This window comes from Castor canadensis, chromosome 10 (genome assembly GCF_047511655.1).
Source record: "Castor canadensis chromosome 10, mCasCan1.hap1v2, whole genome shotgun sequence".
Lineage (NCBI taxonomy): Eukaryota > Metazoa > Chordata > Mammalia > Rodentia > Castoridae > Castor > Castor canadensis.
In genome coordinates this window covers 129,487,536-129,559,071 of record NC_133395.1, presented here as the reverse complement: position 1 = coordinate 129,559,071, position 71,536 = coordinate 129,487,536, and positions in this window count along the sequence as shown.

Genomic DNA, 71,536 nt, shown 5'->3' with positions numbered 1-71,536 from the left:
GGGCCTTGACAGACACCACATCTACAGATGTCTTGATCCTGGGTTTTTCAACCTCCACAACTTGGGGGAACTAGCTTCTGCTGTGTGCGAACCACCCAGCCTGTGACATTTTGTTACTGCTGCTCAAGCAGACCAAGGCACCCCCTTTCTTTCAAGAGACAATGAAGGGGAGACAGATGGAAGTGACTTTGCTTTGGCACAGGGCTGCCCTAGGAAGGGATGGGCCCAGGACTGCTCAGGCCGGTCCCTCCAGTTGCAGAGAGCTGGAACTGTTGACAGCTTCCAGAGGGCTCCTGGGATGTTATGAATCCCAGAGGTTTTGAAGTTAAATGTGAATGATGTTCAGTGCAGAAGAGTCAGACCCTCCACTCCCATCCCCAACTCCAATGCCAAGTGTAAGGCCTGGGGAGTGGGATGGGGGGTGGATGTCTGCATTGCTTCCCTGAGAGGTGCTGTGAGAGCTGGAGCAGCACTGCCCAGTGGAACTTCCTGTGTGGCAACAGTGGTTCTGCCTCAGTATGGGACCACCATTTATGCAGGGCTGTGCACGTGCAGTGTGGTGGATGTGACTGAGGAGTGGGGCCTGTAATTCTGTGTAAGGGGCCTCTTGGGGCTAGCGGCTGCCATCCTGGAGAGAGTGGGAAGAGACTGGTGATTATAGAGGTGGGGCTGCCCTTCCCTGCCCCTTTCTCACCTCTCCCCACGAGGAGGGAATGCCAGCAGGGAGCTGGTGGCCTGGGTCACTCTGTATGGACAAGGCCCACACTGGGGTGAGCTCCCTGTCTCTCTGCATCTCTAAGGCTGGAGAGGTAAGCAGAAGCTGGGCCTGACTCTTTAGGGACCTCATGACCATCTGCCTTCTTCTGCCATGCTTCTCATGGGCTCCTCTGATCCTCTGATCCTGTTAGTCTCAGCTCACAGCAGGACAGAGGCCTCTATGGGTCCTGGACTGGTGTCTGCCCTTCAGCTCTGGTCCCCACCCAAGGACTCTGCCTGCACAAAAGGGCTGCTCTCCCATGAGTTTGTTTCCCTAACTGACCTGGTGGTCCAGGACTCAGGGAGGAAGGGCTTCCTCAGGCAGGATTTAAGCATTTCTGAATGCCTGAAGCATTTGCCCCTAATAACATCTCCAGCCCATAATAATGGTATTTAAATTTTTCTTCTGGTATTTTACAGTGCTGGAGATCAAACTCAAGGTTTTGCACATGCTAGGCAAGTGCTCTTCTCCTGGTATTTTAATAATTTCTTTTAATTTTCTTCTAGTATATTACAATAATTAAGTTCTTCTCCAAAGATCAAATTGTCTAGGGCTGACTGCTTGGCTCCTTGCTTTCTTCTGTACAGACACACACACACACACACACACACACACACACACACACACACACACACACACACTGGTGGGGGAGGGGTGCTCTCCCCCACAAACGCTGTACTGTGTATATTTGGTGATCCTTCCTACCAGGTTTAGAGGAATCTTTCTATATCAGCTAAGAGAGGTAGACTCCGTTCCCCCTCTCTCTTTTTTTTTTTTTTTTGAAGTCCTAGGAATTAAACCAGTGCCTCATGCATGCTTAGGCTACACTACCACTCAAGCCAACCTGACCCACACCTTTTTAATGGCTGCATACTATATCATTTTATACATGTAGTGTGGGTTATTCCATCACTCTAGGGAATGGATTTTGGTTTTTTCTCCCCAATTTTTGGTATCACAAGCTGTGCTTTGAATATCTTGTGCATACCTCTTTGTACACATGTGACCATAGGCAGACACACACATGTATATTACCGAGTTGTGTAGACTAGGTTATTGTTTATCAAGCCTTCACTCCTTCCCTACCCCAAACTCCACAGAAGTACGCCTCTTATCCCCTTGACGTTGGCCTTTTGTCATATGACCTGCTTTGTTCAATAGAATGAGGGCAGGAGTACTGGTGTCCAACTCTGAGCTTAGGCTACAAGAGACCTTGGAAATTTCCACTTGTCTCTCTGTCCTTCTGCTGTCGCTATGAGAATAAAATTCCCCAAGGAGCTACTGGCCCAAGAAGCAAGAGAGACACAGCCTGGAGCCCAGTCCAGCTATGTCCACCCTAGCTCTGCTGAACACTAGCCAAACTATAGACAAGAAAGTGAGGAACTAAAGGCTCGTCCTACACAGCTGAGCTGAGCTTTCAAGGTTGTTGAGTCATTCCATCATTTAGCAGCTCCTATTGGCTGTGCTTCTGGACATGGTTTCCGGAGCTCATGTACTGGGAGCGTGGGTGTCAGTGTCAGTGTCGGGAGGTGATGTGGTCACACCAGGTCATTGAGGGTGCTGCCCTTGCAAGGACTGGTGTTCATCTCGCCACTTGGTTCCTGTGGGAGGATTGTTCTAAAAGAGCGATCCTGGGGGTGGGGGCAGGGGGGAGAAATGACCCAAGCCTTGTATGCACATATGAATAAAAAAAAAAAAAAAGTGATCCTGGCATGATGCAGATTACCCTATGATGCAGCCAGAGGGGTCCTTGCCAGAGCTGGTGCTCTACTGGTTAAACCTGCAGCCTCCAGAACTTTGAGCTAAAAAACTTCTTTTCTTTACATATCACCCAGCCCCAGCTGCTTTATTATAGTAGCAAAAATGGACCAACACAGGGTGTACATAGGGGTCTGGAGAAGCCTTTATTGCTGGGGTGCCACTTCCAGTCCCTTGCTCAGCCCCCAAGTTCATGCGTGACACATTTCCCCTAGCCACACGCATGCAGGAACCTCCTGGCCTTTCTGCAGTAACAGCCAGTGTGCCTTGAGAGCCTTCCGGTCTCACCATCTTAGCAGTTTTTCCCAGCTCCTACCTGTGGCCCCTCCTCCCCCAGAAGCCATTCTCATCTCCAGAAGGCTGCTGGGGGCTTGAGTCTGGCTGTAAAACTGGTCAGATAGAATGCCTGGGGCAGGAATAATTTCCCATTGTGTTGAAGGTGAAGGTTTCCCACTCACCCCCACACACAGCCAATCCCTCTTCACCAAAGAGCTGCATTTCTCAGATCCTTCCTTTCCTCCCATTGGCTCTCTAATGGTCCTGGTCCCTTGCATTGAGTCACATGGATGCCTCCATGGTGGGAGAGATGCTCAGGGTTCCAGCTCAGAGCCTGTTGCCCAGGTCTCCTCTCATTCCTCCGCCATGCACAGCACAGAATGCTGCGGGGAATAAAACTGACTCTGCAGCAAGGCTCTGTGGACACCTCTGCAGAGAGCTCCGTCTTTTGTTGGGGGGACACCCAGCTAGAATCTTGGTGCTTGGTGCTTGGGAAATGGATCTGTTTGCCTTCAGCCCCCCTGTGCCTCTCGGTTCATCTGTCACTGTTAGCTCAACGCTGATAATTCTGTCGGGTTGGAGCACGTGCCGCGCCGGGGCTGGCAGTGAATTGAGCTGAGAAGGACTTTCCCCCAGCACAAATTACTGCGCCCACAGACATCTGTGGCAGATGCTGCTGTTAGCAATGGGGCATGGGGTGGCCTCACATAGGAGTTGTGCCATGGCCAAGATTAAGGGCATCTGTGCATCACCCACAGGAAAGAGATGAGGTGGGAAACTATACACTGACTGCCTCTGAATGTGCACTAGGCAATCGTGAGGCACTGCTCTATCCCTGCTAGGAACCTTTCCATGTCAGTACCTGTTCCCTTTTAGGTGCTGCATAGTGTTCCTGGCGCACATGTGGTGTGGCTGCCATGATGGTGAAAGAAATGGCCACTGATTGAGCCAACATGGGCACAGGGACTGATCCATCCACAGGCCATAGAATCTACAAGGTCCCAGCTGCAAAGCCCAGCCAATGGATATGATAATTTCCATAGGGGCCAGAACACCCTCGTTGCTCTCATTCATCCTGTAAGCAACCCAGGAGGTGACGTGATTGCATTAGCCCCATTTTGCAGATGAGGAACTAAGCCCAAAGGGGTTAAGAACTTGCCCGAGGCACATAGCTGGTAAGTGGCAGACCTGGATTCAAACTCAGGTCCCACCGACCCCAAAGTCCACCCTGGTGTCCTCTGCCTCCCTTGGGGGTGTGGAGGACAAAACCTGCTCAAGCCATGCTGGTGACAGAGAAGATAAGGGACCCAGCTGCTCTAGTGTCCCTTGAGCCTTTTACAGTCCCAAGTAGGACAGTGACCGTTCCTGCCCACACCCATCTGTGTTGAGGAGTCAGAGAGTGTCTGGTTACTGTGCCTGACAGAGAGCTGAGCCTCTGCAAACTCCATGCAACGCCTTTGGCTTTTGGGGTTTTGCTTTTGCCTGAAATAACCAGATAATTACAGCTGTAGCCAGTCAGTCCTCTTGGGCTACAAAAACCCAGTGCCTCTCTCCTGGACTTGGTCTCCCTGAGGGAAGCCTTGGCCTGCTCACCTCCTGGGATGCTCATTGTCAAGCCCATAGTCATCTCTGGCTCTGCTGCAGGTGAGGCCCCGCAGCCTCAGGCAGATACTCAGATGGAGCCTCCCTGGTCTCAGGGTGGCCTGGTCCCCCCCTCCCACCCTGCTCACCCTCCTCTGAGCAGCCTGGAGCATGGGAGGGCCAGGGCCAGGCAGACAGGCTGCTTGAGGCTCCAGCATGCTGGCTCTCCTGATTCCAGCGCTCCAGTCTGGGCCAACACTAATATTTACATTCAAAGCCAAAGCAAGGCTCAGCTCGGCTGCTTCCCGTCCCTATGCCTCTCCTGGGCCTAGGGAGGCATTTGCAGAGTGTGGTATTGGGGCACAGCCTGTGTGGACTGAGCAGGAGCCCCAGGAGATGGTGGGCCCAAAGCCTCAAATTGCAAAAAAAAAAAAAACCTGTAACGATAAGTGCAATAATTTATAAAGCCCCTATTGTAGGCTGTTTGCTGGGGTAGGTCTATTCTCCTTTCTGTGCATTTTTATTAGCGTTCTCTCTGCAGAGCTCTGAGGAACAGCAAAGGAAGTGGCTTGCATCTTCCAGGAAGCAAGTGACCTGTTTGGCTAGCTGAGCAAATGTGCCTTGGGAATTCTAAAACAGATGCCTACAGCAGCTGGGCAGTTCCAGGCAATGAGCACAGCTTGGGGAGGTTAAGCAACAGGGGCTGGTGGGGACTAGGGCACATTGGCAAGGGACTGCCCAGTCCAGTGCCCAGCTCTGCCTACTGCTCCCACAAGAAATTGCAAGCCAACAGGGACCTGCTTGTCTGATTTTCAAGAGAAACTCTGAGCATATTTGTTTCTGTAATTGGGGGTGGGATGATGGGGGTGGGGGGGTGTACATATTTATACACCTACAGGTTTTTATTTGAAGTCTTCCAAATTTTAAATTTGGCAACACATTCCTTTTCTCAAAACAAAACAACAACAAAAGAACCCCAAAAAAACCTCACAGTGAGAGCCAAGTCAAACACGTGCTCTTGACAGCACTGCCTCGAGTGCTAAACCCAGTGTGTGCAGGCCGCTGGGCTTCCTGCTTGCCAAAGGCAAGAATGAGGCTTCTGCTCACGGGTCTGCAGTCTGGAGTGTTGCCCTGAACCACCTCCCAGTGGAGGCTGGGTGCAGAATCACTAGATAGGCAGGCCCTGCTGCCCACCCAACCTGGCTTTCTCCAGCTGGGGCCCCTTCCCAGGGGTGGGAAGTTTGTGGGTCTGGGGGCCCTGGAATGTCCTGCCCCAGTCCTGAGCCTACTTTCAGCTCCTGTATGTCAGTTGTCTGTTGCTGTGTAATAAACCACCAGTAAGCTAGTCCTCTTACTATGCAGCCCAATTCAAGATCCTCTTGCCTTGGACTTCTGAGTGCTGGGATTTCAGGTAGGCACCACCCTGCTGGCTCCATATGGCCTCTCAATATGGCCCATCTTTTGTCAAAGCCTGGCAATGGAGTTCTGAGAACCAGCACCCCAAGTGGGGGAAGCAGGAGGAAGTTGAATGCCCCTCTACACTTCGCCATCCATTATGGGCTAAGGCAGTCACAATGGTTGCCCAGGTTCAGGGGCCTGGGACACTGAGTTCCACTTGATGGCAGATGGTTAGGTCACATCCTAAGGAGAGCCGGAGGATGGGAGGTGGGTCTGTGGATATGCCATGTGCAGAACTGCATGATTCTCTTCTCTAGGGTTTTCCTGAGGACAGACCTACCAGTGGTTGAGGCCAAGGGCCTCTGCCAGGCCTGGATGCAGGCTGGGTATGCCCAGGCTGCATCCCAGGGCCTTGACCTTGTCAGGGCAGGTTGCCTGGAGGGTTTGCCTTGAGGAGTTACCTCTGAGAGCTCCTGGGGTTGCTGCTGAGAAAGGAGGGGTGAGAGGCAGAGAAGGAGGGGATACAAGAATCTGCTGTGTGCCCACCAACCTGCTGGTGAGCACATCTTGGCCGAGGGTGGAAGGAAGACTCTGCACTTGTCAGGCATGGTGGAGGTTTGTACATGGTGCCTCTCTGCAGGAGAGTTTGCCACAACACCAGCCAGTTATCAAACAAGAGAAAGCCGTGGTAAGTAGGGTCAAGGCCAGGCTAGTGCAGCCAGTTATGCAAATCTGGATTACCTCTGGGACTGCAGAGCAGCTGCCTGGTTCCCCAGCCCAGATCCGATGCACTCGGTTGCTTTGTACCCATGTGTGGGGAGTTTTACAAGCACCCCCCTCCCCCCATGATTCTAATGTGCAGCCAAGCTTCATTCGCACAGAGCCAGAGGAGAGCTGGAGGAAGTGGCTCTCTGGCCTTGGTGAGGGGTGTCTGCAAGAGAAAGCATTCCAGGAGGGCAGATTGGCTGGAGTAAGAAAGAGCGGTGGGAAGACCCTTCACTCACTTTGGGGGTCATACTGGGGTACATATAGCATAAAGAAGCTTTTTTTTTTTTTTTTTTTTGAGATTTGATCTCACTATGTAGCCAGGCTAGCCTTGAACTCACTTTGTAGCCCGAGCTGGCCTTAAACTTGCAATCCCAACTGCCTCAGCCTCCTGAGTGTTGGGATTACAGGTGGGCATCACCATGTCCAGCAAGGATGCATATTCTAAGGTACTGGTTTTAGCAATAAAGTAAAAATGATGTACGTACACCAAGCACTATGTACTTTACTGGTACAATCTCATTTGGCTTTTACTACTACCATCAAGGCAATATTCTAATCCCTATTTTACAGATGGGAAAACTGAGGCTCAAACAGACTCTATATCTTGCCCATGACTAACACCGAGTTAGGATATGAACTCATGATTCGAGTTCTGAGTGTGATATTTGGAGGGTCATTGGAAGTTAAGGACTTGATCTAGAGGTAACAGAACCAGTGTGAACTGACTTGAAGATAGAGGAGTGGGAGGGAGAGGGCGAGAGGGGCAACAAGTGAGTAAGTGAGAATGGCAGGCAGAGCATTTGAACAAAAGTGGAAGCTCCCTTTCTGCTGGGGTGGGTGGATGGAGGAGGCCTGGGCAGAGCCTCCAGCCTCCCAGCCTTCACACCTGCTGCATTCTTTGCAGCCCAGTGCTGCTGTCCTTCCGTGCATAGCTGAGACATGGTCTCCCCTCGGAATCAGACAGCGATTTGAGCTTGCACCCGCATAGGTTGTAGCCTTGAATTCTTGCACATGTTACTTAACCTGTCCAATCCTCAACTTCTGCAGCTGTGGAATGAAAATAGTAAGAATAGCCCAAGCCTCAGAGGATGCTGGGAGGGCTCAGCCAGCCTCTGCTCCTCCCCTGTGGCCCCATGTTTGTGTTAGGGTCGTCTGTCTGCCTCCCCTCCAGGCTGTGGAGGGCAGAGGCCGTGCCTGGTCCCAACTGCAGCTGTGTGCCCAGCATAATTAGGTGTGGAGAGATGGCTGGCCCAGCTGTCTCCTGCCCTTGCCCGCAGAGCCCCTTGTTGATGGCGGCAGCAATGGATCAATCTCAGAGTTTCCTCTTTCCATACTCCTTGCAGACAGGGCTGGCCATGAAAGGCAGTGTGAGCAGTGTTTCTAGGATGAGTTCCTAGAAACAGACTCTGAGGTGAAGATTCAAGAGCAAGTATGAGCAGTGCCCTCTGGGAACTGACTCCAGGACCCTCTGCAGCCCACACGTGGTCAGTACTTACACCATGGTTTGGTTTTCCTTGAATATTTTGTAGCTGTGTGGTTCATGTGGATACAGAGTCCATGAAACGGAGGACTGGCTGTGGTGTATTTAGAAGGTTGTTCCAAGCTGGGCACTAGTGGCTCACGCCTGTAATCCTAGCTACTCAGGGTACGGATCAGGAGGATCTCGGTTCAAAGCCAGCCCAGGCAAATAGTTCAGGAGACCCTATCTAAAAAAAACCCCTTCACAAAAAGGCTGATGGAATGGCTCAAGTTGTAGGCCCTGAGTTCAAGCCCCAGTAAGGAAAAAAAAAAGAATGTCATTCCAGGGAGGAGAAAAGAGACAAGAGAAGCCCAACACAGAGCGTGGGGTGAGCTCCACCCTGCTGGGACCCTGTGAGAGAAGGTATGGGGCAGGTCCCAAGGTCCCCCCACACACAGAGAGCCAAAAAGCTAGGGTGTGTGTCTACCACCTGCTGTCTGTCATCTGTCATGGCTGCTCCTAGACAGGATTTCCTCTGGTGCCTCTGGCCTACTGTGTGCAACCTGAGCAGCTGCTGGGGCCAAAGAAAGGTGTTTGTAGAAGGAAGAGTCTGGGGCACCTGATTACTGAGTGCAAAGGGCAGGTGGGGGGCAGGCACCAGCCACATCTGCTATGGGAACATTAGTGTAAGTCACTGGAAAGGACTTCCAGAAAAGCCCACAGAACAGAGGCTGCTCAGCCTTTTTACTGGTGACCTTCCCACCTTCCTCTGCTTAGAATATAGAGTTAATGGCAGGAGCTGTGGCAGTCTTCTTATGTTCATGAGACAAAAGGCAAGAGAACCACCAAGGCCCTCTGTTCTGACCTTTGAATGTTTGAACAATTTACTACTGAAAATTGTGTCACATAAGAAGAATCCCCATCTGTATAGTGCAAGGCAGCCACTGATACTTGAGTTTCCTGTGATTTTCAGTGACCCAATCAGTTCACTACATCAAAAATTTGAAGAACAACAGAGTAAACTTTCAGTGGGGTGGGATTGGGTGGGGTGGAGGGCTCCATTTTCTCCAAGAGGTACTCAAAGGGTCGACTGTCTTCCTGGGTGTTAAGCTCCTGGTGGCTAGATGTCTGTCTCCGCATTTAGACCAACACTGTGCAGAGGAGACCTGAACTGGCTGTTCAATGAATAAATGATCCTGGGGGGGGGGTGAGGACAGGGAACAATAGATGCTCTTGATGCAACTTGCATTTATGTACAAGATGATGGCAGTGGTGGTACTGGTGGTCCTTTTCTTCTTCTTTGCTAGAGAGAGAAGCGTTGGGGAAGAAGACAAGGGAGAGCAAATGAACAGAATCTAGTATTAAAGATTGAGTAGGTCCATAGTTCTCTCTCTCTCGGAGCCTCAGTTTCCTCATCTGATTAGTAGCATTCCTGGTACATAGTGGATCCTCAATAAAAGATACCATATTGTTGTTGTCATCAGTAATAGGTACTTCTACTGGCCCCTGTAGAAAATCAGTAAGACCCAGTCCTTGTCCTCAGACAGCCTGTGAATTTCATAGGAGGGACTCATTGTATTATGAAGAGACAATAAACACTGATAACCCCATATTGTGAACTCTCAGGCCTATGACATGCTCCTGAGGTCAGCTGACTGGTTTGTGGTGGGATCTCCTGGCAGCACCAGACAGGAACTCTGGGTGTGTGTGGAAGATGTTAACATGTGACTCACTTTAGGACAGATTGAGCAGAAAAAAACCTAAGACTTGTTCTTGTACCCAGGACCAAGCTTTGACAGGGTCTGGCTTTGAGATGGTGGCTTCAAGCTCACCTTCTCATGCAGGCCATTGTTGAAAGGAGCTGCCTATAGGATGGGTAAGTATCTCAAGTGGTAGAACCCCTGCCTAGCAAGCATGAGGCCCTGAGTTCAAACCCCAGTACCCCCCCAAAAATAGATAAAAGAAAGAAGCCCCATGGCCTGACATGACTAATGGAGATACTGTTCAGGAAAGCTATGACCTGGAAATGTCTTCAGCCTCAGGCAGAGGTGCTGTACTTCCAGGCTACTCGCTGAGCAAGCTTCTTCCTCCTCAGAGCTTCTGGGGCTGCTGGCTGCAGAGCTGTTTCACGTCCTGGGGGAGAGAGAGGACCTCTCCTCGGAACCTGGCTGGGAGCCTTCCCACGTGGGTGGGGGAGGATCTTTCCAGAACATTTTTATGTTAATTGGAAGAACTATTAAGATGCACTGACTAAGTAATGCTCCCATTAAACCAGCTCACACTTGAAGCACATCTAACTTCCCTGTGAGTAGGGTTCCTTGGTGCGTCTCACAATTGACAGTCTTTCCCCTGTGACTCCTCCAGGAAAGAGTGGCTCTGTTTCATTGTTAAAGTAGGCTTTCCAAAGGCTGAAGGCCTCAGACAGTCCCCCTCAGAGTGGAGAAGGACAGAGCTCAGGGCTGGGGAGACTTGCTTGGTCTTAACTTAAAGAAGCTGGTACCAGTCTAGACTACGCTGGGCTTTGGGCCTTTCCCAACACTTCCTTGGACAGTTTGGTGTCTTGGGCTTGTGTTAGCTTTGCATTACTGTAACAAAATACCTGAGGTAATAACCCACTTCAAAAGAGGAAAGATTATTTGGGTTCACTGTTTTGGAGGTTTCAGTTCGTGATCAGTTGACTCTGTTGCTTTGGGAGCAGTACATCATGGCCGAAGCATGAGGTGGACGAGGCTGCTCCATCATGGGGAGTGAAAGAGAGACGATGACAAAGGGCTGTGGTCCCACAGTCCCTCTCCTTCAAGGACATGCCCTAATGACATAGCTTCCCCCTGCTAGGCCCCACTTCTTAAAGGTTTCACCACTTCCCAGTAGCGCCAAGCTGGAGACCAAGCCTTTAACATGTCTTTTACATGTCCCCAAGCATGACTCAAGGCAGAGGGACCACTTCCTCGTCTAGTGTCTTGTCACCCGAGAGATGATCTTCCCATGATGACACAAACAAGTCTAGACATCGCTCTTTGGGAGCATGTGGTTGTTCGTGACTTTTGAAGTATGAGGATGTGTTTTCTGTTCCTGGAGTTTGTTTCTACGCGTGTCCCCTCCTCCCTCGCGTCAGTTGTGCATTTTGTACTCTGCCTCCGGGAGGGGATGACTCAGCGAAACTCTGAGAACAGTGTCAGATCCTGGCTCCAGAGTTCAAAAGCCTTGGCCTGGGGTGGGACTGACATCATAAATAATAGTCACTGGACAGCTGGGGGAGGACAGCTTCTGGCCTGGATGTGGGAAGGCGCTCTCTGGATGGAGAAGAGGGGCAGGGAGGGGATGCAGTTAAAGGAGGGAGGTCTGGGCCCCCTGGGCAGGGTTGACTCAGCGTCCAGACACTGCTCAGCATCCCCAGGACGACTTCTAGGGTCACCAGCCCAGATGCTCAGTCAGCATCTGACAACTGTCCACGCTCCTCCTGTGGTCTCCACAGGCCATCCACACCCAGGAGCTGCACATGGTCTCCTCTGGGAAGCTTAACAGGGTGCAGGTGTCAGCCCCTCCCTTCTGCTGCAGAAGCACTGGGAACTCCTGTTTTCCCCTGGGGGCTGCCCATGGAGTGGGGTCTTTTAGCTGCCCCGCCTGTCCTGTCCATCCCTCAAGTCCACGGGCCTTTTCATTGAAAGAGTTCATTGCTACAGGAAACAGATGGGAGGGACAAAAACAATAAACAGTGAGGGTTTCAAAGGTTCCAGAAACTTAGAGTCTTGGTCTCAGGCCCATGGTTAAGGACTTCCTTCTGGGATGGAGCCTGAAGTCACTGCAGCCTCTGCTAGTTGAGCTCCTGGGGTGAGCTGGAGGCAGCCCAGGCAGTGTGAGAATTTTCTTCTCAACCCTCACCGTGACCTAGCAGGGGGAGAGTGTCACTACCCTTGGTTTACAGATGGGGAAATCGAGTTCAGAGGGCAGTATTGGCCACATGAGTTGTGGGGCCTAGTGCAAGTTGTCAATATGAGGTCCCTAATTAAAAAAAAGAAAACAAAAAACATTTAGGCGGGTATGGTGGTACACAGCTGGAATTGCAGCTACTCTGGAGGCGGAGGCAGGAGGATCACAAGTTTGAGGGCAGCCTGGGCAAAGGAGGCAGTGAGACTCTGCCTCAGAAGCACACTAGCAATGATGAAGGGGCCGGGGCGTGGCTCAGGAGGTACAGTGTTTGCCTAGCATGCTCAGAGCCATGGGTTCGGTCCTCAGTGGGGGTGGGGGAGGAGGGCAGGGTGGGGGATGTATTTGAAGATGGCAAAAGCAGAGTGTTAAGCCCAGTGAGGAGCCCTTGTGATCGCCCAGGACGCACACATAGCCAGGAAGCCTGCTGTCAGGAGGATGGACGGCTTACCGAGGACACCCAGCTAGGGAGAGGAAACCCAGGTTTCACTCTGAAGTATGGGACAGCCTTGAATGGAGACATTCTGTCTCTCCCCTCTCTCTTCCCTGCCACCACCACAGTAAGGGCCTTACTTTTATGACTTACAAAGCACGGCTTTAAGACAAGGACACTACACGAATCCTTGTGTGGCTCCAAGAAGCCCTTTGACTCTTGCTAAAGGGAAGATTGGGCCTTGCCCCACCCGCCTCCTCCAGGCAATGAACTTGTCCAGGAAATGTCTGAAGACGGGAGATTCTCATTTTCAGTGCAGCTTGACATCCCCAAGGGCAGGGAGATCTTTGAGTTTGCTTCCTTCAGGAAGTAGTGTCTCCACTCCAGCTTCTGTTCACTTTATTTTAAGAGACCTCAGCTGGCTGAGCCCAAAGAGATAAACTTCCCTGTTGGGACATGTGTAATACAGGGTTTATAATGGACCTGACGAAATATCTTAATACGTGTTGATTACAATATGTATTTGGGCTTTATTCTGTTACCACAGTGCTTCTCAATGAAGGGAGTGACTTCACCCATCTCTTCCTGGGGACATTTGGCAATGTCTGAAAGACACTTTGATGTCTTGACTAGCAGAAGGTCACTACAGGCTTCTGTTGTCTGACATCCTACGCCACCATGCTCTGAGCAGCCACCCACCTCAGAGAATCATCCAGCCCAAGCCAGCGCGGAGGGTGAGGGGCCTTGATAAACAATTATCATTGATTTTGGTATTGGCAAGGAAATGAATTACTAACCCAGTTTGTCACAGTATCTACCCGAGGACGTAAATTTTTAGGTGTCATCTTCTGAAGTTGTGATAATGTCAGAACTAACTGGGTCACAAATTGAGAGTCTGTTGACCCTCAGGAACTGGAGCTGCACCGACAGGGGGCAGTTTGGGAATGGGGCCGGGAAAGCAGGTGAGAGGCCAGGTGCATTCAGTTTCCTGCTCACCGATGGGCTTGGGGTGTCACATGACCTGTTGGGAGCTTTGCTGTCCTATGGCTGTCCCAGAAGACCCAGCCTAAGGCTGGAGGCCAAGGGACTGCCAGATGAAATAGAGGAGGCCCAGTTACATTTGAATTTCAGATAATCAAGGAATCCTTTTTTTTTTTTGGTATATAAGCATGTTCCATGTATTTAGCGAGATATACTTAAACTGAAAGTATTTCTTGTTTACCATTAGGGCTCTGTGTGCAGGTCCGTTCTAATTACCTTCAGTTTTTTTTTCCTGGTACTTGAATTTGAACTCAGGGCTTTGCACTTGTTAGGCAGGCATTCTACTATTTGAGCACACCTCTGACCCTTTTTGCTCTGTTTATTTTGGGGATGGGGTTCTTGTTTTTTTGCTCAGGCCAGTCTGGACTGCAGTCCTCCTATTAGTGCTTCCCCACATAGCTGGGATGGCAGGCACACATCACCACACCCAGCCATTGATTGAGATGGGGTCTTTCTAAGTGCCCCTTCCCCTCACCTTGAACTTCGATCCCCCCAGTTTTTTGAAGTTAAGGCCAGAGACTTAACTTAAATAACTTCCCACCATCCAAGTATATTTGGCATAGGCAATGTCACATCTACTTCACAGGTGAGAGATTGGGGGGTGACTTATCCTTTGCTTTGGAATCCAGGCTGAGAAAAGGAGAGACAAAGAGGTTGACCCAGGTGCTCATGACTACAGAGCCCGTGCTGGTGTCTTCACAACTTGCCCGCCTTGCAGGAACCCAGTGTTCTCGGTGACCAACCCTTCCTCTCCCAGCCTCCCAAAGACACCCATGAGCTGCCCATCTCTGGCTTGAACATGCCAGCAACCATCTGGCAGCCCTAAGACGAGCGTCCCTTTGGCAACCTTGGATTTAAAAGCTTCTGGAAATTCTTGCCCCAAATGCTGCAGCCCAGGTACACAACCCTCTGGAAATGGGGCAGGAACATCTGCTTCCGATTACCCAGGGCGGGACTTCACCGCCAGCTGCTGGTAATGGGAGCCCCTGGCCTCTGATTTATGGTCCATTTGGAATGAGGCCCCGGGAGCAATTACTTGTTGGATTGAACCAGGCTGGGACTGGAGCGCTGCAAAGCAGAAAGCAGACCCTGGCTGGCGGCGCTCCTTCCCCAGGCCACCCTCAGCCAGCCAGCCAGCACTTTCTTACTTAGGTTACCAAACTGCTATGGCGCTACTCTAAGTGCTTCAGGAATGTACTCACTGAAGCCTCCCTGAGAGGGAGATGTCATTGTCATCCTGGTTTTTGGTTGAGAAACTGAGGTCCCCAAAGATTATGTAACTTTCTGTGGTGTCATTGCTAGGAACATCGTTGTGCATGGGTTTTGAATTCTGGCACCAGAATGCAGGTATTGTGGCACCTTGCAAATGCATGAGTTTTAAAACCTGTGAGACCACCAGGTTCAAGGCTCAGAACCCCCAGTGGCTTCTGCAGACAGAACAAAGCCCACAGTTTTCTTAAACTCAAAGGACATCTGATCTGCCCCATGTTCTCTCTCCTTCCTCTGCGCCACTCTGCCCTTTCTTGCTTCTTTGTTTTGTTTAAACAGTCTTATTGAGATAGAATGAACATATCATAAACTCACCCATTTAAAGTGTACAGTTGAATGGTTTTAGCATATGCTCAGAGTAGTACAATGATCAGTGCCATCTAATTTTAGAATTTTTCATCTTCCTCAAAGAAACCCGGTCCTCATTATCAGTCACCCTCACCCGCCCCTCCTCCTGCCCAGAGGCAACGCTCATCTACTTCCTGTTCCTTATAGATTAGCCCCTGTTCTAGGCATTTCATACAAATGGATGCATACAAGATGTGGTCTTTTTTCAATGGGTCCTTTAACTTAGCTTAATGACATTTCAAGATTCGTTCATATGTTATAAATTAGTATTCCATTCCTTTTTTGTGGCCAAATAATATTTTGTTGTGTGGATATCATTCCTCTGTTGGTGGTTTTTGCTTCATTCTGTTTTGGACACTTATAAACAAATAATCCTGCTGGGAATACTGGCGCACTTGGAAGGACCCTTCTGTTCTCCCTCTCTCCTTCCCTCCATTCCTCCCTTTCTTTCTTCCTTCCCTCTCTCCCTTCCTTCCTCCTTCTCTCCCTCCTTCCCTCTCTCCCTTCCTTCTTCCTTGCTTTCCTTCCTTCTAGTGCAGTGGGTGAACCCAGGTCCTTGCACATGCTAGGCAAGTGCTCTACCACTGAGCTGCCTTTTATCCCCCCTTCTGGTTTCTTGACACTGAGCAAGAGCCTCTGCCCTTCTGTTCCCTCCCCTTGATCTTCCCATTGCTGGGCCCCTTACTTCACACTCCTGCCCAGACATCTCCCCTTGACTCATCGGTCCCTACCATCCTACTCTGCCTGCTGAAAATGACTTCTACTTGGCTGAGCACTGGGTTTCTGTCTCCCCTTCTGCATGGAAGCTTCAAGAGGGCTAAGATCACCTTGGCCTTGTCCACAGCTAGACCTTTGGTGCTCAATCAGCAGAGAGTGAATCAGTGAATTTAATGGGGCACCATAGATTTGCATGACGGATGACTTGCACACGGATGAATCTTGAAACATCATCAGGCTAAGCTAAAGGACCCAGTCATCAAGCCATTCTAAGTGGCACCCAGTGCTACTCTCACTCTAAGCATCTCAACTTATTTCTTCTTCCTTGGTGTGCGTGCAAGTGGGGGAGAGAGGAGCATCAGCAGGGAGTAGGAAGTGGCAATGATGGAGCTCTTAAGTGTGCATGCTTTGGCTGGAAATGTCTCGGTCCATAGCTACTTATGTGTTCTGTGATCACAAGCAATCTCATTTATTTTCTTTGCCTCAGTTTTCTCACCTGTCAAATGGAGTAATAATGGTACCTTCTCTTCTGGACGGTTATAAGGGTAAATTGAAATCATGTGTGCATCCTGTTGGCCATTTTGGATGAATATAGCCAACAGGAGAGCAGAGGGGGTGAGGAGGAGAGGCAGGTCTGGAAGGGAAAGTGGGAGGAATCGGGGAAGACTTCCTAAAGGAGGTGGCAGCCTCAGAGAACATGGCATTTCTCCTTCTCTACCTTCCTTTCTGCCAGAGGAAGTCTCTGGCAGCCACCTTCCCTTCTGCCTTTCCTTTCCAGTGGCCATTCTGACATCAGGCAGCAGCATGACAGTGATTAAGCTCAGAGCTGAGGCCAGTGAGGGTAAGCAGGTGTTCAAATCCCCTGGCTTCCCCCTGTCTGCATGTGTCCCTGGGTTATTGCAAAACTTGGTGTTCTCATGGGGTAGGGGGAGGAGATGGTACAGCAGGGAGTTCAGCACAGACACACGCACACACAGACACACACACAAACCCACACAGCAAGCGTCAGCCCAGTGTCAGCCTCAGAGCTGGTCCTTCTCTGGTTTATGGGGTTCCTTGCTCCAGCATCTTCCCAGAGCAGGAGCAAAGCAGGCAACTGCTTTTTTGAATCTGGGGCAGAGGAGAATGGAGCCTTGGGCAGCTGAGCCAGCTGTGTGGTCCTGGGAGGATGAACGCACCCTGCTGAGTCTGTAGGGAAACTGCCCTAGTGAGGGGAAGTGAGATAAGGAGGTCAGGCCCTCCTCCTTCCTGTCTCCCCGGGAATCCCTAAGAACATTCTCCAGCCTCCTCTGCCCTCCGCCCTCTCCCTGGGCCTAATTGGGCAGCTGCAGTGCTCGGCAGGCACTTAACCTTCTCTGTCAGCCTCCAGGGACAGAATTAGCGCTAATCCCCTGGCCGCTTCCCTGCCTGTCTTGGGAAGTGTCAGAGGGCAGGACCAGGAGCTGGCTCAGCCTCCCAAGATGCACAGCCCCACCAGTGCCCAGAGGTCTCTGGGTACCCAACCAAGAGTCCCTGCTCCTTTGTCCTGGAGCCCACGGCAGCCAGTGAGTCACATTCCTCCTAGCCCTGTCCTTGTCCCTCTAAGACCAGCACTGTGTGACGGAAATGCAATTTTCTAGTAGAAGTGTTACAAATAATGAAAAGTAACACATGAGCTTGTAATCACACACTTTATTTGACCCAATATCCCAAACAGAATCTTTTCAACATATAATCAATAGGCACCATTTTTAGCAAGAGAGCTTATGTTCTTTTTCGCATATCAGAATGCCTTCCAAATTCGGTGTGTATTTTACACTTTTACAGGAAATCTCAGCTTGGGTACTAAATTTTCATGGGGACATTCAATGTGCATTTAGGTCTCATAAAATTTATATCGTTGAAAAAGCAGGTTCCACTCCCCAAGCGTTCCAGAGCCACAAGAGTGTCCAATAACAAAACTGAGTGTCAGTTTTTGAGTTTAAATGTAAGGTAGTTAGGTTATGTAGCGCGAACAGTTCTGCTCATCAGTGCCACTTACCACTCGTCAAGGCCTGAGTGGCTGTGTGGAGCTGTATGTGGGACAGGGCCGCTCTGGCCTTGGCACAGAGTTGCTACATCTGTACCTCAGCTGGCCTCCCCAGGAAGGCAGAAGGTGCTAGAAGGAGAAGAGGTGGGAACTCTGCCTCCAGTTTGCTGTGTGACCTTGCATAAGTTGCCTGGCCTCCCTTTCTTTCCCAGCTGTCAAACCCTTTCATTTAATTAAAGTGAGTTCTTACAACTCCCAATGCCTTGAGATAGGCTGTGGGGGGAGTACGCCAACATAGGACTCACCTCTGTCTCTCTCTCTCCTGACCCAATTTCATTTGTGTGTGTGTGTGTGTGTGATATAGTAATAATAACAATGACAGTAATGACACTGTTGTTTGGGGAGCCCCTCTGTGCCAGGAACTGCTGGAAGGTTTCATATTAGCTAACTCCTTTTAACTCCAGATATCTTCGTGGGGTAGGTGCTGGCAGCTTTCATGAGCAAACCGAGCTGTGACGAGAGGTTGAGAAGCTCAGACTGGAAGTGCAGCTCAAGTGGTAGAGCAAGCGCGAGGCCCTGAGTTCACAGCCCAGTACCGCAAAAAAAGAAGTGCAGAAACTTGCCCAGAGTCCCCAGATAGGCCAGATAGGGTAGGGCAGCTGTGGATTTGAACCCAGGCTCGGTTCGAATCCGAGTCACGGTACCAAATGTAAGGAAATATAGGCCCCAGAAGTGACCACGTGGAGAGGAGTGATCTGGCCAAGAGATTCTTTATTGCCAGGTGGGAGAGGGAGAGAGCAGAGAGCCGAGAGAGAGAGAGAGAGAGAGAGAGAGAGAGAGAGAGACAGAGACAGGGGCTTAAATACCCCTCAGTGGGACTCAGCATGATCTGATTGGTTAGGATCTTATGGTTCATGCTGATTGGAGGTTGGAGCAGAAGGAGGATTCAGGCTAGACTTAAGGCAGGACTGTTACCCTGGGAAACGGAAGCTTAAGGGTGCAGTAAGAACTGAAACCTATCGACGCCATTATTGCCAACATTATTATTGTAGATCAAGGTCACAGAACTGCCCTTTACCCCCGCTGCTGTTACTCCCTAACAACCACACAGCTTTATTCAGGGCCTACCACACACCTGGCTTCAGGGTTAGGTGGAGGACTCAGGCAGGGTGTGATGGGCCAGAGGTGGCGAGGCTGGCCCAGTTCGGATTGGTCCTGCAGTGAGGAGTGGGATGGCTCAGGCAGGTGCATCACACAGGCTGGGGGTCCAGCAGCCCTAGTGTCCTGGGAGCAAGTCACCCTTCCTTGATTGTTTACAGGCCATCCACTACATCCTACGATCTGAAGCTCCAGTGTGGAACAAGAGGGAATCTCTGACCTCAGGGTGTTGAGTCCACTGTGGATGACAGTGTGGACGCCAAGGAAAGAATGGCAGATGCCATAGAGCCTCAGGGGGGGTCACTGCTGTACACACTATCGGGTCAGGAAGGGAGAGGGAGAAGGGGCAGTCAAGAGGAGCCCTGAAGCATGAGAGGGTCGTCATATAAGTATAGCAGAGGGAAGAATGTTCTAGCAGAAGGAACTGTTTGTGCAAAGTCCTAAAGCCAGAAGTTTAGAACCTGATGCACTCACACACTTGACACAGTAGTTCCATCTTGTGGGAGTCTGAGTTGGGGAATCCCAAAAGATGAGGGTAAAGAGGGACCTGGGTCCCACTCTGAAGGATCTGACAAGATTGGACATTTTTTGGCCATCACTGAGGAGCTTTGAAGAATTAATAAGCCAAAGAATACAGCTTCAGATTTGTGTTTTAGAAGTCATGTTGCCTGCATCCTGACTAATGAAGATGGGGGAATGGAAGCCAGAGAGACTAGTTAAAGGGCTGCTGGCAAAATCTAGGGAACATGGTAGTGAACTGAAATACAGAAATGGCAAATGGGTGGAGAGAAATGAGCAAGGTGAAAGGCCATAGAGACTAGTTATTGGAAGGTGGAGGGACCCTAGGTTCATGGTTTGAGCCATTGCACAGGCTGGTGGGGCTGTTACAGAGTGGAGGTGCTGCTTGGGAAGGGGTTGGGAGGAGGGAAGATGCGATGTCAGGGTCGATGATAATTGGGGGGTCTTAGTAAGCTCTTAAGAGTGTTGAGATCTGGAAGGATTGTGACACGCTAAGATGAAAACATAGGCTGCAGGTCTAGAAATGGAAGTCATAGGAGACAGGTAAATTCTGAATCCAGGGAGCAGCAGCAGTACTTTAGGGAGACCATGTTATATAAGGAAATAAGGACTGAATATTTGCCCCAGGGGCTGGGAGATGGGACCAAGAGCCAGGAATCCCAGTTCTTATCTCTGCTACCTGAGGGCTATGTGAGTTTTTGACATTTACTTCATTTTCCCATTTGTAGAAGGCTGGGATTTGGGTGCAGGGGGAAGGGTGACCTCCCACTGCCCCACAGAACCTCTGGGAGTTCTCAGACAGTCTTTTAGCAACAGGGGCTGGGTGGTGCTGGTTGGCTGTGACTTGGTACTGTCACCTTAATCAGGCACAATAGTTCCATGTGATTTGTTTTGTAATTTGGACTCTGAATAAGCTTTGATTTGAAGAAAGGACTCCATGACTCACAAGAATCTGATGAGGCAATGACCTCTTGTGTTTCATCTGGCAAGAGGAAGGGACACACCCAGCTGAGCATTTCCCTGGATGTCTCCATGAATCAGAGGGAATCAGTAGCTACAGACCTGGCACTGTTGTTTGGCGTAAGGATCCAGGGAAAACTTAGAGCCCTTGTGCCTAGGAGAGCTGGGTGTCTGAAGGGTTACTATCCTTTAACCCAAGTCCTCCAGGGAGGACAAAGAATATTTGGTTCTGGTCACGCTTGTAATTGATGGCAGGCTTGCTCGGGGCCACAGTGAGGACTCTGAGCCTGGGTCTCACTGAAGATAAAGAGCTGTGATTGAGTGGCAAGGTCTGCTCAGGGTGGCAGAGGGGTCATAGCAGTATGTGTGCTATGTCTGCCAGTTTGTGCTTATCAGGGACATGGATTTCCATGTCCATCACAGCCCCCAGCTGCTCTAGCATGCTTTCCCTTCTTTCTCCTCCTTTTGTGGTTAAGTACTTCAGAGGTCCACTCTGGCCCCCTTCCCAGTGGACCGGTCACTTCAGGAAATGAATGTGCTGCTCCCTGGAGGAAGCCAGATCACTCCCCTTTCTCCAGAATGACATGGTTCTCATCAGACCTGGGCCGTTAGGTGCGCTCATGGCCAGGAAAGCACAGTGCTGCTTTGAGACCCCAGGGTGTGGACTTTGTTTCCAAAGATGTCCAAGGTCAGGTTTAGGAGGCTCTGGTCAGCAGCCCTGGTCCCACTTGCTGTGTTGCAGTGGGGTCTGCTGGCACCAATGAGGAGGAGGCAGGAAGGAGAAAAGCAGGCTGAATCTTCTCAAGACGTGAAAAACCTACCATTGTGGTGGCCGTCTTTACAAGGTGGTCTTCATTACATAAGGAAATCAGGTTTATTGTGCAGCAGAGGAAAAATACAGATAAGCAACAAGAAGAAAATAAAAGCTGGGTACCATCCCACTTGCTAGAGAAAAGCAGTCTTAGCAAGTTGGGGTGTCTCCAGGTTTCAACAGCTGGCACTGGTCAAGACACTGGACAAGGGTGGCAGCTCTGGGGTTGGCAGAGGTTCCCATGCTGGCAGTGGCTGTCAGGAATAGGTCCTGCATTCCTGGATGAGGTCAGGACAGCTGGTGTATCCTGTACAGTGCTCAGGTGGCAATTTTTACCAACCAGACTGGGAATAGTTGAATTGTTAAAAATTTGGACTGGTGCTTCCTGGATGATTTTCAGTGGTGTCTCCACTCATCCCCAAGGGGTATAGGCCTGGCTCAGGAGGAGGAGAGACCCTTCCCAGGACAGTCCTATTTGCATTTGGGTCTTTCTTGCCCCATACACACTCCTTTATCTTTTCTAAAAATTAGCACTATTCTCCCCTGCACAGGGCCTGAGGACTTTCCTGGGAGAAAAGAATATGGGTCCTGGAAGGGTAAAATGACTTAGCCTTTCACTGGGCTGGCTTCAGTCAAAGGAAGTCAGAGGAACACAGGTTTAAGAGCCACATAGGGAAGGGAGAGCTTGCATAACTGGGGACTCAGCACCCAGGCTAAGTGGCTGGAGGGGAGGGTCCTTTTGAGCATGGACTGAAGCTGTGATAGAGCCCTCCTGGCAGAAATGTCCTGGCTGAGGGCAGCTTTTTGGGAAAGGGTACACTTGACAATTTAAAGGCTGCAACACTTAAGGTCTCAGGTAGCATTGCTGGAGGGTCTTTCTCAGTTTCAGGAACCCAATACTTAGTGCTGAAGGGACAGAGGTCTCTCCAGAAGTGGGGTCTGGGCAGCACCTGCAGACATCACACACTGTAATCAGATTTTGTTAGGGCAGAAAATGGGTAGAGCCAGCAGCAGCTACAGGGCCAGGAATTTAACAGAGGTCCTTCTTTGCCAGGCAGCAACAGTGCTCAGGACTTACTTGACAAGCAGTCGAACTGTGGCTAAAAGCACAGATTCTAGGGGGTGAGGGTGCAGCTCAGTGGTAGAGCACTTGCCTAGCATGTGGGAGGCCCTGGGTTTGATCCCCAGCACTGCAAAGCAACAAAAAAACAAACACAGATTTTGGAGTCAGACTGCTTGGTTGGTTTAAATTTTATCCTACCACTCGTTAGCACTGTGACTTTGGGCAACTACGTTATCCTTTCTGGACCTTGGTTTTTTCATCTGTAAAGTGGAGAAACATAGCTCCAATCATACAGAGTTGTTATGAGGATCCAATTAATAGAATGATATATAACTGAGTTTTATAATTACTCATGGCGTTCACATGCATCTCTGGGTGGTCCTGAAAATTGAGCATTCAGGAATGGGAACCTTGAGAAAAGCCAGAAATTCTTGTTGGTCTGGAAGGTGGGGTCTTCAGCAATTGTGTTTAGCTAAACTGCTTCTCAAACTTGAGGATACATTAGAATGATCTGGAAGGCTTGTTAAAACAGAGTTTGGGGCTCTACTCTCAGTAGGCCTGGGGTAGGATAAGAGTCTGCACTTCTCACACCCTCCCAAGCACTCTCACAGCAGCACTGGCTTCGAATATTACAAGGGTATTTCATTTACCCAGCAGGGCATGGTGGTGCATGTTTGTAATCCCAGCCCTTGGGAGGCTGAGGCATCATGAGTTCGGGGCCAGCCTGGGCTACATAGTGAGACCTTGCCTCAAAAAACAAAACAAAATAAACCAAAACAGCAGCAGCAACAACAAAAGATGTAAAACACACTGGTAACACATCTCTTTTTACTAAAGTGGGATCAGACTTGACATTTTGTGATCAGACTGTAAAGTTGACAGAGCAGCAGCCACGACTCAATTGCCTAGTGTACATGTAGCATCTGACACGGGGCCAGTGAGTGCCGAAGAGGGGAAAGAAACAAGATTTTTGCACTCGGCAATGTTCCTGTGTACATTTTTCGTGTTAATAAATATTCTTACACAACATGGCATGGTTAGCTGCATAGTTTTCCCTTGTAAGGATGCAAGTGAGAGCACAACTTGAGCTCACAGGAGCAAAAAAAGGGGAATTTGGTCTAAAGGCATGGAGTGCCTCTGTGACTGGAACCAGGGATGGAGGCAGCTGAGGAGCTACAGAAGGATCTTTCCTGTTATCTCCATCCTCATCTCCCCGGGAATGCTTTGTTCCCTTCCCTGGGCTTTTGCTGCTCCTCTGTTCCACATGACATCCAACATGGCCACCCACACCCCCAGTGCTCTTGGTACATACAGATGTTGCCATGCTGCTAGTGAGTTTGTCTGCTCTTGCCAGCAGACAAATTGGCAAGGGACTCTGATTGGCCCTTCTGGGGTCAGCTCTTACTCCTCATCCAATGAAGGAGAAGGGCCACATTCAAATATGACTGCCTGGTGCCCCTGGGGTGGCGGGGAGCACATGTCAAAGTGGTCATGACCACTCCAAATTGCCTTCCGGTTGTCTCTCCATCTCGCTGCTTAAATTTGATTTCAATGTCAATCTGCTGACCAGGATTTGGTTTGTGTGGGTTTTTCTGCCCTCCAAGCAGGGATTTGACTGACTTAACCCCATCTCTCATCCATTAGGAATAATGTCCCCGGCAGCACCACAGGTTTCTGAACATTTAATCCGCACAACGTGTTGTCGAGGGAAGCAGGAGGTCTCACCCAGTGAGGTATGCTGAGTACCAGCGAGTCTGTTCATGATCCGAAATGCAGCTGAAAAAATAAATATAATTAAAAAGATAACTCAGGCCAGTGTTCTTGGAGACTGTTTTACATGGGTGCATAATGAATGCTAAGCTGAGTGCAGCAGTGCCAAAAAGCAAAATAAATTCTTGGAGTTGGTCTGTTTCCTGCCTGTAGTCCATTGGCTTATTCCAAACAAATATATTTGTCAATCCAACACAATTAGGAAAGCTGAGCCAATCAGACCATCAAATATCCAGAGAGGCAGAATGTAGCTTCCATTCACCCTGCTGGGTAGAGCCAAGGTCTGAGTGTGTTGTGATCATCAGTGATGGCCTAGGCAAGCAGTGCATTCCCTCCAGAACACACTTGCTGTCTGATCTCCCTCTAGATACTCAGAGTTCAGCCTTTTTATTTTCTCCTTCTCAGTGTTACTCATAACCCTGCAGGTGCCTCCCTCCCCAGTCTTTTAGGTTAATTTGCTTCCCTTTTTCTTTTTTGCCAATAGCTAGAAACAACTGCTGACATGTAAAGGTTTTAGCATGAGGGCCTGCCAAACTAGGACTAATAATTAGTTTTGATAATAATAGCTACCATTTATTACAGCACAGATACCAAGCTTTTGACATTCTTGGTTTCTTCTGATCCTCATAACAACTGTGGAGTAGGCATTACTAGTTTCATTTTATAGATAAGGAAAAGGAGGCTCAGAGAGGTCAAATGGCTTATGGGAGGCCACACAGCTAGTGAGTGGCTGAACTGAGATTCAGATTTGTATGTATGAGGACTATTGATATTAAAATGCATAAAACTCAACTGGCTTTAAACAATAATGAGATTAAATGGTCTTTGTTAATTGGTAGCCCAGCTGTGAGCTTCAGGCAAGGCTTAATCCAGCCACTCCAATGATGTCTTCAAGGACCAGGTTTCTCTATGCTCTGCCTGCTGCACACCATCAGGTTCTTATAGCCCCCCAACTCTGGGTTCTCCCTTCATGAAAGGAAATAAAGATGCTGCAGCAAAGCAAGAAAGAATATCCTCTGGCAGCCCCATGGAAGAGAGAGGAAATTCTCTCTTAGAGTCCCATTTGCTTGGGTTAAGTTGTGCGTTCCGTGCCCATCCTAAGCCATGGTACCAGTGGAGGGATGTGATGTGCTGATTGGTTCAGGCCAGTCAGGGTCCTGTCTAAGGCTGGGAATGGTTGCCAGTCTCACCAAAGTCTGTGGCTGAGCAGGGGAATGGCAGGGGGTGGGGTGGGGTGGGGTGGGGAGGGAGGGATCCTAGAGCAAACCTGGGCACTGTCATCAGAATAGGGGGATGGACTGACAGAGGAGGTGCTTAATCCCAGGCCTGGCATAGGCACTGACCAATCAGAACAGAGGCTGGTCACAAAGACCCTTTAGCTCTTTGCTGCCAATGATTTGATGCCTAGTGTCAGACTCTGTTGGAAATGCAGAATCCAAGAACAATCCTGATGCAGACCTACTTTGGACATACTGACTCCGAATCTGCACTTGAACAAGGCCTTGAAACCTTTGACAGGACTTAGCAAAGTCAGGGCAGCACTGATTAGCAGTATGGTGCTGTAGAAAGGCCAGGGTTTCTGTGGCAGACAAATGGGGCTCCAGCCTGTCTCCATCCCTTACTACCTGGGTGATGTTGGCCCTGGAGGAAGACCACCACTGTCACAAAATTGTTGAGGGACATAAAGGAAATACATTAACACAGAGCCTGGCACACACGGTAGGCACTTAGTAAACCCAGCTCCCTTCCAAACAGGGAAGCTGAGGGTTCTGCCTGTCCAAGACAGAGAAATATCCCACAGTGCCCCAAGGGCCAGCCTGGGGCTGGCTTTTCTCTGTTCCTCAGAGATTCTAAACTGTGGCTGTATATTTGAATCCCCTGGGGAGTTTAAAACATGTTGATGTCCAGGCATCAGTCAGAACGCCTCGGGGGAGACCAGGTATCAGTACTTTGCAAAGCTGCCCCGGGCCTCACCCTTTGCTGCCTTCTGAATTAATTCAGCTGGGGGAGCACTGCTTTAGACACTTCTGGGTGACTGGCTGCAAACCCACAGAGGGTGAGGGTTCCTATCTTCTGACCTCAAGCACGTGCTCTGCTGCTGCCCTGCCCAGGAGAGGAATTTGTGCTGGTGGTTTTGGCTTCCATGTCTCAGACAGCTGGCTGAACTTCAGCTTTTCAGCCAGGGAGCCAGGGATTGTGGGCTCACAGCCTTGACCCCAGGGCAGTAGGGAAGTAGGGACCAGTGACCATCTCTGTAACTCTGTGCCCACATTTGAGTGAAAAGGAAATAAACAAATTCTTTTGTTCTCTTTTTGCAGTGATAGGGATTGAACCCAGGGCCTTGTTTGTACTAGGCAAGCACTGTACCACTGAGCAACACCCCCAGCTTCACAAGAAATTCTAAACCTTTTGTGTGTCCTGGACCCTTTGGATACTTCTCAAAAAAATGTTTTTATTTTACATAATAAGACTAAGGAGAGAAATAGTTTTGAAATACAGTTATCAAGATATTAAAAAGAAATGCTTTATAAAAGCATTGGATAGCAAGATCTAGAAGTGAGTCTGATACCTTTGAAAGACTGTCATAGGGTTAAGCATGCACTGTGTTTTGAGACCTCTACACCTGTCCAGGATAGAAGAGTACCTGTGATTCCAAGGTGCTGCCCATCCCACTGTGGCTTGCTTGCATTTTCTATGGAGACAAATGCTGAAGTTTGCTTAGAGGTTAGTAAAAAGAACGGTGCCACTTTTCTCCACCGAAGGCCTTGATTCTATCCCAGGATTCTGAGGGTTCTGTGACGTTAGGCTAAGGACTCTTAGATCAGATCAGAGGCATGGGACTGAGGACAAATGGCTGTCTGCATCAGTGTGGTGGAGGGTAGGGGCCCCCTTGGCACAGAGTGTCTCCATCAGAAGACAGTCTGTTTTTCTTTCACATCCTGCCCACTGAGCCCCAGGGGACATGTGTGTATCCTGGGGCCCAGGCTGGGTGTGTGGGGGGAAGGACTGAGACCTTCAGAGCAGAGTTTGGCAAGGTGGTCATGCATGTTGCTTAATCTCTTGGGACCTCTTTTTTCATAATCTACCAAATAGGGCTCCTAATGCTTACTTCAGGGTTTCTGTGATAACGAATGACAGATGCCTAGTACATGGCAGTGAACTTACTAGCTAGATATGCTGGTGTAATCTTGTATGAGTCCTTGATCACTCCGATCCTCAGTTTCCACGTGTGAAACAGGCTACTGGGGCCTATTTTTCTGGGAGGCCGCAGAGTGCCTGGTACCAGGGATGGCTAGACTGTGCAAGTCTTTAGTTGCTGGAGGCAGCCCCGGAGGATTCTTGGCCATCTGGACTTCTCAGGGACACCAATCTGTCCCTGCAGGGAGGGAGGATCCCGGCCTGGTGCATGGGGCTGTGTGGGGAGGAGCTAGGTGGGGAGGGGTGGAGAGTCATTGCAGTGGGGCCCTCCACTGGGCTGGGTTCTCTGGGGGCCCCCGCCTGGAGCCCTGGCCTCTCCCAGTGTGCTGTTCTGACTCCAGCATGCTTTGGGATACCTGAAGCATCAGCCAGGCCAGACCTTAACTGATGGAGGCTGGAGCCCTGATTTTCTCAGGAAAGAACTTAGCTGGAGCCAGGTGCCAGTGGCTCATGCCTGTAATCCTAGCTACTCAGGAGGCAGAGATCAGGAGGATTGCATTTCGAAGCCAGCCTGGGCAAACTATCTCGAAAAACCCTTCACCTAAAAGGGCTGGCTGGTGGAATGGCTCAAGGTGTAGGCCCTGAGTTCAAACCCCAGTAATCTCAAACAAACAACAACAACAACAAAAACTGGGACCTCTGGTTCCCCGCCTCTGTGGTCTCTGTCCTGTCAGTCTGGACATCTCCCTGTCCAGACTCCCTGTTTCTGTGAATGGTCCGATGCTGTGCTTTCATTTCTCCCTCCTGGTCTCTCTGTCTGTTCCCCACAGACATTTGCCTACCACCCTCCTTCCTCCACTCCTTCCCCATGTCTGTCTTCTGTTGGTCAGTCTCTTTCCACTGCCTGCCTCTCCATCTTCCTCCTTCTCTTCCCATCTCTCTTCCTTTCTGTCTCAGTTCTCTTCATCCCCCCCGATTTGACACAGGCAAGTGGGTGATTGTGGAAGGCACCTGCACCCCAAAGTCTCCCTCTCCCACCTCTCAGGAGACACCTCAGAGGAGTAGGTGGGCTGGAGTTTGTAGTATGGCCTTTGTGGCCCTAGTGACCATCCACCTTGGCTCCTGCTCCTCTCTCCATTAGACTGTGGATTTCCCAAGGATGGTAACAGTGTGTGTGAACTACCTTTAGTCACCAGTAACTAGCACGGGACTGGTACTAACTGGTGTTCAGTGCATACTCATTTCATGAGTGAAAGAAGCCCTTAGAAATATTTTCTATCAAGTAAAATTTTCTGTGACTGTTTTTGGCTATTGGTACCTCTTTATTGTTTCAAGTGAGTGTCTTCTCAGATACCCAAAGCCCTAGTTAATTCTGTAAACTTCATTGGCTTCTTTAATTCTAGTCCTCCCACCACCATCACCGTCTCCACTCTTCTAACCTCCCATTCCAGAATATTCCAGAACTGGCTTTGGCTGCAGTGTCTTTGCACTCCCTGCTGACTCTTTTTCATTCTCCCCATTTCCTTCCCTGTCCTCCAGGGAGCTTTGTGGCTCTGCTAGGGTGCACAAAGTTTTCCAGTTCTGTCCTTTGGAGTAAGCCATGCCTCTCCTTCCCTTTTCTCTTGTGCCAAGCTGCCCCTCTCCTGCCCGTCTGCATGCTGCTTGAGGGGAAGGAGTCTTTCCTCTGGAGCCTGTCCTGAGTCTGGGGACTTCTGAGGATATGCTGGGAAGTGCCAGGGAGCCAAGTTACTTCTTTAGTTCCATCTCTAGCTTTTGGCAGTTAAAAGCCACTCTTGTGAAGAATGAAAGACCACACAAAATGCTAGTGAGCTCAGGAGCAGGCCGGGCTAGGGAAGTCACTCCTGGGCATCCAGGAGGGAGAGCTGGGGGAGCCCGGCTGTGGCAGGAGTCTGCACAATCGCTTCCTCCTCTTCAGTTTCCACTTTTGATGTGTTGGTTCTCAGCCAGGCCGAGCCCAGGCAGAGAAATAACTACCTGTTTAGACCAGCGGTTCCCCACCCCCAGCTCCTGCAATGGTTTTTCAAGAGCGGGAGGGGAGGGGAGATGAATTCATTATGAGCCTGTGCGTTCGTTCAGGTGTGTGCAGGAGTTCTCTTACGGGCTCTCGATCTCGAAACGTGCAAGCCCAGCTGCTCCACAGTGTTTCCTGACAGCGCCTTGTGGGTTTGCTTGAATGTCTGCCATGCCAGGGAGGCCTCACATTCCTTGGGCGGCTGCCTGGCTGGGCTTGGAGGAAAGCCACTTTGCCAGAGAGGTGGGAGAGCACATCTGCTGAAACGGTGTTCTTAATCTGCCCATCTCCCCCGGAGCCCCCAGCAGCCCTGGGAGGAGCACTTGAGATAAAGCCACAAGCAGCGGTGGGCTGAAGATTAAGAACTGCTGTTTTTATCGCTTTCATGGCCTCTTGGAACAGAGGGCAGGCAGGGGCATGCTGGGTGGGGGTGGGTAAAGGTCTGGTACCACACAGTCCAGCAGCCCCATTGTGTCAGCACCTGGACTCACTTGTGGCAGCTGTGGCAAGAAGGTAAAAATGATCCTGGTTGTGGCTTAGAAATCTGTACAAGCTTCACAGAGGCTCAGGATGTTTGTTGTCCAGGGCTGTTAAATGGGACTGTGATAATAGCGACAGCCACCGACATTCATTGTGCACTCGCTCAGTACCCTTCACATGGCATCTCAGTTACTTTTCACAGTAAGTGTGTGCTGGAGGTACTGTCCCGATTCCCATTTTTCAGATGAGAAAATCGAGCCTCAAAAAGAGGTCGAGGATAATCAAAGGCCTCCCAGCAGCCAGTGTGGGTGCTTGAACTTGAACTTGAACTTGAACTTGCTTTGAGAGCCCATGCACTTGCTGGTTCTTCCTTAAGTCACTATGGGTTACAACTTACACTGCAGTTCAGAAAAGCACCAGCAGCTCCAGCCTGGCATGGAGCTGTGTTCACCAGACAGCTCTGTAGCTTCTTAGCTGAGGGTTGGTTCTAGGGAGAGTTAGGTCACCCCCCAGAGCCTCAATTTGCTCCTCGCGATACTGGGAAAATCCCGTCTGTCAGGATTGAAGGGTGTGATATGTAGGGGTGTCCGTTAGAGATTGAGGTGTCTCCCCTCACCCCAACATGGATCCTAACTCTTACTACCTTGGAATGTGATCTTATTTGAAATAGGGTTGTGGCACCTGTGGTTAGCTGAGTCGCTGGAGTAGGTGGGAATTTGGACACACAGAGTGAAGACTCAGAGAAAATGGCCGTGTGGAGACAGATGTAGAATTGTGCTGGCTCACACCAAGGAACTCAGGATTGTTGAGATGGGCTCCAAGCTGGGAGAGACCAGGAAGGCTTCTTCCCGGTGCCTAAGGAGCAGGGTCCAGCTGACACCTTTGTTCTGCACCTCTAGCCCGCAGGACTATGAGAGCAGAGCCTCCTGCTGTTTGACGCCATCTCGGTTTTGGTTCTGTGTTCCAGCAGTTCTAGAAAGTGGATTCAGTGCCTGGTGGTGGTGGGTGTTGACAGTCCTGCCTGCCCTCTCTAGATTGCCCTGGAAGCCACCTGCAGCTTGATGTATATAGCAAGGCACTTGGTGGCAGCCTCAGGGTCTCCGTGCCTGAGATTTTCTCAGACAGCCCAGCTGGGACAGCAGACTGCATGGCCAAGAACGGACACCTCCAAGAGTGGCCAGGGAAGGAGCTGATGATAGATCCCCAGCTTCTGTGTCTCTGAGCTGTGATCTGGTCTCTCAGAGGGTGTCCAGTGGGACTGAGCCCCAGGTATCCACAGGTGCCCATTTCTGGCTCCTGCCCTCCTGATCTCCTTTTCCTGCTCTCCTCCTGGTGCCTCCTAGGATCACCTGCTACCTGCACTGCCTGAGCTCAAAGTCTGGTCTCAGACCCTGCTTTGGGGGAGACCCAGAAGAAAGATGGGCGTACAGTGATATTTAGTTACACAGCACCTGCCTTCTTCCTGACCACAACGCAAGGTCAGCTGTCGGCATCCTCGAGCTTAATGGACCTGAAGCTAGACCTCAGAGTTTGAAAATCATGAAGACCTTCAAAACCAGCTTATGAGAGTGATAATGTGGGTTAATCAGGAGTCAGTTAATCAGGATTTTTTTTTCCTCTTTGTGACAGGGTCTTCCTATGTAGCCCAGACTGGCCTTAACTTTGGATTCTCCTTCTTCTGTCTACCAAGTGTTGGGATTACAGGCATGTATCACCATGCCCAGCCAATTTGTTGGGATTCTTGGGGACAGGCCTTGGGAAGGCTGCATGTCTGGGGGCACTGCTCCCCATAAAATAATAGGGAAGACTGGGTTGTGACTTGAATCAGGGGCCTGTGGGCTGCCTGGGCTCTTAGAAGGCAGTATGAGCCAGGGAAGAGGTGGTGGGAGGCTGAAGAAGGTAGAGGATCCTTCCCAGTGAGTCCTCAAGTCTTGTGGAAAATTACTAAGCCATGTAATCCACACTGGTGGCAAGATTCCCTGAGAAATGAATGACAGGGCTGGGTATAGTGTCACATGCCTATAATCCTAGCTATTCAGGAGGTGAGGATTGGGAGGATCAAAGTTGGAGGCCAGTTCAGGCAAAAAGTGTGAGACCCTTATCTAAAAAATAACCTAAAACCTAAAAGGCTGGAGATGTGGCTCAAGTGCTTGCCTCGCAAGCATAAGACCCAGAGTTCAAACCCCAGTACTGCCAAAAACAGAACAAAAGAAGGAGTGACAAGGACAGGGTTCATGTACAGCCCACATAGAATTGACCCAGCAGGCAGATGCATGAAGTAGGGTGGGTGACTGGTGAGATTGTGGGGAGGGGCATGGTATCACTCAGGCTGGCTGCAAGGTCTAAGCCAAGATTACCTCATTTCAAGGCTGTGTGATGAAGCAAGGAATAGGCATGGGTCACCTGCGCAGCCCATCACTCCACTGTGGGTGTCTTCCTGCGTTTTGAATCCTGTCTTACTGAGATTGAAAGACAACACACATGACTGGATTCCCTGGCATTCTGGAACATGACAGGCTAGGTCCTGTGAACCTGATGCATCCTGGGAGCCCAGTATTCAGATGTGAGCACCACAAGGAAGTGGGTGCACACACAAGTTCTCCATCATTCGGCAAGCTCAGTGGCCTTAGGGGCAGCCTGATTGAGCCCTGGCTCTGTGTGTCTGAAGAACTTCCGCGATGATGGAGGGAGGGGGACACAATATTTTTTCAAGAGTCTCCACTGTCTCTGCTGTGTGCCTGGCTGTGGCACTTGAGAGTAGCCTCCATAGGCCTCTAGGGTTCTGTAAGCGATCTGATCTCCTCTAACAAATTCTTTTCTGCTTAAGCAAGCCTGAGCTGATTCTGTTGTTTGTCTCTGACACCCCTGTCCACTGTGGGCTTGAGTCACTTTCGGGTCTCAATAACATTCAGCATCTACTAAGAGTTCATTCTGAGATTAATTATCCTCACACAACCCACGCTGGAGGAGGCAGACCACAGGGCACTGGAGGTCCGGCTCAGAGGTTATAGGTCCAAAGCTGTTTTTACTTTTGCTTGAGCCGTCAGGCCTGTGATGATCCCCGCTGACTGTGGTAGCTGTGTGAGGAAAGCAGTCTTTTCTATCACAGTGTGTCGCCGTCTTAGCTGCTTGCAGTTCCGGGGTCTTGTTCACTGAGCTCCATTTTCATGCTGAAATTACTACCCGCTCTACCCCCAAATTCCAAGTGTAGCATTAGCCATTACAAGCAGATCGTGCACCTGAACTTGACCAATCCGAGTAAAGGGGCAGGGCCCACTGCATCAGGAATAAAAATGAGGCCCTATTGCCTGCTCCTCGTGCTTGCTGTGCCTGTGTGCCTGCACGCCCTTCTGCAGAAGTAAATTTTGCCTTGCTGAGACAATTCTCCATTTCTGTGTATTCATTTGTGACCCTGGTGGTCTTTGGTGGGGGGGGGGGCTGTCTTATTCGAACAATTTGGGATTATCCAGGATAATTCCATCTAGGAGAGGTGCTTGGAAGCCCGCATTCCTCCTTCTTGTTGTGGTGGGCCCAGGGTTTTGGGATACTGGTTCTCTTGGACTGGAAATTCATTCTGGGCCTTAGAATTGCAGTGACCAAGCAATTCTGTGCACGGACCAAACGCCATCGACTGGCAAGATATTCCTTGGTGGTTGGGGAGGATCTCGGAGGTTGTGTGAGAGTGAATGAAACGTGTCTGAGACTCGGGGCGAGTGTGGAGTCCTGATCCACAGTTCTGTAGATATCCAGATGACTATATATGGCTTAAAGGCAGTCCATGCGGACCTAGTCGGGGGCTAATATCGACCTGCTTATTGCCAAGTAGTGCCACCAACTGGATATCATCCCACGAGAGAATCAGTTGGAGACAGATGAAGCACGTGGGCGAGCGTGCAAGACACCTCTGGGTATTAGGGAGGCTGAGCATCTACCAGGCCTTCTCACCAGGGTAGATCGGGATGGGGAACACAGCAAGTAAAAAGAGCTCTAAGGAAAGTGAAACTAACTTAAATGGCGTGTGACTGAGTGTTGGAGCTGCTTCTCTCCTGAATTGTTTTCCCTAATTCCAAATTTCTAAGTCTGCTTAGACTCTCTACTAACAGTTAACTCCTTTAAGTCTTGCTTTCAAGATGGGACACTTTTCCCATCACAGACATGTCAAGACTAGGAGAGGGAACGGGTCATGTCCAGGTCACTGCAGGTGGCAACCATGGGCTGGTCTGTTCGCTCTCCTGGCCAAGACACCACGTGGTCACTGTCAGGGTTTTGGACCCACGCCCTCAGCTTCATGTGTGCACAGGCTGGAGGGACCAGAGAGGGAATTTCAATTTTCTGTCTAAGCATTTCTTTACCTCCTACGAATGCCCATGCATTTAAAATTGGGACCTTAGGATTCCAGGATGTCACATTAGCTAAAAGGCAACAAGACAGCCTCCTTTTTGAGTTCTCTTATGGATTCAATAAGGCATTTGGCATTGTTTTGTTTTTTATGATCATAAGTGCTCCTTCCCTGAAATTAATTCTTAACGGGCTAATTCATTCTACCTTTTCCATGTTTACTAGGATAGCCGGGTATTATCAGTTTCATTGAGAGGTAATCCCTTTTCCTTGCCTGACATACAAATTTTGATTTAAAAAATTAATTTTTGGTGTAAATTAAGAGGGTGGATTTGTGCCTCCTGTATCCTTTTTCCAGAGGATATAGGATGCCAGCTTTTGACACAAAACTAGGCTCCCTAAATTTTCTTTAAAAGCTTTGACTACTAACAAAGTTGCTGCAGCACAAGGTAAACTATTATTAGAGGTTATTTAAAAAGCACCCTCTAGGGGTAAATCTGAAATCTTAAAAGAAGCCATTTTAAGTTAAGATCCTGCTCTTTGATCCTAGTCGTGTCTCAATATGCCTAGTAAGGGGACCCCCAGGAGGATGGGGAAGCCCAGGCAATAAGGACTGGGGAGGTGCAATGATTAGAAAAACCATTGCAGGTTTAGTTAATCATGCTCATTAAGGTGTAAGGAGACATCTGTCCTTAGGGGTATAGAGTAATTTTTCCAAATAAAGGGAACAGATGTAGATATCATGGTTCCATTTCTGACTTTGCTTCCTTTCTGTCTTTCTTCTCCAGGCACAAATTGAGACAGCACAGGAGAAAACGCAGTCCTGGCGATTCTCCCTTAGGATTTTATAAGTGCTGTTTACTCCGCTAAGGGTACTACTAAATGTGTAAAATTTTAAAAAGGAGGGATTAAAAAAATAATATCTGGCCAAACCTAACATTAAGATGCCTCAGAGTTGGGCCTTAAAACACTCCAATTGTAACTTTGGTATTTTGAGCCATTTGTAAAGTTACTTTTAAACTGATTTTGAGTTTTTGCAGTTTGTCTAACAGGGAAATTTGGATTCTATTTTGGTCTTTAGCAGGGAAGGGATGATACATATTAAAACAGGAGGTTTAAAGAGATTTGTTGTGATTTGCATAAAAATTACAGGCCCTGAGTTTATCCTGTTGCTACCCTAAGGAAAAATCTAACTTATACATGATTTAAAAAGTTTTTCTATGAGTGCATGCTAGTTGTTTTTATGTGTCTTTGTGTGTCTGTCCGTTAGTCTTGCATTTATGATTGTTCTGGAATTCCACATCATCCATGTGCACTTAAATTGACACTTATGGCATGCCTAATTTAAAACTTTTTTTTGCATATGTGTGTTTTTAAACAACTTTAAAATGATTCTTACTATAGAGTTAATGTAAAGGAGTTGCTGATTCTGTTCTCCTCTCTCCCTCACCTCCTCTGCTACTACTTTTTAGAAAAACCAGGTTTTCAAGGTTTTATTTCAACCAGGTCTAATATGGACAATAATCTTGATCTGTTTCATCCTGTCTTACATTCAACTCTTTCTTAATTGGATGTGTCTTTAAGTTACTTGTGTAGACAAACAGTTTAAAATTCCCTTTCTTCATGGGTCTAAATAGTAAAAATAAGGCTAACTAAAAAAAAACCAAATTTTGTTTAAATTTGAAATTATTACAAATGTTATTTAAAAATGCAGGTTACAAAGTCAACAAGTCAGCGAGTAGATATAGAAAGGTATTGAGTATGTGTTTGGAAAAAAAGTTAAAGGGAGAAAGAGTGCTTTTGGATGAGACAGAACTTTGTAAAGAAAGGTTTGTCCTAAAGATTGTTCAAAACGAAGAGGGATGAGGACAAGCCATCAGAAGGCTCAGAATGTTGTATAAAGGTCCTGAGTGTGATAGACTGAATTTATAAAAGTTTATGTGTGTAATTAAGTTGACTGTAATTTAAGAGTTATCTAACAGACTTCCTAAAGTCAAAATATTGCTTGTGAAATGCATCAGGGTTTTAACTCTTTAAGCAACTGAGTCCTCACTAAATGTCTTTTTATAAATTTTAGTACATTTATAATGCTAAAAATGTGTGGGCTGTGCATCTAAATTTCATTTAAATGCTATACAGAAGTTTATGGGGTTAAGTTATAAAAGTTTAAAGTGACTAACACTTGGTCAATAAAAACAAAACACAAAAAAAATCCAAGTTTGTGAGAGATCTTAAAGCTTTGCTAAATCTTACTCTGAAGGTAAATATTTAAATTAACAGCACTAGTAATCTTAAATTTAGATAACCCTTTGAAACTAAAAGGCAGGACATTATATTCAAAAAGGAAAAAGCAATGCAGCCTATTGCTTCCTGTAGGGAAGCAAATGTAACTTATTTTAGGGTGGCTGTGGAGGCAATCCTCTTCCCCCTTAAAGGCCTGTAAGTTTATCCCAGCTGTGAGGAAAAAGTGTTTAAAAGAGCCATAGTTCAAAAACCATCATTTGCTTATGATAAAGGAGGAAGTTTCTTTATGTTTGATTGTGAGGCTAGTACTGTGACTTTTTGCACTATAACCTTTGCTTATGCATCAGTTTCTCTGAAATTATGAGCTCAGTCTCTCTTCAGCTCTATCATTCCTTAGGCAACAGGGACTGCTGGTCCTGACTCCACCACTTGAATTTCCAGTGTATCTGCATGGGGGGATTACAACCTGGTCTGGGCTTGGAGTGGAGAGAAACTGGCGTCATCCTGGGAGGGACCTTATCAGGTGTTACTCTTTCTTAATTGGATGTGTCTTTAAGTTACTTGTGTAGACAAACAGTTTAAAATTCCCTTTCTATGGAGACAGCACTATGTATTGCTGAGAAGGGATGGACCCAAATAAAATGAGGAATTCCAAGGAGGAATGATGGACTGTGTCTTCAAGTCCTGGTGGCGTAAAAGTAACCTTAAAGAGACTGTAATAGGGCTGTTATTCTCTTCCATTTGGGAAGCTGTCTGACTGGTATCATATCACTCAGCCTTCTTCCCCTATAGCTATTGAACTAGATGCATGCATTGACACCCTGTGGGGATCCTGAGAAGCAGTGTTACATCCAGACTAGGGCTGAGATTAATTATATGGTGCAGACCCTGCCCCTGTTACAAAAAGGGTAGTTATGAAGTGGTTGCCACCCATGTTCTGGATGGGACATGATAGGGTAGATGACTATACCTGGGAATATATCTCACCAACCTATGACTACTCCACAGAATGGGGAAAGGATAATTGGGGGGAAAAAATTAAGGCACAAAATCCATCTTAAGAAAGTTACTCCCCTGCCCAATTGTTAGCCCCTCCAATGCAACCCCCTTAGGCTGATCATAAATGATTCCCATTCTGTGACCAAAGAGCCATCTGTCTTAAGGCACTATGGATTAGGAGCTAATCTTATTGGGAACACTGATCCTATAGGTTCATATCTCTTAGACTTGCTCAAAGAACTTGCTACCCCAGCACCCTCTAATGCCCTGTCCCCAGCACTGTCCCACAGTCCATCATAATCAGACCGGAATAACTGTAGTAGGAGGCAAAGATCTAAGACAGACTGTAGCTATCACAACTGCTTATGGGGAAACGAATGCCTGGCTGGAATGGATTAAATATGCTGTCTGCACTTTACACAGAAGTGATTGCTATACACGTGTGACAGGAAGACCGGAACCCTAAGTTGTCGCTTTCCCTCTAGGATGGAACACTGACCCTGCTGGGATAGCATGCATGATTGCCCTTTTTCAAGAAAGGACAGCCTGGGGCAACGGGTCTTGCAGGATCTTGTCACTACTTAACGACCACGACCATGTGAAGCTAAAGCCGCCTTTGTTGATTAGACTCCATCTCAAAGCTCTAAGTTTGCCTCTTGCCTCTCTCTAGGTGTGTGTGTGGCGGGGGGAGGGCTAGAGTTTCTAGGAAATGCATCTGGGTGCAGTAAAGGCCGAGCCTTTGAAGAGATGAGCAATAAGTCTGCTCTAACTGTTTCAGGGCAGTTGTCTGGTGGTATTGCAGTGGACCTTTACTTGCGACTCTTCTGGTCAAATGAAGTGGGATTTGCACTTTAGTCTAATTGGCTATCCCTTTCACCCTGGCATTCCAAAAATCCAAATCTTCCCTCACCATGTCTACACAGATGGGTTCCCGTGGGGAGTCCCTGATGAATTCATAGCGAAAAAAATCAAATAGCAGCAGGATTTGAATCAGTACTATTCTGGTGGTCCGCTATTAATAAGAATGTGGATTGGATTAATTGTAAGTATTATAACCAACAGAGAGTTGTCAATTATACTAGGGATGCAGTGAAGGGAATTGCAGAACGACTAGGCCCCACCAATGAGATGGCATGGGAAAACAGGACGGCTGTAGGCATGATTCTTGCAGAAAAGTGTGTGTGTGGGGGTATGTGTCTTGATTGAGGGCGAATGTTCCACATTCATCCCCAACAACACAGTTCCAAATTGAGCCATAACCAAGGCTCTCCAAAGCCCAACAGCCCTGTCAAACAACTGGCTAAGAACTCAGGGATAAATGACCCTCTTACTAACTAGCTAGAACAGTGGTTTGGAAAATGGAGGGAGTGATGATGACCTCAACCTTAACATCCTTCATTGTTGTATTTGAGGCAATGGCTTTAATTGGGTGTTGTATACAGAGACTAATTCTTAGACTCATAGAGACTGCCCTAACTAAACAAACCCCGTATGACACCAATTGTTGAGTACAGCTGAAATAGTCAAATAATGTTAAATGAGCTCAAAGAAAAGAACAAAAAATAAAAAGAGGGGAGAACTGTGAGGAAAGCAGTCTTTTCTATCACAGTGTGTCGCCATCTTAGCTGCTTGCAGTTCCAGGTTCTTGTTCACTGAGCTCCATTTTCATGCTGAAATTACTACCTATTCTACCCCCAAATTCCAAGTGTAGCATTAGCCATTACAAGCAGATCGTGCACCTGAACTTGACCAATCCGAGTAAAGGGGCAGGGCCCACTGCATCAGGAATAAAAATGAGGCCCTATTGCCTGCTCCTCGTGCTTGCTATGCCTGTGCGCCTGCACGCCCTTCTGCAGAAGTAAATTTTGCCTCGCTGAGACAATTCTCCATTTTTGTGTCTTCAATGGGGGCCCCCCAGTAGTCTTTGGGGGTCTTATTTCTAACAGCTGGTTGCTGCTGCCTTATTCTATGTACAAGTGTCCAGATGAAAACTGTGTTCCTTCTTTTCCCCCCTTCCACTGCCCTAAAGAAGAATGCTAAAGGAAGAGAATTCTGTGTTCTTGACTTAGAGCATCAAATGGTGGGAGAGGGAACCGTTGGTAGTTGGGAAGAGAATCTTCTTCTTTGCTACATGTAGCTGAGTAGAAATGATGTTGTATGAAGTCCTGCTACCAAATATGAATCTCTCCTCTAACCTACTCCAAGTGGGCTATCACCAATGTCCCACAGGTTGCCGTGGAACGAGCTCAGAAGTCTATGCCTCTGAACTCTTTCCGAAGTCAATGCGACTGGCCTCATTGTGGATGATGTCCAATTCTAGAGCCACCACCAATTTACTGACATGTAGAGGATGCACCCCAAGAAACAGTGACTAACATCAAGCACAGTGCTCAGGCTCCTTTTCTTTTGTTATGGATTGCATACTTATTGTTGACCACCTGAATTTGCAAAGGAGGTCCGTTTAGGATGTGACAGAGCCAGGGTTTGGACTGTAACTGTGTGTCCAGAGCTTTCCTTTTACCCATGTCTCTGTGACATCTCTCAAGAAATACCACCCTAAATCCTCCCACTGATTTTAACTCACATCTTGATTTCTAAAATGGTACACAATGAAGAAACACATGTCGTGAGGAGATATGGGAGCTCCGAGCTGGCAGAAGAGCCCTGGGAAGGCTTCTGTAATTTACCATCTTCTTTCCTGGGAGAGAAGAGGAGGGATGGGGCATCTCAGGGGACAATGGCCAGCAGAGCTGGACCCAGCTCCATTTCCCTCTGAAATACCACTGGCTTGTTCTGCACCCACCCTCAGCAGTCAATGCCAGTGCTGAGTTGTGACTGGAAGGGACCCAGCCAGCCAGTGTGGAACTTTTCCTTGGCTTATCAATCCTGGGTTCTATGCAAGCCTCATCCAGGGACCAAGTCACACTCCCTCCCTCCTTAATTATTCAGGACCTGACATGCTGCCTGGGAATACATCACTCAGAGTACATGGCTGCTAAGATTAAATATTAGAGGAAACTCTTTTAATTAATTTTTAATGTGTTCTTTAGAACAATTCTTCATACCTAACCACACACCGAAACAGTACTTAAAAGATAAATTAATGTTTGGGATCTCAGGGGCTTGTAGGTCTAGACAATCCCTTTTTTGGGTACCTCTGTGCTCCATATCAGAGTGCACTATGGCATTGAAGTTGGGTGACCAGGGTGGACCTGATGCTCAGAGCATAGGTGTGACTTGCCTGTAGCAGACAGGCAGTTAACAGTCTGTGAACTGAGAACAGGAAGGTCACTGTGAACTGTGGGGGCATTCCTTTGGAGCCATAGGAACCAGTGTCATGATAGCCAAGCTTGATAGAGGGTGTAGCTTGTATGAGGATCTGTTTCTTGGTAGCTCAGCCTTGACATTGACCTTGGCTGTGTTAGACATGTCACTTATGCCCAGGTTTCTGCACAGTCCCAGAGCCTCTTTTACTTAAGTTTTCAACAAGTATTATTGACTGTACATCAGCACACACCAGACGCTGGGCTAGGCCTGGGAGATTCAAAGTGAATGAGACGGAGAGTGGTATCCCTACAGTCTCCAAGGGAGACAGCAAGGATTTGGTGGTACCAGTTGAGGAAAAGCTACAGCTGTGGGAAGAGTTACGAGGTCAGGGGGCTCTGGGCAGGCAGGAGATGGGGTCAGAGCAGGTGTCTCCAAGGAAGTGACAGTTGAGCTGAGATCCGAAGTGGGAAAAGGATGTTCCAAGCAGACACCACATACCATGGTGAAGGTTTCCCGGGAGCTCAGTGCCAGAGTGGCTGATCACAGAGTGGAATGAGTGAGAGCTGCAAGGAATGAAGGGACCACGCAGGGCTGGACCTCAGCCTGGGAAGAATGCTTTCTGACCAGCCATCCTGAGAACAATGGGAAGCTTCTCACTCTGGAAGGATCGTTCAGGCTAGTTTGGAGAAGGATTGGAAGAGCAGGGTGCATGTGGGGAGAATCAGTCCCTCTGTCTTCTTTCCTCTTCCCACAGTGCTGGCCTCTACTTCTTGCCAAATTTGAGCTGGAGGTGATCCACCTGAGGCTGTGTTCTCAGATGCCCTCAGGGGCTCCCCCATTCCTGGGATGCTGCTTCATCCACCTGGTCCAAGATGCAAGGCCAGAAGGAGGACAGGGTGAGTGAGGTGGACTCCTTGCTCTACGACCCTGAGAGTCATGGAACCCCAAGAGTGCTTCCTTAAACTGCAGCGCTTCAGGCCCTTCCCTGTATCCCTCCCTCCCCGCCATTCTGGCCCTGCCCAGCTGGTTTATCTCCAGCCTCACCAGTTGGCAGGAAGAGCAGGGCAGGGAAACTGCCCCACCTTGTTAGGGTGGGGCCGAGTTACACGTTTCACTTCCCTCTGCACTCCATTGACCACACACAGTCCCCGGCCACGTGCAACTGCCCCAGGAAGCCACCTGTCCAGTCTTGAGGCTGGGTGACTGTATGTGCTACCAGCCTTTGGGCTTCTGTAAGGGCAGAAGGGAAGCAGAGGGGTTGCATGACTGGCCAGACTCAAGCCCAGTTTTGTCTGCTCCTGGCCAAGGGGGCTTGGGCAGCTTGGTGGCACTCTAAGCCTCACTCCAGCAGACGAGTGGCTGGCAGTGGTACTTGGTGCCCAGGGCACATGGAGACGTTGGTTTTATTATTCATTGTTGGCCACCAGCCAGAAGCACAGGCTGTGGGGGAACTAGGAGGTGATCTTCAAAAATGAGGAAATGGGCTGAGCACGGGCAGGGAGCCAGGGCTGCACAATGGGTGGAGGGTGGGCAGGGACCCTCTTTCCTGCATGCCGTCTGTTTGTCTCTTGCAGCCCTTTCTAGCAGGTGAGGGTGCTCTGGGTGGGCAGCAGGCTGGTGGGAAGTGAGGGGTGGGGTGGGAGACTCAGGGTCTGGCTGAGTTCAGAAGCAGCTCTACCTCTTGCCCCCTTTACCTGTGGCCTCCTTTCCTCTTTCTTCTGGATCCCGTCCTCTTTTCTTCTGCTTCCCCTTCCCCACTGTGCCCCTTGGTCCCTCCCTGGCATTGGGTGTCCGAAGGATAATTCTTGATGGAAAGCCCCCAGTTTAGTGCCTGGAGTTAAATCCTGCGCGCTAGTGGACAGAAGGTTTAGAAGATGCTGGAAACTACCTGCTTCCTGTAGGCCCCAGGGTGGCTCAGCCTCAGGCTCTTATGGTCCCACTCTGGGCCCCCCACCCCGCTTTTCCTCACTGCCTCCCTGCTCCCTCCCTACCCTTCTCCTCTGCCCATCCTTACCCACCCCCTCTCTTTCTCTGAGAGACTTAGGCTCAGGGACAGAAGGGTGAAAGTGCTTCTTGTTGGGGAGGAGCTGGGAAACTGGATGTAAAGTAGAGCAGTCACAGCTCGGCCTGGGCTCCCTTAGGTTCTGGAGTGAGTAGCTGTTGCCAGCTCTGATTTTAGTTCACAGCCTCCTCGGGGGGAGCCAGCTTCCGTGGGAAGATCCCACCCTCCCTGCACCCCCCCTTTCGTTGTCTCAGTACATTGGCTTGCTTGCTTTTAAGTCTTCTTTCTTCCCTTTCCGTTTAAAATAATACAAACCGTAGCAAATGTGTGGCATACTGGGTACCAGGCATCTTGAACGCGTCAGGAACACGGTGAAGGGTGGGTATCAATCTGCCCATCTTACACATGAGATAACGGAGGTGCAGCCAGCTTAAGTCACCTGCCTGAGTCACAGTGAGTAAGTGACAGAGCTGAACTGTGAGCCCCAGAGGCCAGCTTCCTCTGTCCCTTGGCTGCTGCCTCTATTGGTGATCCCAGCACACAGGACACAGGATCCCCTCCACCTTCCTGCTACTTGTCCTCCCTCCCTTGGGTCCTGCTGTGTGACGTCTCTGTAGCATTCAGAAGGCCCCTCCTTTTTGCTCCTGAGACTGGTGCTTCTTATGGGCCAAAAGGGGGCCACAGCTGTCTTTGTGTCAGTTCTCCGTGCTTGGGACAGAGCAGGTGGCTCATCTGTGGAAATGATATTCCAGGTGAGGCTCCATGCTGTCACTCTCCATGAAAGGATTAAGGAGAGGAATAAACAATGGGACAACGGTGGCAGAGGGTATCAGTGTGGGTTGGTAGCTGCTAATCACACAGGGCCATTAAACTCTGGACGTACTGGAAATGGAGACGACACAGCGATTTAAAGATTTGCTAGGTAGAAAAGGAATGCAAAATAATCCAATGCATTAGTAACTTTTTGCATGTTTGTATGTTGAAATAACAATAGCTGGATGTATTAGGTTAAATAAAATACATTAAAATGAATTCTACCTCTTTCTTTTCCCTCCTCCCCCCACCTTTGTTTTTTGGAATAGGGTCTCCTTATGTAGCCCAGGCTCCAACTGAAATCCTCCTGTCTCTGCCTCCCCAGTGCTGGGATTAGAGGCATGTACTACCACTCCCAGCCTTTACCTGTTTGTACTGGCTACTAGAAAATTGAACGTTATATTCATGGCTTATATTTGTGCTTTGTGTTATGATTCTACACAATGGCTTAGGGTGTTTTGGGCTACAAGACATAAAAGTCTGACACACATATCTTAAACAATAAGGAATTCATTGTTTCTCAAATGTAGAAGTCTGGAAGTAGGGTGGAGAGGGTCAGTTTAATCAGCAACTTACTATGCATCGAGACCCAGGTTCTCATTATCTTTGATCTTTCTCCTTTACTACCCTAAGCATCTTGGCATTCTTTTCCTCTTGGTCACAAGATGGCTGCCATAGCCCCAGGAAGCACATGTAGACACAGCAACAGCCAGTGGAAGAAAAGAGAAGGCTCTTCCTGTGTGTGTCTTTGTTTTCCTGTTGTCCATCAGCCAACTGCCCTTAGCTTGTCACTGGCCTGAAGCAAGTCACAGGTCCATGCGTAGAACAATCCCTGGGAAGGGGCCAGGCCAACGTGAATAGCTTAGACAAATTATAACTCACTTCTTCGTACTGGCGCTCCAGATCTGCCTGGTAGAACCCTTGCCCTCTAGAAGGAAGGTAGAAACCTGAACTCCAGGGCTCTACAAACCAGGGAGAGGGGAGCATCGGCATGATAAGGGCCCACTTTCCCCCCTGGGGATGTCTTGTGCATGTGGGAGAAGTACCTTGTGGCCTGCGCCAGGCTGGGTGTCTGGATTCTTTATATTATGTGGTGTTGATATGGATGGCCCCAGGACACGCCTAGTATTTGTTTGTCCAGAGTCATTCCTTTTGTAAAACCATCCTTCTTCCTCCTGGTGGGGCCCTGAAGGACAGGATCTCAGAGTTGGTCACATGACACAAAGGGGGTGTGAGAGCTCCCCCTTTGCCTAAAGAATATGCTTATGTCCTAAAAGGGCCATTGAAAGTCTCAGGGAGGGCTCTGGTTGGCCTGGCTTGGGCCTGACCCTCATGGTGACCAGGCACAGCTTGAGTCTGCACGCTGCACACCTTCATCACAAGAAACTGTAATCGGTGAAGTCCACCTGGAGGCCTGGGCCACTGGTAACGTTAACCACTCCATAAATACGTGGTCCAGAGGCCTGGACCAGAAACTTCACCCGATCTGCCACATGTCCTCTCAGCCGTGCAGACTTTTCTTAGAGCAAGTCAAACCCAAATTCAAGTAGGGCCTGGAACTGGGGCGTGGCTCTTGGGGGCAGTTTCCCTAGGCCTTCTTCTGTGCATGGCAGGCCTCTGAGCTATTACTGCTGCTTTTCTGCCCTGTGTCTCTGGGTGTCCGCAGTCTCTAGAGTGCGGTAGCCTAGGCTCAAACCCTCATTCTGCTGCTTGCTCGCTGTGGGCCGTGTGCAGTCTACTTAACATCTTGTGCCTTAATTTCCTCCTCTGTAACGTGGGGTGATGTCTCCCAAGGCTGCTGTGAAGAGGAAGGAAGTAGTGAATACCAACTGCTCAGAACCACGCCTGGCCCACAGGAAGTGCTGTGAGTTAGGTTCTGGGACCTTGGAGATGCCTTTGTCCCCCTGTCTAGGTGTCTGAACTCACAGACAGCTGCAAGGGATAAAGAACTGTGTTAACCATGCCTGGCTGGGCACATGGGTGCTGGCAAAATGCAGTCACAGATTCTCCATCTCCCACCCTTCTTACGCACCTTTGCAAAGCAGCCCTATGTCACTCCTAGTTCTCCCTAAGCCCGAAACAGTGCCTGGCTTGCTTAAAGAGCCTTGGCTATCTCGGTGACAGCATTCAATTAACATCTCAGCATGGCTGTAAGGCCCAGAGAGAGTTTGTGACATGTTTTAGGAGAAAGCACTAGAAAGGAAAAGGGAACAAAGCGCTTTCATACCCTGTTGGATGAAAAAATACTTCCCAGGCTGTGATGTCACATGGCAACCTTGCTATCTTCCTCTGCAGTTGGCCAGAAATCCTGGCAATGGACTGCCCTCTCTGACTACTTGTTCAGGTGGAGATTGTCATCTCTTGCTCCATGTGGAATTCTGTTGTGGGTCGAATCCCATCTCCTCGGGAGCGCCAGCTATGGGTAATGGGAGCAAAGATTGCTCATTCAATTGCAGGTGATGGGGAGGAAATTACTGTTGGGGGGAAGAGAGAGCAGCTATTTCTGTAGAAACTTCCACTCTAGACTAGACTGCCTTCCTGTGGGGGGAGGTGGGCTGTGTCTCAGCTGTCAAAGAGTCAGGAGATGGGAGATTTGTGTGTGGAAGCCCAGCTAGGCTGTGTCCTTGTAGCCAAGTTGCTCTGTGGTTTCCATATCTATATGCAAAGAAAAAGCATCCCAAGCTTGGAAATGGACCACAGGATGACTGTGTATCCTTCAAATGACACCCAGCACCCTTCCTGGCAGGCCTGTCCAAGAGTGTCTAATTCTTTGGGGGTTCAGGCCACATGTGGCCACTGCCTGTTTTGTAAATAAGGTTCTTCTGGGACACAGCCATGCCAAGTCGTGTGCATCTTGTCTCTCCTGCTTTCAGTTTGCATCCACGGCTGAGTTGAGTGGTGGCAACAGAGACCATATGGCCCTGAAGCTGGAAATTATTTGCTGTCTGCCGTGTTGTAGAGCAAATTTGCTGACCCGGCTCCAGGGCAACACACTGCTGATTACTGTTTACCACGGGGTTGGGCCCAGAGTCTGGAACGTGGCATGCTAATTTTTGGAAGATTGATAACTTGCAAATGATTTCTGTCCAGTATGAAAGATACTGTCAAAGAATACCTGCTTTACAGGCCCGGGGGACATTCATCATCTCTGTGCCCAACTTTTCGAGCTTACTCCAGAGCTGCTCCTGTACTCCACTGTTCCTTATTTTGATCTCACCCACAAGTCCTCAGAATGGCTTTCCCTCCCCACAGCTCCCCCAAGGGATTAAAGCAATCCTTGACACGTATGCATTTTCTTTGTGTGAGGGTCATGTTCTCAACTTTTGGAAAATTGTCCCTTGACATGTAAGTGAATGACACAGGGCCAGATCAGGGGTTCCCAAACTGTGCTTTCTGGGAATTCCTGGTGACTATGGAAGTCCCTCAGGTGGACGCTAAGGACACTAGGGTTAGTGCTTCTTCACCAGCCAAAGAAATTCCACTGATAAACCTGCCTTACATTTATGGCTTCGAATGTAAAATTGCTTGAAAAAATGAAGAGCATATTTCTGCAAAGGGTCACGTGCTGTGCTCCCACACGAGGGGCTCCTGGGACATGTGTGTGGAGCAGGCCGGGCTGCCGGCTCTGTGGCAGCTGGGGGCTGCTGTGCATTCTTGGCTGAGGCTGTGACAGGCCCCTGGTCTGCCTGTGGCTAGCTGAAACGCAGTGTATTTACTTGCGCTCCTTTTGAGGGGCCAGAAGCCTCCAGAGACCTGGCTGGGTTACTACCAGTTCCCCTGGTCTTAACAACGAAGGAAGTGGGCCTTTCCTTCCTGTGTGTGTGGCTGACACAAACCTAAGAGCATTTGCACAAAGAATGGTCCATGGCATTTGGAGAGCCACCATTTCTCAGGAGGGCATTCTGAAAGCCAGTGGGAGGGTCCTGGTGCATTCAGGGCCCACCAAGTGCTGGGAGGGTGGTGTCTGGACCCTCAGGGCTCCTGGGGGTGGGAGGATGTGTGTTTGCTCCATGTATTGTGGGGCTTGTTTACTTATTTAACATTTCATTTTATTCTGGTGAAAATACTCAAGATCCACCAGCTGGCAGCTCTAGGGAGGAGAAAGGCTCGGCCGTGGCTGAGCCATTGCCTTTCTGGGAGCAAGTCTGGCTCCTGCCTGGCTCCTCTCTGGGCTTCCTGAGGCCTGGCCCTGGATGGGGTAAATATGAGCGGCTCTCAGCCTCTGAGACATGCTGGTGGTGGTTGCATGGCTTACACAATCCTCCACTCTTGCCAGATTGATTTTTTAAATTACGTTAAGTTCACATAATAGATAATTAACCTTTTCCCCCTCCCAAGACAGGGTCTTGTTGTGCGGTCCAGGCTGGCCTGAAACTCCCAAGCCTCCTGCTTCAGTCTCCTGAAGGCTGGGATTATAGACATGTGCCAACCTGCCTGGCTCTAATTTTGCCATTTTAAAAAGTGCATCATTCAGTGACATTGAGACCTGAGAGCCCATTGCCTCTGCTTCCAGAACATGTTCTCACCTCCAAAGCCAACACCTCTTAAGCAGTCACTCCCTAGCCTCCACTCTCTACCCTCAGACCTGAGAACCACTAATCTGTTTTCTGTCTCTATGGATTTACCAATTCTAGATATTTTATGCAATTGGAGTCATATGATCGTGACCTTTTGTGTCTGGCTTCTGTTCCATGGTATAATGTTTTTGAGGTCCACACTTGTAGAATCCGTACTTCATTCCTTTTCCTGGCCGAATACTATTCCCTTATAGGGATCTGCTACACTCTGTGTCTATTCACCCTCGATAGACATTTGGGTTGTTCCTGCCAGATGGACCTTCTCCCTGTAAGACTTGCCTCTCACAGCCTTGTTTCTAAGTGCTGACACAGTGACCTGCGTCCCCACCTCCTCCATCCCCAAAGTATTCCTGGGGGCATTTCACACCACTCAGGTGCCACTTCTGCCAATGCCTCTGTGGGCAGACATCTCTGCTGTGCCTGCCTCCCCGACCTCCCCAGCCACAGAGCTGTGATGGAACTGCTGAGCAGACAGTCTGGGAGTGGGACGGGACCTGTTATCCAGTGGAGACTTGTCATTCAGAGGGTGTTTCCTGCCTTCCTCTTCTTACTCTGCAGGTCTTTTACCTGGGTGGGCCAGTTTCTCCAGAAAGGAATCACCTGGTCTTAGAGGGACATAGAGGGGTGACAGCTCACCCTGAATTTCCCAGGACTGCCTTGCTTTCAGCACTGGGATCCAGCATCCTGGCTACCCAGCAGTCCCAGTCCCAGGTGAACCAGGACAGTCAGCCAGCATAGACACAACCTGCTTTTGGGGTGTGGGTGTGAGTTCTTCAGGCAGTGACCTGAGTTTTGCTTAATCCTCCGTTTTGGAGTTTGCTGGCTGAGCCTCTCCCTTTTTTGTGTCCCTAGGCCCCCAATCCAGAGCCTGTTCACCTGGAATTGGCCACAGGTTCAAACTCTTTCCTTCTATGCATTGAAGGGAGGTTGGTTACCTGCTACCAGTAGGTGGGAGGAATCCTGGGGTTCTCCCCCGTTTTTAAGGGTTTGAAAACCCAGCTTCTTGCGTTTGCCTCACCTGGCCCCTACTTTCAGAGGTGTTGGTGCCTCCAGCCCCTGTCTGGGGATCTGGGGGCACAGGTGGCCTGCATTTCATTGTTTGCCCTAAGGCTGGGCACAGCTTTGGTGTTTCTGATACATCAGGAGCTCACCCACCTGCTTTTCAGCGTGTGTGTGTGTGTGTGTGTGTGTGTGTGTGTGTGTGTTGATCTCTCCCTCATTTGCATTTCCCTCCTCCCTTTCCTTGCCGATTTATTTAGGACTTGCTCTTTACTCCTTCACTCTCTCCTGCATTTGTGCCTCTAAGGAAGGAGCAGAGGAGAACATGGTTTTGTCTGCCCTGTTTCACAAGAAGACACATTTCCTCCACTCTGAGGCGGGGAGGGTCAGGCAGACGAGCTCTGTCTTGGCCTGGCCTGTCTCAGCTGAATGACCTTGAACAAGTAGGTTGACCTCATCCAGCCTGAAGAAGCAGGTGTGTGCCCTCCCAGGCCTCAGGTTTTAGACACATTTCCCAGCGCCCTGTCTCCCGCCCTCCACATCGGCAGGATCTGAGAGCCTGTTCAGCAGTCCAACGGGAACACACTGTATCCCCTCCACCTTCAGCAACTCATTTCTGCAGGGCTTCTTTCTCTTCCTTCCGGGAGCTCAGCTGACCACCCATTCCTCCAATGCCTGAGCTCCAAAACTTTTTTTTTTGTGTGTGGCATTGGGGTTTGAACCCAGGGCCTGTGCTTGCTGGTCAGGTCCTGTGCCACTTGAGCTATGCTCTCAGCCCTTTTTGCTTTCAGTTATTTTTTTAGACAGGGTCTCGCACTTTTGCCTAGGTTGGCCTTGTGAACCCCCTACCTCCATCTCCCTTGTAGCTGGCATCATAGACGTGGACCACCATACCTGGCTTGTTCTTTAGGAAAGGGTCTTGCTAATTGGCTTTGAATCACAATCCTTCTATCTCTGCCTCCCAAGTAGCTGGGATTACAGGTGTGACCCACCAAGCCTGACCTACACCTACTCTTCTCTACCTTTTCATGGCTAAGTTCAAAGGCATCTTCTTCCAGGAAGACTTTCCTAAATGTGTTGGCCTCTACAGAGGTTCCTGTTTTGGGCAAGGCAGTAGGGCAGCAGTGAAATTGTGCCCCAAGGTTTGTGTCTCAGCTCTACCACTTAGTAGCTGGGTGACCCTGGGCAAATTACCACACTTCTCTGAGTCTCAGTTTCCTCGTGAGTGAGATGGGGGCCAAGAATTTGTTGTGTCCCAGATGAAATGGAGTACTTGACAAAAGCTTGTTATTATTTCTGTGATTTAATCACCAGGGTCTCTATAAATGTGCCTCATGTCCTTCCTCCTCTCTTTAGACTTTGCAGCCCCATCTTGGAGGCCCAGGTTGTTGTAGGAGCACTGGAGCGGGAACCCAATGTCAGCCTCCTCTGTCTATCCAGCACCAGCCACAGAGTGACCTTGACCTTGACAGTGACTTTGAGTCTTGGCTCTTGAAGGCAGCTGCTTCAAGCTGCTGAGGTGAGCAGGAAGGAAAGTGGGAAGGAACATGTTTTAATCCATGTGTCTTCCTGCTTGATGTGTTTAGTCCCCAGCAGCCTGGCTGGACAGTGTGTTGGCTCTCAGAGTGGAACAGGGCCTGGGGTCTCTGATTCTCTCTGACTTTCAGTCCTGACTTTACATCAGAATAAGCTGGGAAGCTGGGTGCAGTAGATCATGCCTGTAATCCTAGCTACTCAAGAGGCAAGATCAGGAGAATCACGGTTTGAAGCCAGGTGGGGGAAATAGTTTGTGAGACCCTATCTCAAAAATTCCCAACACAAAACAGGGCCGCTGGACTGGCTCAAGTGATAGCGTGCCTGCCTACCAAGCGTGAGGCCCTGAGTTCAAACCCCAGTACCAAATAAAATATAAAATAAAAACTGGGAAGATTTAAAAAGTATTTATGACAAGGCCCTGCCTTGGGTCAAGATAGCTAGAAGTTTCGGAAGTATGATTAGAGGGTTTTTTTTTCTGATGCTAGGATTGAACTCAGTCTTTTGCATGCTAGGCAAGTGCTATGCCACTGAGCCTATACCCATACTAACCCTGTTTTCTTTATGTTGAGACAGGGTCTTGATAAGTTCACAGGCTAGACGCGAACTCATGATGCCCTGTCTCAGCCTTCCGATAGCTGGGATTACAGGCATGTGCCACCATACCCCACTTAGGTTTTTAGAAGCTCGCACACAATCGCATGCTGCAGGGCCAAGGTCCATGCTTTGATCAGCAAGCCCTCATGTCCTCAGGAAGCATTCCCAGGCAGCTCTGTGCCAGGCAGAGGTACAGTCCCCTTCAGCTTCAGGTGAATTCCTCCAGGCACAGGGAACACCCTTCCTTCCAAGGTTCCATTTGTTGGGTAGCAGTTCCGATGTCCAGAAAGTTCTGGGCTGACACCAGCATCCCCACAATACCCATCCTGGGTCATTACTGAGGTTGGCTCAGCCCGGCCCAGAGAAGCCACTGAGCATGGGAGCCACCTGTCATCTGAAAGGCTCTGGGAGGGGTCCAATACCAGTGCCATTCAGAAAGCAGGGCTCCAAAGGCATTTCTAAGAGCCACCCTTAACATGCCTTGGATCCAGAGAAGAGGCCATTCTCCTAATTGGGCATCCACCTGATGTTTTCCGACTGTGCCTTCATTAGAATTTTCTGGGCAATGTGTTCAAAATGATCCACCAAATCAGAATCTCCAGGGAAGCTGGTAGATTAACACTTGCACCAGGTGAGGGAAATGCTCGGGTATCAGCCTTCTCAGTTGATTGGATTAGCTAGTTCTGGCTCCAGCAGGTTCCAGGGCATAGGCTCCAAAATGGGAAAGGGCTTGAGGCTTAGTGAGGTCAAGCACACAGGACAGAGACTGCCTACATCCTGGGCAGGTGGTCTCTCAAGGTGTTGTTTTGTGGGGCTGTTTTTCCAGAATTTCTACTCCTTTGCTGAAGGGCTCCTTCCCTTTGGAAGGAAGGAGGAGACAGTAAAGATTGTGTCTCACTTATGCTTAGAGCATTTTGTTCTCTGGGAAGAGATTCCTTCTTTTAGGGTTCTCTGTCTTTGTCACTATCATGACACAGTGGATATAGGTTACTTAGGAAGAGGGAAAGGTCTGTACAGCTCATGGTTTTAGAGTTCCATGGTGCCAGAAGAATAGCACAGGCTCCATGACCTTGTGGCTCAGATGGCAATTGTGGGGGCACAAGCAGGAACAATCAAGTAATTCCATCCCCAGCCAGGCAGGAGAGAGAGCTGGGAGGGACCAGGCCAGGCTTTGATAGCAACTGTCTTGGAGAAGTCACTCCAGGGGATGAGTATTCTCTTCTGAGGGCACACATGACCCAAGGGTCTCCCACTAGACCCTACCTCTTAATGTACCTTCCAATGGCGCCAACCTAGGAACCAAACCTCTAATCCCAGTAGACCTTGGGGACACCCAAGTCACCTTCCAATCCATAGATTTCCATAAGAAAAATGCTACAGGCTGGGTTGCATAAACAACGGAACTTCATTTCTCATGCTTCTGGAGGCTGGAAGTCCAAGAACCAGGAATCAGCAGGGGTAGCTTCTTCTGAGGCCTCTCTCCTTGGCCACCTTCTCACTGTGTCCTGAGGTGAGCATGGGCATCACCTCACTCCAGGTTCAAGTTTCCTCTTCTGATGAGGACACCAATCATCTTGAATTAAGTCAATTGTCTGTTTAAAGACCCTCTTCCATTCTGGAGTATCTGGAATATTAGGGGTTAGGGGTTCAATATATGAATTTGGGGATGGGCACAGTTCAGCCCAGAACATTCTCCTAGGGCTCATTAAATAGGTGACTGAGGCAGTGCTGAGAAGAGGCCAGGGATGAGCATTTGTTAATCGGGGTTAGGAGGAGGCACAGAAAGGGGAGCCGGAGTGCACATTCATTAGTTGTCTCACGTTGGTTACCTAAGACTTCTGTTGTCCTGTTGTAATTTCCAGAACCTCTCGCTTATTTCCTATTCATTTCTGACAGCATCCTGTTCCTGTTTGGAGAGTGTATACCTTGTCTTTCCCAGGAAGTTTTAAAATACCTTCTGTTCCTTCATTCTTTCCTCCATGCTGACAAAAAGAAGCACCCTGACTCCTTTTGGCACAAAGAGAAGTGATCTAGGGTAATGCGCTTCAAACTGTACTGTGCACGCCTGTCACCTGGGCTCATGGTAAAACTGATTCTGACTCCAGGTGTCTGAAGAGTTTGCCTTGGTCCTGATGCTTCTGGTCTTGCTGATTCAAGGACCGCACTTTGAGTAGCAAGAGGCTGAATGGTGGAAAAGTACCCAGTTGGCCAGTGAGGAGCAGGAAAAGGGCAGATGTCTTCCAGGGCTCCTTTGGTGGTCTTTTTAATGGGGGCTTTTCTTCTTCAGGACTGAAACCTAATGGGAGTAGTGTGAGTTCCTCTAAGTGACTACAAGATGTCATAATGTTATTACATGAGCTCTCCCAGAAAGGTTCAAGTCTGGGTGTCAAATTACACCCCTTAAAGCAGGAAATGGGGAGTGGTAGTTATCTAATCAGGGACCAAGGGGCCAAAACTCCCTCCCTTGGGCCCAGGACAGTTGTCAGGCTGATGGCAGCTTCTTTGGCTCAGCCATCAACTTCTACTCCAGTCTTGTCCCAGGAGAGTTCAGTCACATGGCCTGAGGAGTGAGATCAGCCATGAGGGAGGCTGGTCTGTCAAGAAACACACACTTCAGTGTTTCCCTAAGTGTACTGCCCAGAGCCATTTCCCAGATGGATGTCTTCTGCAAGCAAAGATCTGTAGCAAATCAGCTGGGGGCATACATGCTTCAGGCTCTGTCCCCATCTGGAGAGGTCCAGGAAGCCCACTGTCCTGTCAGAGGCATCGCTGAGGCTGCAGGGAGCCAGCCTGGTTAACATCAGCCCCTCCAACACCTGCAAATATGTCACTACCCCCTCTTCCCTGAAGCTGTCACAACATGCTGGGCCCCCATGGCATCCCAGCAGCAAGGGAGACTGCAGATTTCATGTAGGAGGTGAAGCCATGTGGGACATTTAGGGTGCAGAGGACGCAGCGAGGAGAGAGGAGTTCGAGGTATCCTGACTGGAAGTTAGCACTAGCCACTTCTGAACCACCAGAGAACAAAGCTGTCCTCATGATTAAGAGTTTGGGGGACTTTCTTCTTCATATTAGAGATGCCTGTGTTTATTAATAACCCCAAGCATTAGGTAAATGCTCTGACACTTGAGCGACACCTCCAGCCCTGCCCTTGCTCTTTTGTGAATCAAGTTTGACTGGAACCTACCACCCTCTCTCATCACTGTGTTATCTATGGCCCCACCAAGAGCAGCGGCCAAGGCCTGCTCTGGAAAACCAAATCGTTGACATGTTGCCTTTTGCAGAGAAAGTTGCTAACTCCAGTCTAAGTGGTAGGTAGCTTGGTGATGACAGAACGCAGGGCTGGGTCATTTTTGTAGCTTTCCTGCTGTCCACCGACAACACTGCACTTGTAAATAGTAGGTGCTTAATAAGTACTGGATGACACCAGATTCTTCATTTGCTTCCCCGGACCTTGGCCTCTGAGTCTTGGCTCTCTCCCCAGCATTTGGCAGACAAGTTCCTGCTGCTGCCAGCCAAGACCACTTCCTTTTTCGTTGAGGAAAAAATTCTTCAAAACGTCTCGAAGGACATTTGGACATCAATCCGCTGGCTCTCAGAACTGTGTGCAGGGGAATGAATAAATGAAGCAAGCATATGGATTGTATTTCTATCAAAATACACATAGGCTCCAAATAAAGCGGGCAAGTGCTTTGCAGGGTCATTCTGGTGCTCGGCCATTTCCAAAACTGTTTAAGGAAAGTTTGATGTGTTTGATAAACCTCAAATGCACTGTGGCATTAACCTTTCTCTCCCAGACTATGCAGAAAGCTCAGGGGTCAGGGTGAAGTCCACTAAACTGAACCGTTACTCGAGAGCTTCTTGAGTCTGACAGCAAATGATTGACAGCTGCTTATGCCTATTTGGGGTATATTTGTTTTAGTTCTGCATGGAGGGACAAAAGAGAGGAAGGAGTGAAATTGGCTGGGGGAGTATTTTTGTTTTTCTTCTGCTGGATGCCTGGTGTCGTTTAAATAAAAAAAAAATAAAAACTAAACGAAAAAACTTGATTACACACCATCCATGCTTATTGTCAAGAAAATGAAAAGAGACAGATGAGCAAAAGGAAGAAAATCACAACTGGGCTGGTGTCATTTTACAGTGACGGTACAGCCAAATGGCTGTTGTATGCTTAGATACTTGAGCAGAGTGGGGTAAAATGGGAATGAGCAGGATAACACATCTTTGGAGGTGGAGAAGACACAAGCATCCTTGGGATCGGAGGAGGAGCTAGGAGGGCGAGAGGTATCACTGACTGACTTGGCCCTATTTGCAGCCTTACGAAGTGGTTGTGCAGAGCCTTCTGCCCTTCACTGTCGTGAACCTCTGGGGTGAGGCTCAGCTTGGCTCTTAGCTCCAGGACAGCATGAATTGCTTCAAGGTTTTTTTCTTTTTTTTGACTTTCAAAATACTGGTATTTTGATATCATAATTGTAGGGGCAGGGTTGCTGGCTGAATGGGGTCATTTACTGTCCTGACTAGCAAAGTCCCACTTGCCCATCATAAACACAGGAAATGGAGGTAGGGGAGGCTGGTTCCACCCTCAGCTGTGCTTCTTATCTTGGAACCATTGTAACTTGTCCCCATGTTAATTTTTGGTGCACATGGAAAACCCCACTGAAGAGTTCCCACAAGCAACTAACTCCCAGACTCCTTCTCCCTTGATACCTCCTCGTATGGCGGGTGGAATGTCATACAATTGCTGTCCCTATTTGCAGCTAGGGTGACTGAGTGACACAGGTGCAGCCTGGAAATGAGTGTGTGCTGGGTAGGGATCTGGGAAATCTTTCTCTTTCCTACAGAGAAATGATGGATGTTATTTTCCTTTGGCGAATTTATTCATGACATGAACATGAATGAGGTGCTGGAGTAGAAGCAGCCACTTTGTGTCCAGAAGAGCATAACAGGTCAGTCCTAAAATCATTAAAGTCAGTGTCAGTGACTTCCTTCTTCTGACCTTCTGTTATATGAGAAAATAGCCTCCTCTCTGTTTAAGCCAGTGTGAATCAAGATCTCTGTCCTTTGCAATCAAATGGCATTTTAGCAGTGGTGCTACATGAGCATTGAGGCAGATACCTGTCACAATGATGGTATATAGACTTGCTACAAAAATATACTTTGCATTTTGCTCAAGTTTGGTGACTGGATTGGGGCTCCAGCAGGGAACGGATGATATCCACAAACAGTGAGCTGAGGACAGTGTGATGCTTTACAAAGGTACAGGGGTGTGATGGTTAATCTTGATTGCCAGCCTGATAGTACAGAGACACACCTGGGAGCTGGGTAAAGCACTTTCTCTAGGTGTGTCTGTGAGGGTGTGACCTAATGAATGGTTTAATCCATTGCTGGATTCCAAATTTGCATAGAGTTTTGGAAGGTGGTGCAACAGTGGAAGGTGGGGCCTGGCTGGAGGAAGTAGGTTACTAGAGCATGCCCATGGGGACTATGTCTTGCCTTTGTCCCTTCCTGTAACTGTTCTGCTCTGCTTCCTGTCTGCCATGATGTGAGCTGCTCCACCACACCTTTCCTGCCATGATAGATAAAACTTTCCTCCCTTAAGCTGTTTATTCAGAGATGAAAAAGTCTGGTTACTAGAGGGAAGGTGTAAGGGAATTTTAAAAGATTGGTCAGTGACTTTGGCTACCAGCTGGGAGTTGTGACCAAGCCTAGACTCCAGGAGCAAGGAAGGGAGTGGCCATCTAAAGGCACGGACAGCAGCCAAGTGGTGAAGGCTGCTCAACAGGGTTGCAGTCCCCTTCCACCCACCTGTCTCTTGCTAGTACCAAGAAGAAGGTGAGGGTAATGGGGCCTGCAGATGCTCTGTGTGGAGGGCAGCCTCCGAGGCCCAGCAGGAGGAGAGGAATGGAGGCGATTCCGAAGGAAAGAGGGGAACTCCCAGGCTTGTGGCCTACCTAGGCAGGGTCTTTGGCATTCCAGAGAGTGGGGCTCTGCCAGGTGAGAAGAGCGTCAGCTCTCCAGCTTTCCTTTCTCCTTGCAGTGCTCATTGATCTGTGTCCTCTCCAAGTAGTGGCTGTCAGCTTTCTAGCCAGTGGCCGGTGGCTGCATCTCCTGCTTTGGCTGGCTTGGGAGGCCCTTTGCAGACTGGCCCATGGCTGGACACAAGGTTCCCTGGCACAATTCAGAATGTTGATTGGGCACCAGGGAGTCCTGAGGAATGAGACTGGGTTTTGAACTTCTGAGTCTATTTAAATATCCCCGGGAGCTTAGATCAGGCCAGTTAAACACAAACCCTTAGCATCAGAAGGCCAGAAAGGAAGGACAACTCCTGACACTTGGCTACTGTTCACCTTCATCGTCAACCCTCATCCTCACTCCCCTATAGCCAGGCAGGAAGGGAGGCTCCACAGAGAAAGTGTTTTGTGTGGTGAGGGACTGAAGCCAGGTTTCAGAGTTGGCCCTGTCCCCCTCAGCGGTCCTCCTCCCTACTGCTTTCATTTCACAGGAGTCATGCAATTGGCACAATATTAGTCAGGGTTCTCCAGAGAGACAAAACCAATAGGATGTGGAGAGAGATAGAGCAGGGGAGGTATATTAGGGGAATTGGCTCTATGATTATAGAGGCTGAGAAGTTCCAGAACAGGCCGTCTGTAAGAGGAGCGCCTGGGATGCAAGTAGTGTCTCAGTCCAAATCTGAACACTGCAGAGCCTGGGAAGCCCCTGTGTAACTCAGTCCAGGCATGAAGGCCTGAGTCTCTTGGGGCTGCTGTTATATGTGCTGGAGTCCAAAGGCCGGAGAGCCTGGTTCCTGATGTCCAAGGGCAGAAGAGAAACAGTATATTCCAGGTCCAGGAGATGGACAGATGACATCTTCTCCTTTCTTCCAGTTTTGTTCCATCCAGGCCCCTGGCCAACAAGATGGTGACCACCCTTATCCAGGGAGGCTCTTCCCCACTTACCCCTCAGACTCACCCACCAGTCTCCTCTGGAAACCTCCTCACACACGCTTCCTAAACAATACTCTCTCTAGGTGTTCCTTGGCCCAGCCATGTTGATCTAAAATTAACCATGGCAGCACTTACATTCACCCCTTCGACTTTTCACTTCCCTGGTAGTCACTGTCTCTCACCTTCCAGAGGAGGAAATTCAAGGTGCAGAGAGGTTAAGGAACTCACCCAACGCTACAGACCCCTATGGCATCTACAAAAGGAGCACAGGTCCATCTCTGCTGTCAAGGTTGTCTTCCCAGCCAGTGTGGTGTGTGTAGGTCTGGTATCCTCAGGACGCCAGAATGGTGGGCCAGGAAGCTGCTGGGTGGGGTGGAGTCTCTGCTTTTCCTGGCCTGGACGAAAAGGGTTTCCTTGGCACTACAAAATACAGCTGAAATCATCAGTAAGGACCCTTGGAACCAGGCAAGCCAGGGTGAGTCCTTTAAACCCTTCCAAACTTCCTGTTCTCTGGAAAGATGGTGCTGAAACGCTCCCCAGAGCGGATGCTACTGCAGGTAGTTTATTTGGAGGGTAAGCCCAGGTGTCACTAGGAGGGAGTGGGGCAGTGAGACAGGGACATCATTGGCTATGTGATCAAGGGAATTACCATGATGGGTCCTGGGTGTCTGGCACTTAATCCCATTAGGAGAACTGGGAGCTAGTGAAGGCCACATATAGAGTTGTTGCCCTCAGAGAACAGCAGACTGGGGTGTCAATCTGCCAACCTCCGTTGCTCAGTGGCTGAGGGCTCCTTGGGGTACATTATTCTTTCTATGACTCTTCAGGCTTGCTAGGTGAGAGGGAAAAGCCAGCTAAAGTGACGAAAAAGCCTTCGGCAAAGAGATTCAGGTCTTGGCATGGATGAGGGGCGGGGGACAGTCTGTCTCAGTGGCCTGCCCTGTGGAGCTGTTGTGAGGTGGTCACTAAACGGTGACCATATTATTACTGCTACCACCACCATTACTGTCAGAGCAAATTGGCAGTCATTTGCTGCTTGTTATTTGTCTCTCTCTGATGATTTTTGACATCAAGATGTTTTGCTCTAGCCAAGTGCCTTTTTTTCCCTAGGGACCATCACTGGGCAGAAAGTGCTGTGTGCCTGCCTCACGGTATGGGAATTCTAGCTAGGTGTCTTTCCCAAGCACAAGAAAAAAAATTTGCCTTGTGGCATGAGGCCTGGCCAGGTTCCTGGGCTGGGCTCTGTTTTCTCCAGCTCTTTAGAGAACAGCAAAAGGCACCAGCCCTGTCCCTTCCGTAGCCAGGATTGTCTGACTTCCTGCCAGCCAGCAGCCAGAGCCCATATGTCCAGCCAGTCCCCACGCAGCTGCCTCCCTGTTGGGCCTCCTGCCCTTCTGCCTTCCTGGCAGGTCCTGAGACAGAGTAAGAGACACAAAAAGCCTCTTGGGATGCTGTGAGAATGGGGAACTGCTTCCTCCCTTCCTCCTCCTCCCTTCCTGTGACTCTTCTGCTGCTTCTCTTCCTACCCCACCCCCACCTTTCTATTTCCTTGTCATCGTTTCTCCTCTAGGCTCCTTGGAGAGAGATGGCTCTTCAGAATCTACCTCCTGGTAGATGTCCTCCCTGGTAGAGTCCCTGGCTGGGTTTGGAGAGTGTGGAGGGGGCTCTTGCCCCTCCTTCCTTTTGGGTCTGTTCCCTCTTTTGTTTTCTTTGATCTCCAACTGATGCCGACAAGTGGACAGGCCCACCCACTGATCTCTTTCAGCAGAGCTGAAAAGAAGTGTTTTCCTGTTACTGGGCTACTGCTCTGGCTGTGTGCGCAGGGATGCAGGCAGCAGGGGAGCCTCTGGAGCCTTGTAGATTGAAAGAGCTTCATTATTAGGGGCTGCTGGTTAGTGGACTTGCTGTCCACTGAGGGTTTGAGTCAGGACAGGATGAAGGGGTCGGTGGTAGCAAATGCATAGGACAGATCACCATGAAAATGCAGCATGTTCTCTAAGGAGAGATTTCTCAGGGTTGCTGTCCAGAAGTTCTCCTAGTTCCTGCCATTCAGGAAGATGTGCAAAACTGGCCAGCAGAGCCTTGGGTTCAAGTTCTGAATCTATGACTATCTGGCCATGAGGTATGGTCTCCCTGTGCCCGTGAGACTCCTAACCTGGACATACTGACGGTTGTACCTCTTAGACTGGGCACTCATGGGATCAGCTCTTGCTGCATGAAAAAAACCAAAAATCCCAAACAAAAAAACCCCCTTAAACTCGGTAATTTATAGCAGCCATCCTTATTGCTCACAGTTCTGAGAAGCAGTGGTTTGGACTGGGTTTGGCTGGGTGGTTCTTCGGTCTAGACCAGAAGAGACTGGCTGGACTAAACTGGCCTGGTTGTGACAGTTTGCCTCCATTCCACATGGTCTGTTATCCCCTAACAGGTCTCTGGACCAAGAGAGAAATGCCTAATGCTTTTTGAGGCCTAATCTTAGAGCTGTGCTTAAGGTTGTCACTGCTGCAGTACGCTACTTGTCAAAGCAAGTCCACCCCAGAGTCAAGGAGTGGAAAAGTAGACTGCACCTCCTGATGGGAGCGGGCACAAAGTCACATTGCAAAGGCACATGGTATGGGAGCAGAGTAGATTTGACATTTTTTACAAACACTCTGCTGTACCCGTGAAATAACAGATTCAAAATCACTTGAAAGAGCAGAAAAGTCCTTCATAGTGCAAAGGATGAGAAGGGCAGAAAATCAGTTTAATCCTCCAACCCAGAGGCACACATAGCTAATACATTCATCCATAGAATCCAGTTACTTTCCAGGCTTGTGTAATGGTGTCTTGGCTGGGTACGACCAGATAAACAGAATTAGATGAGTATTCTTTTTCTGGTTGTCTGTTTGCAGCCTCTGAGACCTCTGTGTTCTGACTTGCCCACCTTTGAGTTGTGACATGTATGGATAGAACTAATTTAGATAGCTGAGAGGGTGGTCCAGTTTTTGGACCATCCATTGAGGGGGTGGTCCACCCCCCCTTACTGTAGGGGATAGAGTCTTGCATGGCTACCAGATGTCCCACAGAGCATCAAGAGCCAGGGATCAAGGAGTTCTAGGTACTGTATAACTCATACCAACTTTGTTCTTGTTCATGGTGGCACTATCTCTAAACTCTAATGCTTAGCAAGCTTGCTTTGGGACCTTCCTGAGTGAGTGTAACCCAGAGAGTGTGAGATCTACTTCTCTCAGGTGACATGAGAGCTTCTGGCCATCAGGAACTGGTGGCAGCAGAGATTTGAGACTCTGGAGGATGGTGGAGTTTCAACTCCACCAGCACCAGCAATGAAAGTGCAGTTTCACTGCAAAGAGCTGTACAACCCCAGACTTTCCAGCACTCTTTTTTTTTTTTTTTAATTTATAGATTTTTAAAAAAAAATAGTATATATTCACTGTATGGGGGGATTCGTAGTGACAATTCCAAATAGGCTTATATTGTACATTGTTTAGATCACCCCCACCCACTCTCCCCCACAACCCCCTCCACTCCCCACTTAAATCAATTGCAAGAGGTTTCTCTGTTCTATTTCATATAAATATATGAAGTCCATCAGCCATATACCCTCACCTAAATCCCCTTTGTTCACCCGACCCCTCGCACAAGTATCCCCCATTCTGTACCTATTTTACAGTCCTGTCTTTCATTATTAATATTTAAGTTGATGTTGAAAGAGGTGTCTCAATGTATCCCCACTGTGGATATATTTTACTTTGGTCCATTCAACCCCTTACATTACTCTCCCTTGCCCCTTTGCCTCCCACCCCCATTTTTCAACAGCTTTCAATACACACCCTTATATCCTCTACCTTCACAGATGTTAGGTTTTATGATATTGTTGATGCTCTCTCATTCCCGGCACTGTTTTGCCAGGGTCTTATTCATGGACACATGCAAGCAGTCTTGGAGCCCAAACCAACCACCATCCTCACTAGCCAATGTATCAGCATACCTATTTCTCTCTTGCTTTTGCCAGCTTGGGATGTTCTCATTTAAAAAAAAAAAAAAGTCCTGCATGCTGTGAAGGAGTGTCTTTGTGCACACAAATGTAGGAGGGGAGGGGTCAGAAGCCATCCTGGCTGGGAGACCATTTGGAAGAGGACCTGACAGTAGCCATATTGTGGAATATTGCCAAACCATTGCCATGCAGTTCGGGAGGGTCACACAAGCTCCGTGCATTTTACTGTTCACCCAGGAAAGTTCTCTCCTCTCCAATTATCCCACATGGTTACAGGGAATGTTCCACTCCCGAGGCCTGAGGGTTAAATACTCCACAGAGCACCTTGGATCAGCCAAGGCAGCACGTGGCCAGGCAGATGGATGGTGCATCGCTGGCCTCACTGGCTGCCCCGTTTGGGTTGTTTTTGTTTATGTTGGCTCTGTCCCAGCACAGCCTACAGATGTGGTCAAACTGGAAACTGGGTAGGGCTGGAAGCAAAGAGGGGACTAAAGGAACCGATCCCTTCTGATATAATCGGATCTGACCAGAACGTTTTGAAGAGGGCGGTGAGAAAAACCAGGCTGGGCCTGGGCTCCTGCTGGTTTCTATTTTGGACCTGTGTCTCTATCCCACCCAGAGAGCAGGAAGCCCAGGCTCTGGAGCCCTGTGACTCTTTCACACAGCTTCCCTGATTGGCAGGCTCAGGGGATGGTTTGGCTCTCTTGCTTCCTCTTCTCTTGGGGCTCTGTGGGACTGGCTCAGCCCTAATGAGAGCAGGCAGATGAGAGGGGAGCAGGTCTGACAGAGAGCTGACTTCCCCCTTGCTACTCAGACTTTCACATGGCAGGTAAAAAGGACCCTAATTAGCTGCCTCAGCAAGGCAGAGCCTGGAGGTCTCACAGCCCATTCTGTCACCCACCTTCCAGGGTGGTGGAAGCAGAAGCTAGACACGGTGCGGGGTGTGAGGAGGGGGCACTGCAGGGGTGTGTGGGTGAAGCCAGATTTGAAGAAAGGCTCTGGGGTTTCCACAAAAGCTCTAGGGATTCTTTCTGGAACTCGTTACTAATGCCTGGTCCCAGGGGTGTCAGAGAGAGGCACTAACAAATCAAGGAGCCACTTCCCAACTTCTTGGTCTCCTGTCCTGTTAATGCTTTAGCTTGCTCCCATTGTTTGTGGGGTCCCTGAAGTTCTACAGGGAGCCGGGCAAGGCCTTGCCCCTGGTGACATCTGCCACATGCAAATAGTTGCTAAAGTTGTTGTGTGTGTCCTCATGGCTCCTTTATGTCACTGGTGTTCCCTAGGCAACGGCTGCCAGAATGCAGAATGCAACTTCTAGAGGTTGAACTGCAGGAACAGAAAATGGCTTTTGCTCACTTCTTTTTTGGGGGCTTCTGTAAATGGGTCCTAACATTGGGGACTAGAGTTCTTAGTTCTTATTTGAAAACAGCACAGGGGGAGACTGGACTGCCCACCAGAAGTAGAGGAGGAGGAGGAGACTCCCCGCTCCTTTGCACAATTTCTCTGGAGAGGGTGAGAAAGGCTACAGAGAATGGTGACTTCATCCCACTGGTTCCCAAGACCTTCCTCAGCAGGGCTGTGGAGACAGAGCAAGAGGGGTTTCCCTCTTTTCCTTCTAAAAATTACACAATCAACTTGTCTTTATTTTAAAGCTGTTTTTTTCTTATGTATGTAAGAAATTTCTTACACAAATTGGAAAATCTAGAAAAGTCTTTAAAAACCTACCCAATTTACCCATAATTCCATCACCCAGAGATGACTGCTATTTACACTTTGATTATATGCATACATTTGTAAAAATTATCCAAAGTGTTTTAAAATTGCTTTATAACACATTATAGTATAACTCTTTTCCATGTTAATCCCGTGCTTCACATATCAGATATATATTGCTATATAACAAATCACCCCCAAACCCAAAAAGTTTAACACAGGGTTCTGTGTTTTAGTCTCAGAATCCTTTCACACTTGTAAAATCATCAATGACCTCAAAGAGATTTTGTTTTATCAGCTATATCTATATATAGCCAAATGTATATAGATATATTAGAAATTAAAGCTAAGCAAAATTTAAAATCAAGAATACACAAGCATATATTCCAGTAACTATCAAAGAAATGATGTTACTGCATCGTGAAGCTTCTGGAAAACTCCACTGCACACTCATGAAAGACTAACAATGAAGTGCCAGTATTACAAAAAGTTTTGACCTTGTAGACCCTTTAATAGAACCTTAGGAATCTCAGGAAGCCCCAAACCATAGTTGGAGACCTGCTAACTTAAAAAAAATGAGTATTTACTATGCTTACAAGTCCTCAGGGCAGCTGGCTGGCTTTCCATGTCTTGACTCACGGTGCATCTGCAGTCACATGTAGGCTGGTAGAACTCTACATGTTGGAGGGTCAGCTGGTGGGAGGTGCTGTAGGATGGTCTTTGCTGAGACAGCTGGGGTCCCCTCCCTGTGTTTGCATCCTTCAGCAGGCTAGCCTGGGCTTGTACACATGGCAGTGTCAGGATTCAGTATTCTGAGAGACAGGCACAGAGGGAGGGAGGGAGGGAGGGAGGGAGGGAGGGAGAGAGAGAGAGAGAGAGAGAGAGAGAGAGAGAGAGAGAGAGAGATCAAATAGATGGGCACTTGAAGCTGGAGTTAGAACAAGCACCATCACTCTCTGTAGTATAATGGCCTAAGTGAATCACATGACCAGGGAGTGCAAAACAAACTCCATTTTTTTTTAAGACAAGGTCTTATATGTACTCCAGGCTGACCTGGAACCTGTGACCCTCCTGCCTCCCCCTCCGGAGTCAGTGTGTACTATCAGACCCCACTCCTCCATGATAGTTGCTGAGAAGTCTTTATAAAGGGCACAGAAAGGGGCTGTTTCTGCAACTGACCTATTCTGTACTCTGAAGTTGTCTAATGGCTGCGTAGTTTCCCACTGAGTGGTCATGCTGTCATGTACTCTGGCCCTGGTTGATGGACGCTGGATTTGACTTTAACTTTCTCCTAACATGAATGAGGCTGGAATGAGCATCCTTGTGTCTGCATCTCTTTGCTTGGGATCAGTTGCTAGCAGAGAAACTTCAGCAAGGTCTGAGTTCTGTTCAGGTTCTTGATTCACACAACCAAATCTCTTCAGCCAGCCCCCAAATCTCTTATTTCTGCTCTCTCCAGCAAGAGACAGGAGCCAGCCTGGTGAGACACTGGCTTCTGCTAACATGTCTGTGTGTGTTTGTGTGTGCCAGACCACTAGGAGCCCAGGCTGGCCTCAAACTCAAGATCCTCCTGTCTCCACCTACCCAGTGCTGGGATTACAGGCATATACCACCACACCTGGCTCTAAAAAACCGGGTTTTTTTTATGCCTCATCTGGACAAGGCCTGCAGCTCCTATTAGTGATCTATGCTGAGTGGAGATCAGCTTTTCAGCTCCCCCACAGGAATGGCCACAGCTGGAGAGGCTGAGTGAGGGCCTGGTTCCTACACAGCTGGCTCTGAGTGCATCTAAGTGCACTGCCTTCCTTTCTAGCCCTTCATTGGCTAGAAAGTAACTCACTAGAGATTCAAATACATCTCTTCCCAAGAGAAAAAGAACCATTTGTTTTTTTTTTTTTTGAAAGACAACGAAGAGCAGTGGAAAGGGTGGCTCAGCTCAGGAATGGTGTTCCCAGCCCTGGGGAAACCAGCTATCCCTAGCTGCCAGGTGGTGAGGTTCTGAAGATGGATCAGCTGACTTTGGTCACAATCCACACATCTCAAGTTATTCCTGTGTGTCTTTTACCCTGTTCCCACGGTACCACCCACAGTGGCATAAGTCAGCAGTCACAGGGCTTCACCCACAAGCCGTGTGTGGGCTTGCTTCATTTCTCTCCAGCACCCCCACACCTCCTTCGCTCTGGTACACCATGTCCTCTAGTTTCCAGAAGCCTTGCTGAATGGCTCACCTCTAGGGCTTCTGTCTTTGCTGTTCCTCTGTCAGTGATTCTGTCTCCATCCCATTTCTATCTTTCTTTTTTTTTTTTTTTGGTGGTATTCAGGGCTTTGCACTTGCTAAGTAGGGGCTCTATTACTTGAGCCACTTCACCCCCTTTTCTGTATAGAGTCTCACAAACTATTTGCCTGGGCTGGCTTTGAACCATGATCCTCCTGATCTCTGCCTCTTGAGTAGCTAGGATTATGGGCGGGAGCCACTGGTGCCCAGCTCCCCATCCCATTCTCCATCTACTTAATTTGTAAACATCTATCCAAACCCTCTAAAGACAACTCAACACTCACCTTGAGGCTGGGCAGAGATTACTAAGCCTGAAACTAACACATGCAGGGACCGTAGCTCTGGCCAAGATGTGGAAAGCCCAGTTCTTGCTTTTTCCTAGCTGGGTGACACTTAGCAAGCCAAATTTGGCACCCATGGTGAAGCAGGGTATCAAGACATGTACTCCCCAGCAGAGACACCTTCAAGAAAGCAGGGAATACCATGTGCCTCTGTAGTGAAGCACCCATAGCCCTGGGAAAGACAGAAAGGTGTCCTGCAAGAGTAGGGGGTGGTTACAGGCCAACTTTGTCATCTCTGAGTCCGACTCTGAGCATGGTGCCTGGCATGGGGCAGATGTTAAGCGGTGTGGTCAGTGTGGAATGCGGGAAAAATTTCCTGTTGGATTTGTTCCTGGCCCACAGCCTCTTGTCATGGTGGCCAGATGTTTCTCCTCTGCCTCTCTGGAGATGGGAGAGAGAAGATGGTCTCTCCTGGGGTAAGGCTGGCTGGCTGACCTCTGTGAGGGGGGAGGGGTGGGCTGGATGAGGGCTTTCCTGTTTGTGTTCTCTAGGGACCCTGTGGGCAAAGTTGTGGGGCCAGGTGGCATGGTGGGGCATAACAGGGACATTTCTTCTTCCTCCCCCATCTCCTATCCTCCTGTCATTCCTTATGCACCAATTACTCTGGACCTAAAGCCTGGCCATCAGCTGACACAGCAGCCACCAGTCTTTGCAAAGCATGGCTGTGGCCAAAACTATACTCTGTGGAATTCTGGAATTTTCCTGTTCCCACCCCATTCTTACCCAGGGCAGTTCTATTTCCACCTCTTTTGTATGTAAGGTTTGCCTGCTTGTAGCAGTTGGGATTGGGGTACAAGCAACAGAAACCAACTTCTGTAACTAAAAAGAAAAAGAATTTACTGGTAGCATTCTGCCAACTAGAGGTGTCTGTGGCCCCCAAAATTTGGGCAACAGAGGGTTGACCAAAGTCCACTAAGTCTGTCTTTTGCAGGACTTTTCAGAACCTTTACTATGCTAATCTAAGTCTCTGAGAGCGATACAGCTTGCACAGTTTTCCAAGTCCATTACCTCAATTTGGAGACGTAGTGATTGTAAGATGCATCTGCAGTTTAAGAGCACCCCCAGCATTCCAACGAGAAAAAGAAAACAAGCCCATCAGGTGTACAGATGCATCTGAAGAAGCATGTTGACCTCATACCTGTGCTCCTTTGTTCTAAGAGCAACATGTAGCATCCTTGCTGAGTGTCAGGCACTATTTTAAGAGAGTCTATGCAAATTGACTCACTCAATCCTACCCTTTGGGGTTGAGTGGGGCCAGAGGGCGTGAGAGGGCATTTCTCAGATCTGAGTCCACCTCCACCTTGGGCAGAGGCCTCACCTCCCTGGTCTGCTCAGCCAATGACCTGGTGCCTTATGGTACTGAGGTAGGTCCTTCCTGGGAGACAAGGATTCCTCTGATGGTGACTTTGACTCAAGAACCCCTCAAAATGTTGCCAGAGCTTTCTTAGGGCTGTACAGCCATCTGAGGCTTTTTCTACCCAATCTTTCTTTCTTCCCTTTGTTTTTCATGGGAATTAGGCCTGCGTGAAGGTTTCCCAGCCTTGCAGCCTCCTCTAGCTTATCCCCATACTCTCACTGTGGGGCCCCTACTGAATTTCTGGCACATCTCACCTCATCTTGGTGCCTGCTTCTTGCAGAACCTGGACAGACACTGTTGGCTTTTTTGCCTTATTCTTAGTGTAGGGAGGGGAAAGCTGAGGCCCAAAATGGGTAAGTAACCTGCACAGGGTCACACAGCTAGCGAGTGGCAGAGCTGAAAATCTAATCCAGATAGTCAGACTTTAGAGGTCATGCTCGTAACCCTTCTTATACAACCTCTCATTTATCATCAACTAAGTAAAAAAACAAGAAAATGCATCTTAGGATGTAGAACGAGGGGTTTGATCACAGGAATTATTCCTCAGTGGAGGCTAGGAGCTGTACTTTTCAAAGGCTGGCAGAGTGCTCTGTCGTGTGAGTCTGAGGCTTCACCTTGAAGCTGTCATGGCACCAGTGGTGAACGTAGACCATGGTCATCAATGGACAGGGTGTCACAAATGAGGAATGAACCTGGGGCCATGAAGTCCCTCTCTGAGACTGATCAGCTGGTTACTGTGGCCTGGGAAAGGTATGGGAGAGACTGCTTTATGTCTTTAATGTCTATAGGCTCCATAGCTTAATTCTGGTGTCTGGTGTCTCCCAAATTGTAGAGAGCTAGCCACAGTGGGGTGGGAGAAGGGACACTGGCTGGGGAAGAGGAGGCCCACATTTCGGCCGGCACTGTGATCCTGGCAAGTCAGTGAACTTCTCTTGCCTTGCTGTCCTCATTTGCACAAAGGGAACTGGAGGAAATCAAAGCTTCTCAACTGGGTTCTTTCTATGCCTGTGGCACTTTGGAGACAAGGAAGCCATTGTTAGGGGTGTGGTGAGAGATGGAGATCCTGCCACCTTCCTAATGTTAGCAGAACAACCTCCACTTTTTTTCATTTTAGATACTGGGGTTCCGAGAGTGAATGACAAAACTGATTGCAAGTTTACAGAAACCAACTCTCTTAGTCAAAGAGATAGGACATTTGTTAAAAAGAAGTCGGAAGTGGGGACGGTTATTCAAGGGTTCAACAAGATGCAGGAGGCCCAGGTAAGGGTAGTGGTGACACCAAGAGTCCTGCAAAGATGAACTGGGAGGCCAGCCAGTTTTCTAGGACAAAGAACAAATGTGCACGATCTGGTTTGCAGAAGAGTCCTTGACACATTTGTGAGGCACTGGGCTAAGAGCTGTCCTGCACCACAATCAGAGGACATCTTATGTGGCCAGCCAGGCTCCAGTGGGAAGGAGAGAGCAGCACAGTTGTGCTCTTGACCACAGGCCCACCCCATATGCCACTGTTATGACACTGCCTCTGGCAGTTGGTGAGGTGTGCATAGGAAGACACCTAACTTGGTTTGGCTTCCCTCACCAAAAAGAGCTAAAGTACAGAGCCTGGCACGCAGGTGGTTCCTTTCAGGGCTTTGCCCTATGGCATGGGTCAGGGAAGCAGGAAGAGCAATGCAGCACGTTGTGCTGACTACCACTGTGGCCCCTCAGAGTTGCCACTTAGGATAGTCCAGTATCGTCCAGCTGAGGGACAGAGGGGGAAGGGCAAGTGCTGGCTCCCACCCCCCTTCCGTCCAGGGTGGCCCCTGCTGCAGTGGCTCACTCATCCTGCCAGCTTCTAGTAGGTGGCAGAAAAGCTGAGGGGGTTCCCAGATGGAATGGCAGGCCAGAAATTCCAGGTGGAATGTGACATCCTCGGGCCCCTGTGATGGCTGCAGCAGGTACCAGAGCCAAGGAGTGGGGAAGGAGGAAGGGGACTAGAACCCGAGGTGGCCAAAGCAGTAGTCTCCTTGCCACTCCCCTCTGCCCTGTCCCTCTTGGAGGAACAGGTGCACACGATGTGCCTGATTGCCAAGTAGCATGGTTTGCATGTCGGCTGGTGGGGACTCCAGTCACAAGAAAGGGGCCCCTTGATTCTGCGTGGCATGGTGACCTCACAGTTTGATGGCTATTGACTTACCAGGGAATTAACACCAGTTTCCCAGTGTCTTGTCCTCTGGGCCTTTCCATGTGTCAGGCACCATATTTGCCATCTGCTCTTAGAAGAACTTGGCATCCTTCTGGCTCTATACACAGCTCTGCCCCAAGTTCCCTGTGCTGGGGCCAATGGTCTGCAGGCATAGGGACATTACAGGGCCTGGCCATGCTGGGGCATGTTGGGGGGGGGTGTAGAAGGCGGTCTCCTGGCTGTGATGAGGTGAGGAGGCTCAGATGTGAACCTGTTGTGCCCCACAAGCTGCCCAAACTCACAGGAGATGAGGGTCACGGGGACCCTTGAACTCCCTGGCATCCAGCATCTGGGGCCTCTGAGTGGCCTCACCGGAAGCAGATGTTCGTATGGATTTTCATGTTTAAAGTCCATTGCCTCTGGCTCTCCTCTGAGTGGGGACACAGGTCAGATTGTTTTTGTGACCTAACTATTCAGGGTCCTGAGGTCCCTTTTGCCCACCTCCTTGATGGAACAGGTTGTTACTGTTTTCTTTCCAGCAGATCCTCATCAATACTCCAGCTCAACTATGTTTATCCGCCCAGGTGCCGTGCTGTGGGCTCAGTGCTCCATATCTCGGTTTTCTCTATTTAACTCACCACCCATCCCTTGGGTCTTTACTGTGCCTTCCTTGGGGACATGTTCCTTGACTTTCTTACCCCTGCTCACACCCACTATTACATACTCCAATTGCACAACAAACCTTCCCTTTGAAGCACTAATCTCAGTTGACATTTTTAGTTGTCACTTTTTGGAAGAAAACTTGCTGCATGTTCACAACTAAATCTTTCACCTAAACACCTAACTTGGCTCACAGTAGACACTCAAAAAATGCTTACTGAGTGGAAGAATGATTATTTATACTCACAAGACAGGTTTACACCAAGGCTCAGAGAGGTTAACCGTCTGGCCCAGGGTCACACAGCTGGTAAGATTTAAATGCAGGTCCATTTAGCTTCAAAAGCAGGACTGTACCCTGCAGCCTTCTGGTGCCTAAGCATATTTCTCTCTTCCCCTGCCCTGCCCCATCTGTGAAGGGCAGAGGCATTTTGCCCCTCTCTCTGGCTGTCTCGTTTTACCTCCTGCCGTTCTCACCAGGGTCCTGCCTTTCAGCCCCATGACCCTTCCAGCTGGGAATGCTGACCTTTCCAAATGTATTTGATACCATTCTGCAGCCTCTTGGCTGCCTGTGCTGGGCTCCATCTGCCGCAATGGCGTGGTGCCCGCTCACAAGATGGCATGCTATTTTTACTCAGCTTAGGTGCCAAGCCAGCCAGATGTTTTTCAGCAGCAAAGGGAAGCTGAGCATTGCTGGGGTGTGGAGGAAGCTTCCAAATGTCAGCTCCTTGGGGAGCTCTTGGACCTGCAGTAGGAGGGTTCTACCTAGAAGTGGACACCTGGGAAGTCTCCTTCCTGCACCTGTCCAGGCTCCAGCAGCGGGCTCTGAACTGGCTGCCGGGTGCTAGCATAAGGCAGGCGATGATGTGTCACTGCGGGGAGTAGATGCTCCAGCCAGCACCCCCAGGGTATATGTGCTTCCTCCTCCTGCCAGCGGCCTAGAGGCTGGGGCACAGGTACTGGTGTCTGCAGGGCTTCCAGGGCTGAACTGGCTGCTTGGAAAATTCCAGGTTTGGCTGGCTGCCTGGCCAGATAGGGCAGAGAGTTTAAG